Source organism: Varanus komodoensis, unplaced genomic scaffold, assembly GCF_004798865.1.
Source record: "Varanus komodoensis strain SLA01 unplaced genomic scaffold, ASM479886v1 scaffold4, whole genome shotgun sequence".
Lineage (NCBI taxonomy): Eukaryota > Metazoa > Chordata > Lepidosauria > Squamata > Varanidae > Varanus > Varanus komodoensis.
The window spans coordinates 56,726,307-56,798,395 of record NW_025335941.1 but is presented as its reverse complement, the minus strand read 5'-3'; the positions used below and the strand labels follow the sequence as shown (position 1 = coordinate 56,798,395).

The following is a 72,089-nucleotide window of genomic DNA, read 5'->3' as shown; positions in this document are numbered from 1 at the left end:
TGACCATGGTACCTTCTGGATAGGCTGCTGACCGAGTTGGGAGTGATGGTTCCACTCCTACTTGACTGGTCGATTCCAGAAGGTGGTGCTGGGGGATTGTGGCTCTGCACCTTGGCAACTCTGCCATGGAGTTCTGCAGGGTCCCATTTTATCCCCCATGCTTTTCAATATCTACATGAAACCACTGGGAGAGGTCATCCAGGAGTTTGGACTGTGGAGTCATCAGTACACTGAGGGCACCCAGCTCTACCTCACTTTTACATCTAGTCCAAATGAGGCTGCGGTTGTCCTTCACTGCTGCCTGGCTGGAGTAATGGGCTGGCTGAGCGCCAATAAATTGAGGCTTAATTCAGACAAGACAGAGGCCCTGCTGGTGGGCGGTTCAGCCTTCTGGGTAAGTGATTTTAGCCCTGTTCTGGATGGGGTTGCACTGCCCCTAAAGGACAGGGCGTGCAGTTTGGGAGTGCTCCTTGACCCAGAGCTGTCACTGGTGTCCCAGGTGGCAGCAGTGCCAAGGAGTGCTTTCCTTCAGCCTCAGCTGATTCACCAACTGTGCCCTTACCTGGATGAGGAGTGCTTAGCAACGGCGACCCATGCTCTGGTAACTTCCCGATTGGATTACTGCAACATGCTTTATGTGGGGCTGCCCTTGAAGACAGTCTGGATACTTCATTTGGTTCAGAATAGAGCTGCCAGGATGTCAACGGGGACCAAAAGGTATTAAAATATAACACCAGTCCTCTACTGCCTACAATAGCTGCCAATAAAAATCCAGCCCCAATTTAAGGTGCTGGTGATGACCTATAAAGCCCTAAACAGCTTAGGACTTGTGTATCTAAAGGAGTATCTCGTTCCATATGTGCCTGCCTGCCCCTGAAGATCAGAGGTGGAGGTCCTTCTTTGAGAGCCCTCCTTGAAGCAGACTAGGTGGGTCGTTACCCAGAGAAGAGCTTTCTCTGTGGTGGCACCCCAATGATGGAATATGCTCCCCAAAGAGGTTTGCCTGGAACCGATACGTCATTCCTTTCGGCACCAGGCTAAAACCTTTTTTATTTTCCCATTATTTTAATGTTTGATTAGGCTTTAATGTGGATTGGATTTTATTGAAACTTTTTGGATGCTGTGCTTCATTTCATGCTGTTTTTACTGTAAGACCATCCAGAGACACTAGTAGTTGGATGGTATAGAAAAGCTTTAAATCTATAAAATAAATAATAAATAAATTCCTGATTGCATATTTGATAGTTCCCCACCTACACATCCATGAGAACCGTACAAAGGAGATTTCCATTATTGCTTATGGAAGATTATCATTCTTTTTTCCTTCTGTAGATCTCATGCTCTGCCACTGAACTACGGGAAGCAGAAAGAATGAGCATTGTGAGCAGAAAAGGAAAACTACTCTGCAGCAGAAAAAGGAGAAGGAATCTCTCTTTTCCCTGCCCCTCCCAGAGAAACACTGCCAGTGTGGTTAGAGTATTGGACTGGGAATTGGGAGATCTGGTTCTAGTTCCCACTTGGCCAAAAAGCCCAAATGGAGACAGGAAGGTTTGGCTAGTCACTAACTCTCAGCCCCACGGGCCTGTTCTTAGTGGTGTGACAAACTCCCTGGGCTCCATCCTTCTTCAGTTTGTGGACTCACTCTCATGCTTGGCTCCATCTTACAAAGCAAGCTGAGCCAAGAAGTCCACAAATGCCTGTGAATGTCCAGTTGAGTAACCAGCAGCCTCCTTGGGCATCACATGCAGTGGAAACAAAGGCTGACAATAACGTGACGTGGAAGAGGGATGCTGCTTGTGCAGCAGCCACATGGGGTTTGATGTCTGGCGAGCCCCACACAAATGCAGGGCAACTCATCGGGAAGTTGGACTCCCAGCTGTGGCAAAGCTAACCAGGGTCCAGGGAGCTGAGCCCAGGAATCCAGTATATTCTCACCCCCCAAAAAACAACCATAAAAGGGAGAGGAGGAGGGTCATGCCAGCTACCTTGAGTTTCTTGCAGAAAATAAAAGGATAAGGCATAAATGTTTGTTTGTTTATACTATCTCAAGGCAGCTTACAATAAGGATATTGTAATAAGGATAAATGTTAAATAAATGCTAATAAATATTAATCTTAACTGCTTGAAATATTTTATGAGAAAAAGAATTGGGGGCAATATAATCCCAAATAGAGACCATTTAGTAAGGTTTAACCATAACCTTTAACCTTGAACTCCAAGGTGATCAAACCGGTCAGTCCTAGAGGAGATCAACCCTGACTGCTCTTTAGAAGGTCAGGTACTGAAGATGAAACTCAAATACTTTGGCCACCTAATGAGAAGGAAGGACCCTAATGCTGGGAACAATAGATGGCAAAAGAAGAAGGGGATGGCAGAGAATGAGATGGCTAAATGGATTCACTGAAACAGTTGGTGTGAGCTTAATTGGACTCTGGGGGATAGTGGAGGACAGGAAGGCCTGGAGGAATGTTGTCCATGGGGCTGCGATGGGTCGGACACGAGTTCACGACTAACAACAGCAACAACAACCATAACTAATAACATCGAATTATAGCTTTAGAGACAGTTAAGCCACAGTTCAGTGAGGTCCATCTTTCTTGCTAATCTTGTTCTTTAGATGCTCTTGGTTTTAATCCAGAAAGCCAAGAGCATCTTGGGACCACAATACCTGTTGGAGTGCCTCTCCCAACTGCAATCTACCAGGATGCAATGCTCAGCCTCTGGGGCCTTCCTCCAAGAGCCAGCTCTGAGGGAGGCTCAGAGGATGGCAACAAAGAGAAGGTCTTTCTTTATGATGGTACCCGATCTATGGAACAACCTCCCCACTGCAGACCACCTGGCATCAACACTGTCATCTTTTGGGCACAAAGTTAAGGCAGCCTTTCATGTCGAGGCCTTCAAAGCTTTACTTGACAATGCAGGGAGGTGGAGGGATTACTCATCCCAGGTGTTTCACTTTTGAAAGGATCAGTTTGCTGTATATTTTAGTTGCTTTAAACTTTTTATGCTGCTTAGATCTAATGGATTTTATTGCAATGTATTGTTTTTATTGTAAAACAACCAGATATCTTCAGCTATGCAGCAGTATAGACTTATTATTATTATTATTATTATTATTATTATTATTATTATTATTATTATTTCAATACATTTATTCACTCTTTTAAAAATTTGGATATAATCCTTCACATGTTAGAGAAAGGGAAAAATGCCTTAATTCCCAACATTCCCCAGCCAGCCATGATAGCTGTGGGACCTACTGGGTGCTATAGTGCTTTTTCTGTGTAGATACACATAGTATTCCTTCTTTAGAGAGATATGTAAAACATTTAACTATAGAACCCAATACACAGAATATAGGTCTGCCTGAGTGGCTCTGTTTGGTCCCTCTATTAAAATGGAAATGAAAGAGAGTTTAACTGCACATTGTCATCCTTCTCAAGCCCGTGCAAAATTTGCCTCTCCCTCAATTCTCATTAAGTTTGGTGCTCAGAGATTAACAAGTAAAAAAGGAAATTTCCAAGGGCAAATATAGAACTCTTAACTACTCCCTTGTGAGTTCAGGGATCATGTGTACATGTGATTCTACTCTCAGGAAGGTGGCCGGCACATTTCGTCAATTAATTAATTGTTTATTATAGCTCCAGTGATGCAAAAGGAAATGAATACATAGGCACTTGACTGTACTTCACAGACAGATTATTGATATATAAAAGGACCTTGCCTGGTTAGGTGAAAATTTAGTGCCAGATATATTTCATTCAGCATTTCCCAAGATTTGCAAATGTTTTTATAGTCAGGAAAAATGAAACTTCAGACTTTTAAAATTGAATTTGCTATTGGGAGTAATTAATCCTTCCCAATCTGCTGCATATGAGGCAGAACTCTCCCAGAACATCCAAAGCTCTCTTTTGCCCATCCCTGTAAAATCCATTCTCCACGTAGATTCTTCTGCAACCAACACAACACCATCCTTGTGCAAGGGAAAACCATCTCTCAGCAGGCTTGGGGACACCTCCATATTTGAGGAAGTATAAAAAACAGACTGAACAGAAAATTCCCATTTGGGAACCCCAAAACATCTCAGTGAGGATGGAGCATAAGAACATAAGAACAAAACCTTGATGGATCAGACTGGTGGTTCATCTGGTCTGGCATTCTCTTCATGCAGTGGGAACCATCCTCCCACAGGATCCCACAAGCAGGACACAAGGACAACAGCTCTCTTCTGTTCCCCAGTAATGGGTGCACACAGGCACACTCACTGCCTCTGTTACTAGAAGATGCATGTTGTCATCAGGGATGGTAGCCACTGCTGGCCTTCTCCTCAATGAATTTGTCCAATCCCATTTTAAAGTAGTTCATCATGGTGGCCATCGCTACATCTTGTGGAAGAGAATTCCATAATTTAATTGTCTACTCCGTGAAGTATTACTTCCTTTTGTCTGTCTTGAATCTCCCACTATTCAGCTTCATGGAATGAATCTGGGGTCTAATATAATAGGTGAGGGAGCATAATGCTTCCCTATCTATTTTCTCCATGACTGCGCACTTCTATCATCTCTCCACTTACATGGCTTTTCCTAGGCTGAGCAATCTCCACTCCTGTAAACCTTCTTTATAGGGCATTTCCTCCAATCCCTTCATCCATTTAGTTGCCCTTTTCGGCACTTTTTCCAACTCTACAATATCTTTTTTAAGTGACTGGAACTGTACACAATTTTCCCAGTGTGGGTGTACCACAGATTTGTACAAGGGGAGTATGATATTATATTACCTTAGAACACTGGGTCAGTATCTTCATTGATCTGTCCAGTCCATCCACAAGACCTTTTTCATGGTCAGGCAGAGTCAGCTCAGATTACATCTGTTTTTATGCAAGGTTGGAACTTTTTGCTTCAGCTTGCTTTTCTTTAGATTTGCTTCTATTGAACTCCACTTCTCTGCTTGGATGCCTATTCTCTCAGCTTGCAGAGATCTCTTTGGAGCTCCCATGAACCCTTTTGGTTTTAACCATCCTAACCAGTTTGGTGCCGTCAGCAATCTTGACCCCTTCACTGCTCACTCCAATTGCGAATAAGTTGACAAGTGTTTGTCTTCATACATAACAAAATAAAATTGCAAGCTTGGTAGACTGGCTACAGAACCCACCTGCCAAGTGGAGTTTAACTTGTCCTTAACAGAACCCCAGAGAGGACAAGAACAAAACCCTCAAAGGTCATTAGCTTATTTTTTGATGGCTTGGGGAAGTTGATCTTCTGCAGGAGGGACTTTCAGAGGGGAGGTGTCTGATCTGGTACAGTCCTTGTAATTAGACCTAACGGGCAACATTGCCAAAACTTACGCCAAGGGTAATTCAGGAGCTAAAGGGAATTATAGCCAGTGGGTACCCTCACTGTCCAGAAACCCTTAACTCAGGAAGCAAGGTCAAAAAGAAGCTGCCACAAAGAGAGGAGTCATGAATCAAGAAATATACATGGTGGTAACTTGAAAATCCAAATGGCTTTTCTTTCTTCATTGGACCAAGAGACAAGTATAAGGGCTGGAAAATAATGGACACCTGTACAAAGCAGATTGCAAAGGGGGGAAATACAGTGCAATGCTGTGGATATTTTGATAACAGCAGTAGAATACGGAAGTTTTCTACACTGGGCCTCCATTGAGTTGTGAGTTGGTTGGTTGGTTGGTTGATTTATTTACTGAGGTATCCAGTTTGCCTCTTTTAGATATGAATGCAATTTGCAGTTGAAAATCAGTACATTTCTGAGCTTGTAATATGCTCTGCAAAAGAGGAAAAAAATGCCTTGAATGACATGTGCATGTTTGAAAATGTGCAAAATAAAATGCATGCATTTCCAGAATAAGTACAATCATGACTTATTTAATGTGTTAAAAATGCACATGCATACAAATGCAGGCCAAATTGTATCTTTTAAAGCATACATGAATGAATACTTTCTAAAAAAATGCATATGGATTTTTAAAAGAAAGGAAAAAGTTGCAAGCTTGTGTGGAAATGGGATGGAACGATCTTATCCTCAAAAGAACCCAGCAATCTTGGCAAGACTAAGATTTACAGATCCACCCATCTCTGTTCTGCACAGGAAAACAGTTTTTTAAGAAGACTTTTTGGATCTCACCAAGAAACTATTTAGTCCAGGACTCCATCTGTGGCCATTGTGACGATCCGATTTAAAGCCCAAATTACCTCATAGCAGCCTTTGTAAACCAGGTACCTTCCAAATATTTGGGACTCCAGTTTCCCAGGATTCCCGAGCATTGACCAAAGCACCTAGGCCTGATGGGTGATGCAGTCCAAACCATCTGGAAGGCACCAGGTCGAGGAAGGCAGCCTCACGGGACTAGGTGAAGATCGAACGGAAAATCCCACGTGTTATCTGTGCTCATTAACAAATACAAAAATGTGAGCGGCGCCACCCAGTGCCAGCCAAGTTCCTTTGCCTGCCATCCCAGCTGGGATGAAGGGACTTGAAAAGATCAGAAGGAATGACGGGATTCCTCTTTGAGGTTATCCGCTTTTCCAGGCAAAGAGAGTAATGGAGAAAACTAAAAAGTCTGCCAGGGTTTGGGAGACTTGAGGGGCACTCTTGCTGTATTTATTTATTTATTTATTTATTTATTTACTAAAACATTTCTATGCCGCCGCATTCGCCGAAGCCTCGGGGCGGCTCACAACATAAATTAAAATGCAAGAGATAACAATATAAAATATTGATCCTGGGGGACATTCTGGGTTCAAGGACCAAAGTGTTTCCCTGCCACTGAGCTAAAAGGGATCAGGTGACAGCAGATGTGAAAGTTCCACTGGATCACAAGTTCATGTTAGTCAGCGTAGACAATACTCATTTATTTATTTTATTTATTTATATTGCGATTTATATCCCGCCTTATTTATATTGCGATTTATATCCTGCCTTATTTATATTGCGATTTATATCCTGTAGGCAGGATTTATATCCTGCCTACAAAGGGCTCAAGGCAGCTCACATCATTCTCCTCCTCCATCTTATCCCCACAACAACAACCCTGTGAGGTAGGTTGGGCTGAGAGTCTGTGACTGGCCCAAAGTCACCCAGTTGGCCCCATGGCTGAGTGGGGACTAGAACCCAGATCGCCTAAGTCCCAGTTCCATGCTCTTAACCGCTACACCACACTGGTTCTCACATTTGTTTAGAGGGACAAATGAATAGTCTAAAGAAGTATTAAGTGTGTCTCCTGATCTATGTTAAACAGTGATCCGTGTGTGTGTGTGTGTGTGTGTGTGTGTGTGTGTGAGAGAGAGAGAGATGGGAGGGGAGGGGAGGGGAGGGGAGGGGAGGGGAGGGGAGGAAAGCTTGAGAGAAAGAGAGCAAGAAAGAAATTTCACTTCAGATAAACTCACTTGTGAATTCCCTTTCCTATCATCCCTGGGCCAGGTATCCCTGTGGGTTATTTATTATTAGTTATAATTTACAGAAATTGTTTAGTACTCCATATCTAAGGAAATTCCAGGACAGTCAATGACAAAAAGAAAAAAAAACAATAGAATAAAATTGATGCAATCAAACCAGGGTAACGTTAAAACCATGACTGGACAGCAAGAAAGGCTTGCTAGAACAAAGAGATCTTCACAGGCACTGAGAATAACAGGGTGTTGAACATAAATTCACTCCAATTAAAGTGAATAGAAAAGCCTAATTAAATACTGGTGGTATGGAATTTTTCCACTTATTTTATTCATATGTGGATGGGCCATGATGGAATTTTCAGGAACAGATGGATGCCTTGTGCAATTGCATTGGTAACCGGTGATCAAACTGAATTTAACCTAATACGCACAGTATTAAGATATACACATATAGTTCTATAAGAATCAATGTAATTTTAATTTTGAGCCTTTTTGCTGATAGCTAGATCCTGTCAGCCTTCACATGTCATGCTTCCAGTGCTTCCTCTGTTAGAAAATGGATCTAGCAATGATGTGAAATGGCAGAGATATCTCAATTTATTGCATCAGTGCAGATAAGAGAAGGTAGAAAGAAATAGAAAATGTGTTTTGGAGGAATTGCCCTTTATTACTTGCTAAACATTGGAACAACTGAGAGAGCAGCAGGCAAGCACTCTCAGAAGATGCAGCTGGCATGCCCATTGCCAGGGAGTATGGGAGTTGTTGTCCAAAACCTTTGAAAGATGCCAAGTTCCCTACCCCATACTTTGAGGTCAAATTTTCAGAACCTTTGCACCACAAATGTTGGATATTGTTCTATATAATCATGTATTTGTACTGTGGTTAGATAAACTGATGTATTTGCTCTGGATTTATGTCCATATGTTATAAAATTAAACCAACAACAACAGCTTGCAAACATTTAATCATTCCACTGATTAAAATTTGGTAGGTTAACCAATTAGCAGGTAAAATACCTTTTGTTTGGCAGAGAATAGCGTGGAGTGTGTGTGTGTGGTGGAAGGTGGGGGGGACATATCTGCCCCAGCTGACCAGGCCTGTGCCTGTGCAATATTGCGACATGAATACATTTTTGTAGGTCTTACCATCAGCCAAAGAATAGGAACCAGAGAAAAATCAAGAATTACTTCTTCCTTTTTAAAGGACAAAACCATCCACAGGGTACAGAGACCTTCTCATCCAGCTTTGGGAGTGCCATTTTCCATCAGTAACTAAGCCAAATGTGAGTCAGAGGCGTTTATATCATCTGCAAAATACATTTCCACAAGGAAAGCATAGACGAGCTGCATTCAGCTGTAAGAGAGGGGAAGCTCAGCACTGAGAGTTGTGCCAAACAGCACAAAATAGTGATCAAGCTTTTGAGATCTTCAAAACATTTAACCAGACTGGAGATTAACAACAGCAACAAGTTAGTGAGCGTGTTTGGGAAGCTGACAAAATGATAAAGCTACGAAAGTGCAGCGTGTATCGGATTCCCAGATGGCCCTTTTTTGCCTAAACTTGCATGAGATCATGCCCAAAAGAGCTAATGGGGCTACACCGCTGGCCTAATTAAGCATTAGAAGAAGCAGGCATTGTGGATAGACTGTTATGTGCACAGGTTTCCTTGGAACCTGGAATTCTGTTTGCACATGCTTCCATTTCCCATGGAAATGTGTATGCATGGAAGTCTCTATGAGAGTTATTGGTAGAAAAGTTGTAACATTTTCCTGTTTTTGCACATGTACTTGCATGAAAAGCAGAAAGCTTTTTCCAACAATACATTCACTGGGTTTTTCAATGCAAACATCATCTTGGCTTCTCCTAGAATGAGATTTGGGCAACCATCTCTTATTCATTCCTCCAGTTTGACTGAAGAAAGTGTACCGCTTAGATTTAAACACAAAGCTGAATGTCGCCTTTCACTGTCGTCATGGCAATACCACCTACTTTTCAGTCTTGAAATGTTAATACCCATTTTTGCGCTGTCCAACTTGGTTCCTGGTTGACAGTTAACAGATTCTGGATAAGATCCCTTTTGTTCTCCTTTTCTTCTACTGAAAAACACTTGGTAAACATTTTTGTATATTAGCAACTGTTGTCCCAAGGGTAGAGTGGTGTTGCTTTGCATCTTGCACTTCCTTCATTTCTAAACCTTGACACATTTTCCCTTTTGCACCTAGCCAGGGCTGTCTGTTTTGTGGTTTCCTGAGATGGGGCAGCCAATAATGAACCCTTCCCACTCCCAAGTCAGGACAAACGGTGCCCAGAATGGTGAAGACCTTCTGGCACCCAAGGCAGAAGATCCATAGTATCTCGCAGTCCTATTTTCAGGATGAAAAGGGACAGGTTGGCAGACATATGCACAAACGCACGTGTAGCTAGCTTTAAGACATTTAAAGACTAGAAATCTAATTCAACAGATTCATCTTCCTTTTTCTCACATCTCCTATTCTATAACACCTGGAAATGCATCATTCAAGTTTATTATATTCCATGCTTTCTCTCAAATCCTGTTGGATGTTTATAAAATGGAGTCATTTAACTTTGCTCCTTCACATTTTCCTGGGGGTATAACAAAAAATATATATCTCTGTGTTCTCTCTTGTCTTTCAGTTTTCATTGGATACCAAGTGCAGTAGTTCTATATTTTAAGTCACTTGATAGTGCTATTCAGTTAAGAAAGCAACAATTATGGAGGATTCCTACCGAAGCTCAGAGCCTATGCCTTTCCCTGGAACGTCAGTCAACCCTTTTTTTTCCCAGAACAGTTTTTCATTAGTGCACCTTTGCTATGTTGTAAAATTGCATAAAATGTGACAATATGCAGAACTCTTCATGACACTCTTCGAATGACTCTTTTGTTGATGTGCTTCTTAAAAGATTGTGGTGTTCTAATCTTTGAGCAAAAAAGGTGCATGGATCACCAGAGGGTGCTGTATTTCAGACATCTTCAGTTCTTGTAAGACCCAACACAATCCACATGCTATTCCCCAGACAGAATCATGGATCCCACCTTTAATTATTTTGCAAATACAAGAGTTTCTATGGTATAGCGCTACTTTTCCCAGCCTGGTGCCTTGAGATATCATAATAAAACTAAGTCATAACAGAATAAAGTATTAAAAGTAGAAAGCATTTAAAAAACCAATCAATCAAAAATTAGCTAAACTAGCCATCCTCAACCTGACTTGTCTGGTTAGGAATGGTGGAAGCTGCATTCCAGCTCATCTGGAGGACACCAAGTTAGAGAAAGTTGGCCCAAAACAAAAGTTGCCACTTGGCAGAAAAAGGCCATAAAAGAAGGAGCAGGGAGAATCCCTTAGGGCACGGAAATTGACATCCTGGGTGCTACCAAGGAGGAGAACCTTATTTTGTTCTCATGGGTGGCTACTCAGCTCATGTTGGGACATACAGAAGCTCCTCACTAAAAGAGTGCAAGGGATGGATAGGATCCTATCAGGGAGGTGTCCTCCAGGTTTCAAGTTTTCCTGGCAATGTGCACTCTGGTAGGCACCTTCTTATGTCGGTGCTGCTCCCTTTTGGATTTACACAATGGTAGTGAATGACTTGCACCTTCCATTTTAATTTTCCACAATGCGGTGGAATGACACCACTTCACAGGCATTGTGGAAAGTTTAAGTGGTGGCTTCTTAGATGCAGGCACGTGGAGTTAAGCAGGAGTCTAGGCAGAGCGTTACCAGGCATGCTTTCTGCCACACAGTGATGCCACACAGTGATGCATGTCAGTCTCGCTGACAGGGATCCATATTGTTTCCAGAATTCCCCAAAAAGTACAAATAACTATAAAACCAGCTGAAGTCTCAGTATACATCAGAGTTAATCAACGTAGTGCCCACCAGATGCATGTGATTTCAACTCAGTCGTCAAAGGTCGGGAATGTTGGAGTCCAACATCGCTTGAGGGCACCAGTGAAGATCACCCTTGAGGTTGCTTCCAACTTCAGGACTCTGTGAGCACAACCAGTAGCAGTTACAGCTTTTTCAGGGCCCTTGGCAAGACACCCTCAATGAGTCCCTCCCTCAGTGTGTCGACCTTCCCACTTCCACTGTCACCAGTTGCTTGCACTGCTCATCTTCCTTCTCATCCTTGCAACTCCTTGCTTGCTTGCCAGGCAGAGAGCCTGTGAGTCAGTTGCGGGGCATCTGCCGGTCCTCCTACAAGCCACCACCCTTCTCTGGGGCAAAGCAAGAGGCAGGCAAACAAGCAGGGTTCCATGATGAGGAGAAACAAGTCCCAGGAGCTCTTGTCAGTGGGCCCCTACTACCTGGGCAGGTGCCCAACTAGGTCAGTGCTGAATGCCCTGATGCTGCTGGTGTCTGGACAGAAGAACCTGAATTTGGGATCTTGAAATGCTGTACCAATGCACATAGGATGTTATCCTGCTTCAGGCACCACACCACTGCATCACTGGGGCTAACTCTGACTGCCTCTGTGCCTACTTGCTCTCTGCTGCCAGCTCCACTCCAGTGCCACTTGTCTTTTCCATGCCCTTGATGAGATACCACCATGCTCCTGACCTGCTCGGCCTAATTTCCCCGGCCAGGGTTTTGCTGTTGTTGCCCATGCTTCAGGAGCTCCTGCTGACACAGCTTCCCTTCCTCTTTGGCAGAGCTTCCCCGCCTGTTCCAATCCACTCCAACCAGCAGGAAATAGTTGATTTACTCCTCACCTTGAGCATCCAATTACCCAGTTCCTTTGGAGGTGTGTCTTTACCTTGCTGAGGCTGGTTAGAAGATATTGACAAGTGCAATTCCATGCATGTGACTGGGGGAGGGGGGATAATATTGAGGACACAGCAACTCTATGCTTTGAATGACCTCCAAATGCATCCCATCTCCTTACAGGGAGTGGAGGTACTCTGTAAATAAAAGAGCTGCAGGGATCATTCTCTACCTGCATTTCCCTTGCTTACGAGTGGGAAGAATGCCCTGGACTGCGAGGCAATTTAAAGCAGCAATCCTGGAGATGCACGGCATTTCCTGAGGATTAATGGGCATATGGCCTCATCAATCCCCCAGACATCCATTAATCCCCAGGAAATATCCTGTTTGCCTCAGCCATCACAGTTGCTTGCATCAATATGCAATTGTGTCTATCTTCCTCATGCCACATCTTCATTGTTAAGTGAAAATCAGGTGCGATGGCTATTGACAAAGTATTTCCTTTGAGAAGAGTCCTAAGACAAGGATAGCTAATTTGTTCCAGCGCTATTCTATTCTTTTATAAGAATTTTGTTCTATTCTTTTTCTGGGCCCAGGGCAGATTTCTTGCTTCAGAGGAGAACCAGAGAGAAGGAGAATGGTTTCATCTTCCACGAAAAAGCAAAAGTCAGGTCTCCTAAGCAGCAACCGAAAGGTAAAAAGTCAAGAAGTGCTGCCTAGAGCACTTATGCCTTGCAAAAGAGTGAGGATGTACCACCACCCCATGAAAAAGAGGACAGATTTGCATCACATTTGCATATGCTAATATAGATAAAGGATACAAATCGAGAACTAATTATTATCATTTAAATAGAAGTGCAGTAGGTCTGGTGGACTTATGGCCAGGTGCCCTGTTGGAGTGCCTACTTGGTCTATTGCCCAGGTGCCTCTTTGGATGGACAAGGTCAACACCCCCACCCACCCTTCTTATGACTCTACCTTTAAACCGGACCAGGGCTGGAAAATCTTTCAAACAGGAGATGCCTTCAACTAAGGGTGGTCCTCTGCCAGCCTTTAAGGTAGAAGATGTCTATCTACTCTGTAAAATAGGACCAACTTTGAGCACCCAATCAAATTTCATCCAAACGCAGTGGATGATGGAGGCCAAGAGGTCAAGATCCATAAGTGGCACTGTGAGAGTGGGCGAGGAGAGAGCATTAAGCCAAGCCGAATCGGCTTGAGTTTGGGCGGTGAGTCACAGTGCATATCCAATGCTGAAGATGAAGTTCATCAGGTGTGGCAGTACCAGACGGATCCTTGGAATGAGCTGTCTGGGTGTGAAAACAACTCCTAATGCAATCGAGATAGTACTTTAGAGGAACGGATTTCAATTTGTAAAGTAGTGGCAAAATTACAGTGCTGGGAAATATAGTTTGAAATATCCACAGTCAGACAGAGGAAATTTCCTTCTCTAAGTTCAGGACGGCATTTTGCCCAGCACTCTAAACTCCCACATGGGTGTTGAGGTTTCATAATAAATGTGATGCTATCTAGATGCAAGGGATGGAGCATTTTACATGTTTTACCCAAAAATAGGATACATTCATGGAAGAGAAGGCCATCAATGGCTATCAGGCACAACAGCTGCATGCTACCCACTTACTTACATACTTACTTACTGCATTTATATACCACCCCAATAGCCCTTAGAGCTCTCTGGGTGGTTTGTTGTTGTTGTTAGTCGCAAAGTCATGTCCGACCCATCGCGACCCCATGGACAACATTCCTCCAGGTCTTCCTGTCCTCCACCATCCCCTGGAGTCCACCTAAGCGCATACCAACTGCTTCAGTGACTCCATCCAGCCACCTCATTCCCTGCTGCCCCTTCTTCTATTGCCTTCTATTATTCCCAGCATTAGGCTCTTCTCCAGGGAGTTCTTCATTCTCATTAGGTGGCCAAAGTATTTGAGTTTCATCTTCAGGATCTGGCCTTCTAAAGAGCAGTCAGGGTTGGTCTCCTCTAGGACTGACCAGTTTGATCACCTTGCAGTCCAAAGGACCCTCAGGAGTCTCCTCCAGCATCACAATTCAAAAGCCTCAATTCTTCGGTGCTCAGCCTTCCTTACGGTCCAGCTTTCACAGCCATACATTGCAACTGGGAAGACCATAGCCTTGACTATACGCACTTTTGTTGGCAGGGTGATGTCTCTGCTTTTTACTGTGCTGTCTAGATTTGCCATAGCTTTCCTCCCCAGGAGCAAGCGTCTTTTAATTTCTTGGTTGCAGTCCCCACCTGCGGTGATCTTGGAGCCCAGGAAAATGAAATCTGTCACTACCTCCATTTCTTCCCAATCTATTTACCAGGAAGTGAGAGGACCAGATGCCATGATCTTAGTTTTCTTAATGTTGAGTTACAAGCCAACTTTTGCTCTCTCCTCCTTCACCTGCATCAAGAGGCTCTTTAGTCCCTCTTCACTTTTTGCCATTAGAGTGGTATCATCTGCATATCTGAGGTTGTTGATATTTCTCCCAGCAATCTTAATTCCAACTTGTGATTCATCTAGCCTTTCTCATGATGTGCTCTGCATATAAATTAAATAGGCAGGGTGACAGTATACAATCTTGCCGAACTCCTTTCTCAATTTTGAAACAATCAGTGGTTCTGTGTCCAGTTCTCACTGTTGCTTCTTGACCCGCATATAGGTTTCTCAAGAGGCAAATCAGATGGTCTGGTACTCCCATCTCTTTAAGAACTTGCCACAATTTGTTGTGATCCACACAATCAAAGGCTTTAGCATAGTCAATGAAGCAGAAGTAGATCCAGCGTATGTTGGCAATTTGATCTCTAGTTCCTCTCCCTCTTCGAAATCCTGCCTGTACTTCTGGTATTTCTCGGTCCACATACTGCTGGAGCCTAGCTTGTAGAATTTTGAGCATAACTTTGCTAGTATGTGAAATGAGTGCAATGGTGTGGTAGTTTGAACATTCTTTGGCATTGCCCTTCTTTGGGATCAGAATGTAAACTGACCTTTTCAGATCCTGTGGCCACTGTTGAGTTTTCCAAATTTGCTGGCATATTGAGTGTAGCACTTTTACTGCATCGTCTTTTAAGATTTTGAATAGCTCAGCTGGAATACTGTCGCCCCCACTAGCTTTGTTGTTGCTCAGGCTTCCTAAGGCCCATTTGACTTCATATTCCAGGATGTCTGGCTCGAGGTCAGTGACCACCCATCATGGTTATCAGGGATGTTATGCTCTTTCTTGTATAGTTCTTCTGTGTAATTTTGCCACTTCTTCTTAAACTCTTCTGCCTCTGTTAGGTCCCTGCCATTTTGGTCCTTTATCATGCCCATCTTTGCATGAAACGTTCCCTTCACATCTCCAATTTTCTTGAAAAGATCTCTGGTCCTCCCTATTCTATTGTTTTCTTCGATTTCTTTGCACTGTTCATTTAAGAAGGCCTTCTTATCTCTTCTAGCTATTCTTTGGAATTCTGCATTCAATTGGATGTATCTTTCTTTTTCTCCTTTGCCTTTCACTTCCCTTCTTTCCTCAGCTATTTGTAAAGCTTCCTCAGACAGCCATTTTGCTTTCTTGCATTTCTTTTTCTTTGGGATGGTTTTAGTTGCTACCTCTTGTACAATGTTGCGAACCTCCATCCATAGTTCTTCAGGCACTCTGTCTATCAGATCTAATTCCTTAAATCTATTTGTCACCTCTACTGTATATTCATCAGGGATGTGATTTAGGTCATACCTGAGTGGCCTTGTGCTTTTCCCTACTTTCTTCAATTTAAGCCTAAATTTTGCAACGAGAAGCTCATGATCTGAGCCACAGTCAGCTCCTGGTCTAGTTTTTACAGACTGTATAGAGCTTCTCCATCTTTGGCTGCAGAGCACATAGTCAATCTGATTTCTGTGTTGACCGTCTGGTGATGTCCATTTGTAGAGTCGTCTCTTGGGTTGCTGGAAAAGAGTGTTTGCTATGACCATCGTATTCTCTTGACAAAATTCTACCAGCCTGTGCCCTGCTTCATTTTGTACTCCAAGACCAAACTTGCCTGTTATTCCAGTTATCTTTTGGCTTCCTACTTTAGCATTCCAATCTCCCATGATGCTAAGGACATCATTTTTTGATGCTAATTCTAGAAGGTGTTGTAGGCCTTCATAGAACTGGTCAACTTCAGCCTCTTCAGCACCAGTGGTTAGGGCATAGACTTGGACTACTGTGATGTTGAATGGTTTGCCTTGGATTCGAACTGAGATCATTCTGTCATTTTGGAGATTGTATCCCAGTACTGCTTTTCCTACTCTTTTATTGACTATGAAGGTTACTTCATTTCTTCTGAGGGATTCTTGCCTGCAGTAGTATACCTGATGGTCATCTGAATTATATTCACCCATTCCTGTCCATTTTAGTTCACTGATTCCTAAGATGTTGATGTTCAGTCTTGTCATCTCTTGTTTGACCACATCCAGCATGCCTTGATTCATGGATCTTACAAACATTAAAACCCCAAATACAGTATCCGATCCTAAACAAATAAATTGATACTTCCAGTATCAGAAGTGGTATGCCTATGTGCACCAGTTGCTGGGGAACATGGACAGTAGCATTCATACCCTATCTATGGAATGAAATGAAAAGAGTGTGTTCTCTGAAAATGTTTGCAAATTATTCATTAAAATGCTCATTTTAATGGAACAAGCAAGTCACCATTGCTCAATTTTAAAATTGTACAATTTCATACTTTAGCCTATGGGAGGAAGTTGCAATCTTAGAAATATGAAAATTTGGGCCACAATTTTTTGTTCAACTGTATTCCATTTGTGCAATTTTCCCATTTGTGTGAATCAAACAGAAGTCACTCATCAGAAAATACAGCAAGCTGAAGTTTGAGATTGGTGGGGTGGAGTAAAAATTGGCCATTCTAGTGGGATAGGATAGAAAATTTCTCCTTCCAGATGCTTATTTTGTGAAATATTCACTTTCCACCCCATTTATTTCATCCTGCTATTTGCCCTTGCTGATGCCTCTGTGGTACCATTTCTCTCCCTGTCTCCTTTTTGCTTCTCATCCGACTGATGTGTCCAATCAGATCTGGCTTCATCACCCTGGGTGAGAGCCATACAGTCACATTGCATCAACTCTGTTATCCAAACATCCAAACCCTTCCATTCACATGACAGTAAATACTAAACACTTCTTAGAATTCTGTGCATCTTCTCGAAGGATGCCCCAGAGATCAATGTAATTAAGTGAATTGGTGGGGTTTGCTTACCTTGAGTTTCTGCAAACCAAATCCCCAACCCCCGGAAGAAAAAACGCAAGAGGAAGCGCTTTCCAGCATCGTTGAAAATATGCTTGCAAAGAAGTTTCTAATGGCCTTCCTCTATGCAGAGACACATCTTAACCTAATCACTATCACTCACTCACTATGTATTCTCTCCTGCGAAATTCAACATTCACAAGATGGTACCTTGGCAGTCCTGCTTTTTTCCTGACACTCATATGAATGAAAGAGGTTGGGTCTTTGGATAACAGGGTTGAGATGAGTTACCTGGAATGTTAAAAACCAGCAATGAAATGTAGCAGTTGTATGAACATATCTCTTGGACACAGTTATGTGTCTGCAGTCAGAAGAAAAGGATGCCATCAAAGGGACAGCCTCAGGCAGAAAGAAGACTTGTGGAATGCTTGATGGCATTGAGATAGTTGTTTCGTGTGCTTTCCTGGATCTCCTATGCGAGGGTTTTGAGTGGGGTTGGGCTGGGGGGAAAGGACTGGAAAGTTAGCCTGAACTGCATCCCAAAATATAAATTTTCTTCCTTAGAAGCAGAGGGGGGAATGACTTCAGCAAGTATTCAAAAGGAAGTATTCTTTTTTTCTTCTGAGAACAAACAATGCAATGTCTTTGGAGGGCATTTTGGAACTCGGAAGCTCCTAGGTTGGAGACGGCTGTTTTGATCTATGCCACTTTCTCATGTGGCTCAGGGAGATGTCTTGCACAAGCCTGGCTCTTTCTGGCTGAGTAGGGCTGTAAGTCCCATAATTCCCAGCATGGCCATTTTCTGAACCCAAATTTGAGTTTCAGTTCCTCAAGGTGATTGGTCTGTTCAGGTGTGCATTAGCACCAGGAAACTCCCCGGATCTCCCTGAAGCTCAGTTTGATTTGCAGAGAACCATGAAAATAAACTTGATATGCAATACTCACAGGTCAGCCAATGCACCAACCACTCATGGCTCTTGTTTTTTCTGAAGCTCCAAGCTAAGAAGGCAGCGGATGCATCTGGGGGTCTGTATCTTTTGGAGGAGCTCCCGGGCCTTTCTCTAATATATGGTACTTGGCATTTGAAGTCTGCTGCCTGTAATCTGAGTACCTCTGCTCCACTGGTCCCATTGAAGCATTGCTGAGCAGTTCATCCTACAAGAGAGCACAGGATAAATGGTGCTCTCTTTCCAAGAGCACAGCGATTTCTCCATTGACTAAGCCTTCTCCTGTGACTAATCTTCCCTAACTGTTGGGAGGGGGAACAGAAGGAAAGATTAGCTGGAATCAGAGGTGCAACCAGAGATAATCAGCAGAAGAAAACAGTCCAGCTAAGGGCTCCTCTTTATCCATTAGCAGGACTTCCAAGCCCTTCGGTTTTCTCATCTGTGGAAAAGCAGAGGGAGTTCTTCAGCCATGTGAACAGCCAGAAAAGGGCTCTGTTCACACGGCATGCAAGCACAACATGGGACGTGATGACTATCTCTCTTCTCTAATGCTAGAATAACATTGCAAGGAACAGGGAATGAATGCATCACGACACACATTAATTTCAAGCATCAAATTGTTCTTCCTGAAATTGCTTCTAAGGGATAAACATTTGTGATAACTGCTTCAATTCACTGCATCTCAGTCTTGTTGTCAAAGTGAGAGAGAGTTCCAGAACCAAAATGTGATTTGTAAAGGTAGAGTTTATTGCCAGAATTCCCCAGTTTCCATCTGCCCAATCACAGAGTTGAACAGTTTGTTTGTTTGCTTATTATATTTTTATACTGCCCGATAGCCAAAAGCTTCTGGGCAGTTCCTAACAACTTAAACCAATTTGAAACTTAAAATACAGTATAAAATGTAAATAGTTAAACTGTGGCATGAAATAAAAATAAGAAACAGAGTCAGACCTAGCAGCAGTAGAAAAAAATACAATACAATGCAGGATTTAAAACAGACTGAAACTAAAATTCCTGGGATAATAAGGTCTTCACCTACTGCCAGAAAGAATACAATGAAGGAGCCAGGTAAGACTTTCTGGAAAGTTCATTTCACTTTCCTCTAGGCTACCACCTCACGCTTTTCTTGCCAATCATTACCACAGTTCATTTTTCAATTTTGATGGGAATTTGAAAGGAAATTTGTGCAAGGACATTCGCAAAACAACAACACATTCAGGCCCTGTACCAGAAAGATCCATCCTGCCTATCCAAGGGTGTGATGATGAAAGCTCTCCTAAAATAAAGTACATTTGGGGTCAGGGTGCATGGACAATTGCTTTGAGGGTTTTGGTTGTTGTTGTTTAATTAAGTTTGAGGCTCCTTTCAGGAAAGATTAAAATGCTGGAATGTAATAAAAACTAAATTAAATTAATAAATAAATAACATCATATTATTTATTTATTTATTTATTTAAACCATTTTTATGCTGCCCCATTCATGAAAAAGCTCCCTTTCTTTCAGGAGTGAGAAGTGGAAAATCAATGGCTCAAAAGAGTGAGCTGCAGTGAATCAATCAAACTGCAATAGGGAGGAAACTGGAGCCCTATAAATTGACTACACAATGGGAAGGATCAGGTAACTAACTGTGCACCAAAAAGGGCTTTATTGTGTGAAGCAAGCAGGAATGAATGCATTCATTGCTGCTGATGAAGTACTTCTCTAAGCTATATTTGCGTTGATGACGAGAATAACCTACCTAGAGGAAATTGGGAAAATACGGAGCAATTAAACTCAGAGCAAATGGCGATCAGTGGCTATTAGCCTGGCTGGCTATGGGTTGCCTCCTTCACCAGAGGCAACAGGCCTACACGCCCCAGTTGTGCAGGAGCTTGGACAGGTGGCGGTCTTGCACCCATCCTGCTGGAGGGATCCTGTGAGAAGCTGCTTTGTGACCATGTGTACAGAGTGCTGGACTAGATGGACTTGCTGGGATCCTCCAAGGCTTGCAAAGAAGTTTCTAATGCAAAGACGCATCCTGTTCTTATGTTCAAAGGATTCTCCACAGAAGGTCTTCGCTCTAAGAATCCTCTAGTCCTCCCTGGCCCTCTACCTTTCCAAGATATTCAGAATACTGTGCGATAATATGTTGTCCTACCAAATGAGGCGATGAAAACAACGTTATTCCATCAGCTGCAGGAGTACGGCCAAGTTGCCTTCAAGACTAATGCAGAAAATGGGCTGCCCAAGTGGGCCCACCATGAATCGGAGTGAGTCAGCAGCTCAGGCTGGAGGAGGAGAAGGGGGCGTGGAAGGTGTGCCATGCCACCTGTCCTAAGTTAGCCTTCTGTTCTCAGGTGCAACAGGACACTAACCTATTAGCATTCAAGTGAGGGGGATCTACTGGTCTGGCTAGCTTCTTTATTTATTTATTTATTTATTTATTTAAAACATTTCTATGCCACCCCCATCGCAACAAAGCCTCGGGGTGGCTCACAACAAAGACAAACAAAAGCATATAAAAATTATACAATAAAAATATGAAAACCGGGTGCATCTTGGCTTAATTTTTTTAAAAAAAAAACCTACATAATAAATTAACAATTAAAATAAGTTTTAAATAAAAAGGTCTTGCCTGGCACCGAAAAACAAATAACGACGGCACCAGGCGGACCTCTCTGGGGAGCGCATTCCATAGATGTGGCGTCACCGCAGAGAAAGCCCTCCTCCGGGTACTCACCCTCCTAATATCATTCACGGAGGGTTCCCAGAAAAGGGCATCTGTTGCTGATCTCAAGGGGCGGGAGGGCATATATGGACGCAAGCGTTCCTTTAGATACCCAGGGCCCAAGCCATTGAGGGCTTTATAGGTCATAACCAACACCTTGAATTGGGCCCGGACTTCAATCGGGAGCCAGTGGAGCAGAGGGAGAACTGGGGTTATATGAGAACCACGCCCAGTCCCCGTCAGCGGCCTGGCAGCTCTTTATATATCATTGAGAAGAAGATACCTTGTCCTTTGCCTCCGGTGGGAATCTTGCTCACTGCATGATGCTAATTTTACCACTTGTGCATCTCAGTTTTCTCAAAACCATCGCCTCTATATTATTGTCCCCAAGACTTCCTCCTTTCTAGTTCCTTTCCTTTGTCATTTCACTGATATTTAAGTGACCTCTAACCTGCTGATCATGTCCCAATCAGCTCACGACACACCAGTGCTAAAATCAAAGGACAATAATAAATTGTGATTTTGCCAATAAAGAAATAAGCAAGAACTTACAAAGAGTAGCACCTGGATCAAACAAAAGCCTGAGGAAATAAGGTGGCTTTCATGGGGCACCTAAATGGCAGTGGTGGGAAACCAAGGGTCCTTCTCTGAGAAGGTGCTTTGAAGCCATTTCAACACTAGCAAAAAGGTGTTGTGTTGTTGTTGTCGTTGTTGTCATCTCCTCCTCCTCTCCAATAGTACACAGCAGTCTCTTCAACTTTTCCGAAAGCTCTCAGTATTTTTACGGTAAAAACAGCTGGCAATCTCATGGGTTCAGGACATGCCATGGTAACAATGCCACCAGTGAAATGGGCTGAACAATTGGGAGATTACAGTGCTAGTATAACTCAGCGTTCTGTTTTGCTTGCGAGAGCACAGCAGCAGAGGCAATACAACCCATCTCTGGCTACCTGAGAGCTGAAGAATGCATGCATTTCCTCCTTCTCATGTTTCCCAAGGAAAAGCAGGGGGGCTTTCTTAAAGGAACCCATCCACTGAGAAATCACTCATGAAACTCCCAAGGAGAGATGCTTAGGACAGAGGCAGATTAAATGGGCTGCTTAATTGAGATATGAACTAAAAATCCGAGGCTCTGCCCTATGTGAAAAAGGATATAAAGGAGATTAGAGAGCTGTTTACTGCAGTTCATTACCTTATCTTGGTTATTCGTGCCATTCAAAGGAGGCAAACAGAATTAATGACTCAAGCGTGGCTGCTTCTTTCCTTCACCCTCTTATCCCTGCCAAGCAATCTCTTTCTGTCCCCCTCTCAAGAGATTCTCCCAGAGCTGTCACACACAGACACATCTCCACAGCCTTCCTCTCATACAAGGATCAAAATTGCCTTCTTTCATTCCCTCTTCCCAAATAAAGGAAATCACATCCTCCCTGCCCACATGATCTCCAAGCAAGAAATCAGATTGTATGGAGCACGGGTCTTATTTATGCTCCATTCTTTTAAATGGATTTTTAAAAACATACCCTTTCTTCCCATCTAAAAAGTCAAGGAATGAAACGCCTAGCCCAGCCTTCCCCAGGTGGGTTGGACTACAATGCCCATTTGTCTGGGGATAATGGGACCAGTACACCAACCCAGCTGAAGTCTGCCACTGATAAAGATGAGTGAGTATTTTCCTTTCACACACAATCATTGAGTCAGAATAAGCTGTGAAGCTACTGTGTTGAACCCCTTGCTCCCGGCAAGAATCCAGTTGAAATCCTCACTATTTCTAATAAACAGTGCTGTGTGTGCCCAGCTTTGAAATGAAAATGAGAAGCCTTCAATCCAAACTGTGCGCCAAGCTCAGCTGCATTCCAGGGCCTGTTTTATAAATGATGCATATTACGTCCGTGGGCATCAACTCCCTTCTTCTTCACAATTGATTCATCTTCTGTTAATCTGAAGGAGGAAAGGCTAGGAGCCTGCGTCTCCGGTGGCTGGAAACCACCTCTTGTAGCCCTGCTAACTTCTCATATTCCCCATGACGTAGTTCACACGCTTTCAAACAGTCATTGGCACCATAAGGGCTAGGAACATGATGCTCTTTAAAAAAGAAAAACAAAGTTGTGGGAAAGAAAGAGGCTCTGGAGTCTGATGGTCTAGAGAAGCTGAATTCTGCACCCAGTCCCACCCGCCGGCCTTTTTTTCTGGACTTCAGTAGAACCTCAACAAGGGCATGGGAATGCTGCTCTCTAGCATCTGAGCCATTCTAATGAGATGGCAGCTCCGTGGAGCAGCAGAAGAAAAACGTGGCGGCTGGCTGAGCACAGGCACAGTGGGGAGAGCAGGGGAAAGGCAGGCAGGAGCAGTGCATGCTGGGCCTGATGCTGAGTTGCAGGGGCCAATGGGATATGTGCCACCAGATGGAGGCCTCTGGAAACTATGCATGAGTAGATACTGTGTGAATGTGCCAACACAGGGCAGAAGGAGAGATGCCACACAACACTGAAACATGAGGCATTGTTCAGTGTTTGGTGTGAACAGAGCCAGTACACTTGATGCAAAGCTGAATATGCTTCCCCATCAAAGATCTCTCTGTAGTCCTAGTTGCTTCCCTGCTTTTTCCCACCCCACAGGTCCCGATAGCCATGTACAGGGCTGGTTGCGAAGGCATTTTTTCCTGAGGAGACCAGCAAAGGTTCCTCTCCCCAGACAAGGTTCACAGTCATACTCAAAACCAGCCCAGTTGTTCTAACCCTCAAGGCAGAAAATCCTGCAAGTTCCTTTCCTGTTCCTTGGCTGTGAAAATGCAATCATAATTCTTAGATTAAATAATGAACAATTTGCTGCTTTTTCATGGCATTGCAAATCAGAAGCTCCAGGCTCTAAAATGAGTGTGAGGGAGTGTGTTTAAAGACTCCACCAGTCAAAGACACCCTATTTGTAAAAACTGATGTATGGACAGGAAACAGGAAAGCACTGATTTCAGAGGTGGGGGGATCCTCCAGCGGAAAGAAAGTTCTTGTCAAAAATGGTCCCATGTATATTTTATTGCACACCATTATTGTTGTTATATGTTTTTATTATGATTTTGGTAATCTTCTGGTAGCAACTGGCTGGGTGCATCCCTGCAGAGTGAGAAGCCTTCTGAGAAAGCTGGGTATGTTAGGCAGTTTGGGATTCTGGACTTAATTAAAATAATGAGTTGAGTAGGGAAATACAGGGCAGTCTCCCCTCTAATTTAAAAGGCTGGTGCCTTCATGCCACACTCCCTAATAGTCTGCTGAAGGACTGGTTGAATCCTAAGGTCTCCTGGTTATTGTGGCTACTGAGGGAGGAAGCAGGTTAGTGTTAAGCCAGGTGATGGAGACTGGGGTGCTTCTAAAGATCCAGAGCCCATATACTTGCCGGACGTTCCTTATCCTTCCTATATAGTCTATATTTCTTTGCTCCAAATAAACTGCCATTCCATGCGTTATCATTTCCAGAACTTTCCCTGGAAACAAACTTGACAAAACTTTTATACTTTGGGCTGTTGTGAGAATGCTAGACTCACTGGAGAAGACCATCAGGTCAAAGGCAGAAGAAGACAAAGAAGACAAATATGAAGGGATTGACTGCATAGAGAAGTCCACAGCCTTGGACTTACAAGAGCTGATCTGTTAAGGTCGGGACATTCTGGAGAACCTTCATTCGCAGGGTGGCCATGAGAGATGACACAGAACAACCACCAGGGTGGTATCTATAGAAGCCACGTAGTACAAACAGAACAGCCTGCTGGGTGCAGAATCTTTTTCGCCATCAAAACATTTCGGAAAAGCTTTTGGGGGTTGCCCTCTCGTGGGCGGAGCTAAAAGCCAATGGTGTGGGTCTAAAACAGCAGAAATACCAAATAAGCATATTTTGTGCCTTAAGAGGGAGATTTTAACCTTTTAGAATGGGGAGAAATGTGGGAGGTTGCCCAATGGTGGATGATTGTGGGAAAGGGGTTCAGACAGGGCCTTTCGCAGACCCCAGAGTGGCTGATTTGAACTTGCGTTCTACAGCCCAGTGTTAGATGGACTGACTGCTACATGAAGACAGTTAATCATCTCAGGAACTGCACTGTGAGCAGTGGCTTTAAATCAACTGCACACTTGCCAAGAAAACTGAGGCATATTGCCACTAAAAACTGAATGGGTGTTCCAGATATAGCTCTAATAATTTGGCGTCCTCCACAGGGCTTCTGCTGTGGATGAGAAACAACATGTGATTACAAGGTTGGGTTGCTGCCTTTGGATTGCAGATATATGCAAATGAGAACGGATGTAGGTACCCATTCCTCGCCTTCTGTACCTGCCTGGTGATTTTGCCAATGGCCATATAGGGAGAAATCCGTACCCAAGTTGCACGAAGGGTTTCCAATATAAAGCAGCATTTCATCCAGCCCGGATGAAAATCCAGTCAAATTGTTATTGTTGCTTCTTCCAGCCCTGCATTCTTGCGCTTCATCCTTGTGCCATGCACAAAGGTGATTTGTGAGGAAGAGTGAGATATAAATATATAAAATCACATATTAATGTATTGATTAATTTAGACCCCACCCTTTTCTTCCTGCAAGAAAACCAATGCAGCTTACATGTTCTCTGTTTTATCTTCACGACAACCCTGTGAGGTAGGTTAGGCTGAGAGCTTGTGACTGGCTTCAGATCACCCAGAAATTTCCATGGCAAGGTTGGAATGAGACCCCTACTCATCTCTGGAGCCCAAGTCCAGCAGTCTAGCTGCTACGTTGCATTGGCTCCATTCATTGCTGTATGCTGCTAAATCCTAGGAGTGAGACAGCATGAAGTGGAAAACCCAAAGATTGTTTTCAGACTGTAGCACTTTAAAAAAAAAAGATCAGCTTCTGTCCTTTTTAAAATGGATGTGAGAGATGATGTGAAGGGAAAGGATCTGCCCTCTGCTCCAACATACAGATTCAAATGGGCCAAATTTGCATCTCAGGTTCTCTTGGCCATAACCAAATAGGCCAAATTTGCACTGAAAGGGTTCATCTCTCAGGTTCATGGGCCAAATCCACCCCTAGACTGGGGTTTCCTCCTCCAGGATTCCCTAGACAGCCATGCCCCTTCCCAGTGGCCCACCCCATTGATCCAACTCCCCATTGACATGTGGTTTCCCCACTTTTGCAAAAGTTTTCCCCAGTTCAAAAAGTCTCTCTTATTTATTTATTTTTCGATTTATATCCTGCCTTTTTCCTACAAAGGGCTCAAGGCAGCTTACATTATTCTCCTCCTCCATCTTATCTGCACAATAACAACCCTGTGGGGTAGGTTGGGCTGAGTGTCTGTGACTGGCCCAAAGCCACCCAGTTGGCTCCATGGCTGAGCGGGGACTAGAACCCGGATCGCCTGAGTCCCAGTCCCATGCTCTTAACCACTACACCACCCTGGCTCTCTTATGGCTTAGTTATTTGCAGTGAGAGCTTCAACCAAAAAGGTGCTGGTAGTTTGGCCCTACCCCTTTCACCTTTGGCTCCACCCCTTTAGCCTGCAGCCCTCTTACAACTGCACTCCAGCCCCCAAGAGCTCCTCTGAAGCAAGTTACTTGGGAAGCAAGAACGAAAGGGACACAGAAAGTCGCTTGTTCCAGCAGGAAGGCATGCCTGTGGGAGAGTGAGACAACAGGAAGGAAAACGGAAATAGCAGTACAAGTTCTTTCTGCCCTTTGTGGTTCGGGCCAGAGAGCTTGTCACCCGACCGCACCAGAGCCTATGGATTTTTCACCTCTGGCTTCCTTCCCTTCTCTGCCAACCTCACTAACGTGGCAGTGGCAGGACACCCAGTGACAGTGGATGGTTGTTTTGGGTCAGAGGGAGTGACAGAGAATGACTCACTGGGGCTGGAGCCACAGGCCGTCCATCTGGATCCCCAAAACTCTGGGAGCCCCCGTTTTCCAGGTTCTGAGGATCTCTGTTGCACCTGATCCCCTTGGATCAGCAGGCATTTTGCCCAGATGTGCTGCACCTGCTTGCTGCCTTGTTCTTTCTGTCTGAGATACTTTCCCCTAAATCAGATGCCTTCCCCATCCCTGTCCATACATTCCTTTTTACACATAGGGGTCTCCTTAGGAGACAGGGTCCTTTAATATGATCTGTGTGCACGAGTTTGGTCCTGTGGGCTTGAACCTCTGGCTCTATTTGGTCCCTAGTGCCACCCGCACTTAGGTTCTGTTCAGTTCATGCCTGAGCACATGGTTCTCCCACATGGGAGTTCCATGGATTATGCATGTGTGGTAGCATCTGTGTTTCCCTTGGTCAGGAAAACAGATGCACTAAACTCACGGGGATGCCTCACCCCTCATGCCACTGATCAGGAATGCAACTGAAAGGACGGTTGCATCCAGGTAGATATTTATGAGAAGACCCATCATTACTGCAAAGGTTTGCTTAGAGGCCGCACTCTCAGAGCAAGCAATGGGCAAACGGCAGTTTTATAGTACAATGGCCCTTACGAGTTCAGTGGGACTTACTGAAGAATAAGGGAGAAGAGGGACTGCAGCCTCGGAATTGCTAAGATCATGGACTGGACTGGACCCTCTGTGGCTTAGACGTGACCAGACAAAGCAGCAGAGGATGCGTCTGCACCTCCGCATTAGCCAGAAGAGCTGCATCCCAGTGTTCAGGGCCACTGCTCCAACCTGGTGCTCCCAGATGGGCTGGATCACATCTCCATCTCCCCAGTATACTCAGCTAGCAGCCCATCCAGGATTGCAGAAGGCCACAGGTGCCCGCCAGGTGCAAGGGACAGAGGCCTGCAGGTGCGTCCTGTCTTAATGCCTAACCTGAGGGCTGTTAGAGCCAAATGCACCTTTATTCTGATCCAGCCCACAAGCTCTTCTTCTGGAGATGAATTTCTGTTTGAGGATATTCTTCCCCTTAACTTTTGCTTGCAACATTTCTGTTCTGCCTTGTTATGAGTTTTTTTCCTGCTTCCTCTGAGACAGGAAAAAAGAACCATAGAAGAACAGCATTTGAGGTCCATGAAAGTCTTGACAGCAGTGGCGAAGGAAAAGCCAAGCATGTGCTGTTCCCCTCCCCTTCATACTATCTTCACAACAACCCTGGGAGGTAGCTTTTCAAGTGTCACTGAAAAGCTCTAAGTCACCCAGTGAATTTCACGGCAGAGGAAAACTCACGTCTTCCTAGCCCAGTGCTTGATCCGCTATACTATGCAGGTTTCTTCCTTCTTTTCATCTTTCTTTGTTCACTTATCCCCCTCCCCCGCCACACACACACTCCTTTAATTGATTAGTATTGATTGGACTAACTGAACTATTTCTGAGTCAGTTCTGGGCAATGGTTGAACATCTGAAAGCGCATAAATAGCGCCAAGAACCAACATCCCCTGCTGGCTGGTGGGCGCTCCCAGCCCGCCGCCCCTCTCCGCCGCCCCCTCCCGCAGCACATGCGGCCTCTTTTCCTCTTCGCGGCGCTCCGCACAGCTGAGAATCCGATGAGTAATCGGCACGCCGCTGTGGGCACGAAAGCGGATACCTTCCCACATGCTCGCTCGCCCTCCTCTCCTTTCGCAGGCTGCCGGCGAGAGGGACGCACTACCAGCAAAGTTGCTTTGGACCCGCCTCGCCGCGAGGAGGAGGAAGAGGAGGAGGGGCGGGCCTGCGACTCCAGTGGGTGGGGCCTCGCTCCTGGCCCCTCCTCCTTGCTGTCTCCGTTCCCAGGCGGGTGATTCTTCGGCAGGCTCTTCACCCATCGCGGCTTTTCTTTTGCGCTCTGTCGGGAGCTCTCCGTGGTGGAGAACCCGCCCTGGGGATGGAAGGCGCAGAAAGCTCCACCGAAAAGCTGCAGTGGATGAGGAGCCCCAAGCACAGAGGCGTCTCCCAGCGCCCCCTTGCTATGCCGGGGTCGCGGTTCCCCCACCCACCCCGGGACTGCCGCCCCGCCTCCTTTCCTTCTTTGGGAGCGCGGGGAGGAGCCGCGGGTGGGCAGCGAGCGCGGGCAGCCGCGCTTTAAAAAGCCGGGCGGGCGGCGGGAGCCGGCTAGTCGCGGCTGCGGCGGCGCTGCTGCTGGCGGGGCGGGAGGGTGTCCCGCGCGGGCGAGGCGCAGCGACCCAGGCGCGCCGCGGGCTCTTGGGGCGCCGCTTCCGATGCTAGCCGCGGGAAGGGGCGGCGGAGGAGGGCGGCGCGGGGCAGGGGAGCCGCGCTGGGGGCGCAGGGGGGCTCCGCCATGCTGGAGAATGGCTCCTTGAGGAACTGCTGCGGGCCGGGCGGCCGAGGGGGCTTCGGCTTCTCGCAGGCGGCGGACGACGAGGACGAGGAGGCGGCGTTGGCAGCCGCGGCGGCTGGGGCCGCGGCCGCTGGCGGGGCCGGGGCCGCGGCAGACCCGCGGCCGGGCTGGGTGGTGACGACGCTGTCCAGCGTGCTGATCTTCACCACGGTGGTGGATCTCGTGGGCAACCTGCTGGTCATTGTCTCGGTGTTCAAGAACCGCAAGCTCAGGAATTCAGGTACCGCCCGGGGCGGGCGCGGGCGCGGGCGCGGGGGGTGCGGGGCGAGCGGGCGGCCGCGGCCGGCGAAGTTGCGGCGCGGGACGGAGAAGGCGGCCGGCCCAGCGGGCTCTCGCCTGGTGGACGGCGCTTGCTGGGCGCCACGGCCCCTCTCTCCTCTTGGGTGAGCGGACTTTCCAAGATCGGATCCTGTCAGTCCTAGAACTCCCAGTGAGGAATGCCGGAAGTTCTAGGACTTTTTCTCTGTCTCAGCATGGACAGAATTGCACCTTAAGAGAGGCTAGAAGAGCGCGTGGGGTCTGGAATGTGAACCGAGGGACCAGGCTGCTGGTTAGTTCTTTCCCGTTGGAGCGCCGGAAGAGGAGAGGTCTCTAAGTTTGTGAAATAGGAAGATCATGCCAGAGGGGCAAGACTCCTAGAGAAGTGCACAGGTTTGACTCTTCAGGTTGGTGTACTTGGAATATGCCCATTGGAATCAATGGGACTTTGGTGAGTCGTGACTAACTGAAGAGCCAATCCTTTGCATCCCACCCACCCCATCATTTATTTTAATGGGTCCTTAAAACCCATTGATTTCAATGGGTCTGCTCTCAGCGTGGATCCAGATTACAATAGCAACCAAGCTCATGCCCTGAATTTCCAGCTCATCTGCCAGCTTTTTGAGAATGCCCATGAATGCTAGGCCCCCTAGCACCAGAGTACATCCGACTTCCCAAAGATGCACCATATTTTAGTCCAGGTCCCAAATTGCCACCCCACTTACAAAACAAATGCACCCTTTCCCAAAGCCCTTTTCCTCTTTCACAGCTTGCAAACTTTCTAACCACTTCCGTCCTACATCTATTATGTGGCAGGGTTTCTACAGGTTTCATTGGACCCTAAGTCCCAAACCGGCTGGCTTGGATCTAGATATCAAATTGCAGAATTCTACAACTTTGCACTGGTGGTCCTGTATTCTGTGCATGTGCTATCCTGTACCCAAAACTATATAAGTTTTGAATCGAATCCAGAAGGTAGCCCAACCTATCAATTGAACTTCACACCTATAATATACATTACTTTGATAGATTCCACCCCCCCCCCCCCCTGCCGTCCCTTCCTGGTTCAAATCTGTAGATAGCTAAACTGTTGGACACTCTTTTGTAAGTTCAGGGGTGAGGGGAGCAAGGGGTAGAGGAAAGAATGGCCATGTTCTAACCAGATTTCCATGAAAATTGAACTTCTATTGTCAATGGAACACCTTTTTGTTGTGTAAGGTCACCATTCCATCAGTGTTAAATAGTAGGTGTCCATTAGCCATTTACCAAGATGCAAGTTCCCCTCATTTTATTCACTCTTAGCACTACCAAAGTTTCTCTCTCTCTCTCTCTTATAATCTTTCCACATTTATCACTACTGAATAACAACCGAGAGCAAGGAAGAAGCATAATCCATCTGAAGCTAAGTCATTTTGAACTCTTGTTAGCTCAAGGGATCGTAAGATCACTTCGTTTTAAAAACGGTTAAGTTCGGCTGGAACATGCCCAGTGCGGGTTCTGCAGCATAACGAAGCTTCCTTGCTGAATCGGATGAGATGTCTCAATGCAGTTCAAAGTTTTCACTTCGTTGGGACTGGGTTAACAGGTTGGGGGGTTGTCAGGTTTATCTTAGTAATAAGAAAGCTGCCACGCAAGTAAAAGCTGACCTTGTGGTGGTTGGCTTTCATTTCTCAAAAACGCTGGTTATTTTATGAATGGTGGGAGTAAGTGAATGAGTTCTCTGCAGCAACACACTTGAATCCCAGCTGAAATGCAGTGAGTGCTTGCAAAACTCTCTGTAGAGAAAGCTTCTTAACTGAAGGGTACAGGAATAAAGGGGTTTTCAGCACCTAGAAGATAAACAGCTCTGGTAAGTGGCTCTTTTTTCCTGGCCAGGAAGGCGCTAAACTAAAATAGGGATTCCCCACTTTTTGAGAACTTTGCAACATGGATTAGATAGAGGATTGTGCCTACATGCCTGTGTATATGTAGGTTGGTGGGGTGTCTGTTCTCAGGTTTGCTTCCAGGTAGTGAGAACAGGATTGCTCGTATTTCTTACCTGGGAATAAGTCCCATTGAACTCTGTTAGGTCTACTGTTGAGTAGACACTGATAGACTTGCATTGTAATTGTGGAAGGTGTGCCAGTCATCCAACAACCACTTAATCAGCTGTAAGAAGTATCATCTCTCATGTGTCTGATGAAGTGGCCTACAGTTCACCCAGGCTTTGCTCCAATAACCCCACTGGTTTTTAGGGTGCCGAACGATGTGCATGTGTGAATCTGCTCTTGATAGCTCTTTTCATTTCATACCAGTTGTGCTAAGAGTTCCTGGGTCCAAGACTATATTCCACCCAAAGTTGGTGACCATCTCTCAGCCTATCTCATAGGCAAGGCTGGAAAACTGGTGGTCTTCCAGATGTCTGTAGGCTTCCCTTCCTATCTTTTCAGAACAGCATGACCAGTAGTCAGAGGTGGTAGAATTGATAGTCCAATAACATTTGGAGCAGGAGGTGTCCTATCTCTGCCCAGAGAGTCATGTGAGCAAGTGGTTGGACTTGATGGCTTATCAAGTCCAATGAATGGTGAAGTGCTTCCTGACAGTCAGGACCCCGAGGGTGTGGAATGGGCTTCCACAGGAGGTCGTTGAGGCCCCATCAGTGAGGATGTTCAAAGATAGGCTGGACAGCACATGGCGGGCAAGTTGTGAGTGGAGCCGGCTGGAGCCGGGAGGCAGATTGATTGCCCAGGAGGCCCCTTCTGACTCACTCTGTTTCATGTTTCTATACATCCCCTTCCAAATCTATGGTTCTGTGAGACAGAATACATATGTAATTGTGTCTACTAAGCTTCCCCAGTCTAATGCCCTCAAGATGTTTGGGACATCCGCTCTCAGAACACCATGGTGGGGAAGATTGAACAAATAGGAGAACCAATGTGATGTCATGGTTAAAGTTTACAGTTAGGACTGGGGAGATCCAGGTCCCCTCCCAGCTGTGAAGATCGCTGGGTGAAAGTCTGGTCAACCCCAGAGGATTTTTGATAAGGTAAAATGGAAAACACTGTTTGCTGCCTTGATTTCCTTAGAGGGAAGCTGTGATGCATGTAATAAAGAAATGCTATAAAGGATAGAGAACAAACAGTAATAATAAATGGTGATTTGGTGTCTTGATTTAACTCAGCCTGTGCCAGTACCTGGATGTTCCCAGATCAAGCACCCAAATACACAAAGAAAAATTGTATGTGGTTGCCCTGCAGCAGGTACATGGTACATGTCTCTCATCACTTAATAGACACTGTGAGTCCCTGCTCACCTGGGAGGTCTCTCACATCAGGGGATGGTTTTAGGGAGTAGACTTTAGCACCAAATCTCTTTCTTCAGAAAGTAAGCACTGAATATACTCTCTTAACCCCTGCCCTTAAAGTGAGGGAGGGGGGGAGAAGACTTGAAGAAAACTGTACCTGGGTTAGGACTGCAGGTCGAGTTCCATTCCTATCCATGAAATGAAACAAGTTTGGGAAAGATTAAAGGATGTGAAAAGCTCAAAAAGAAGTGTTAGGAAGGTAGGACACGCTCCAATGGAGCGAAACTCAGGGAGTGAAGGTTCCATTTGGATGCTAGGAAGCACTTCCTGACAGTTAGGACCCCAAGGGTGTGGAATGGGCTTCCCCGGGAGGTCGTTGAGGCCCCGTCGGTGCGGGTGTTTGAAGATAGGCTGAACATGCACATAGTGGGCATGTTGTGAGCAGAGCCGGCTGAAGCCAGAGGTCAGACTAGAAGGCCCGGGAGGCCCCTTCTGACTCGCTCTGTTTCTATGTTAGTTGGTTGGGTGTGCAACAATCTTTTTGCAATTTTATATTTGGATTAAGTGGATCTAATGTGACATATGAAATGACACATTCCAACAGTACCAGCTTACCTTACTGGACAGCTACTCCTCTCAAAGCTGGATGAGTCCTAACTTTGTCTGGCACCCAGCATGTCCTTGGGGTCCTGTCAGCATCCAGGGCATGGGCAGCTGACTAACAGGCAGGTACACTGGAACCAGGCAACCAGGATAGGGCTCGAGGTTCAGTCCAAATCATAATAATGCAGTCTGAGATCAGTGCCAGGAGAGCAAGGTAGAGTTAGTCCAAGAAGCAAGTGTGGTCGAACAAGCCAGGAGTCAGAAAACCAAGAAGACAATGCCAAGGGGAGCAGATACATGAGGACTGGAGCAGGAGAAGGAGCAAGCAAGGACCAGGACACCGGACAGGGTCCAGGAACAGAGTCCAAGAGTCCAACAAACAAGAAGCACTCCTGCAAGTCAGAAGACCTTTATTGCCAAGGCAGCTTCTGGTGGGAAAAGCCAGTTCTTCCACAGCTCTTCCCCCAGGGCTCTCAGGTAGTGCTCATGAGAAGCTGTCTTGAGTCTTGACAGGTCCCGACCTACCCTGTGATGCAGCTTACCTGGCACTGGCCAAGTCTTTGCTTCTCTGGTCACCTTACCTGGAAAAGGGCATTACCGCGTTGGAGAAAGTGCAAAGAAAGGCAATGAAAATGATGAACAGGTTGAAGCAACTCCCCAAGAAGGTCTAAAGAAATGAGTGGAGAAATATTTGCATCGACTTGGGGAAACCTGATGATCTGTACTCCCATTTAAGATCTTTTGACATATTAAGGACCAGAATAGACATCCCTGTTCCATGCTTGAGAACTCCAACTTCAAATGTCATCTCGACTGTGTCCATCAAAGATGAATCAACATGGATAGAAATTCCCCCCCTTTTCAGGTAGTACCCTAATAGACATTGGTGCATGGGGGTGATGTCTCCAACAATCAAGATAGGCTTGGGATGAAACTCTGTGGAATCCATCCTTCTAGCATTCTCAGGCTTCTTCTTACGTTCATCCTGGTCTTAGAAAGAGAGCCTAGCAGAGAGGAAGCCTGTGAATTCTCATGGAAGAAGGTTGCTCAACCAACAGCCAATACAGCTACACATGTTGCAGAAGAGGAGCGTTACAGCTCAATAGCTGGCGAGTTCTGCGTGAATGCTGGGCATGCTCACCAGGAGCTCAGACTCATGGCAGCAACAAAGTGGACCTGAGTCTGGGGCGCTGGGCCCAGGAATCCAGCACGTTTCCACCCCTGAAACATATTCCTCACATGTCCTTCCTCACAGATTCTTTGAAACATGAAGAAAGAACAATTCTGAGCATGTCCTCATCCCCAGCCTCTTCTACCTATGCACATGACTGCAGAGGAGGTTTCCTGGTTTCTTAAACCAGTTTCCTTTGGGAAAATGGGGTTTTAGAGCTCCTTACCTACCAAGAATTCCGGACCATGATTTGATCCTGGCTTGTAGGCAGTAGTTAAATCAAAGACCCTGGTTCAAGCAATATGGGAAACTGCCTTCTAAGAAACCAGGGATTCTCCACGGCAGTTGAATATGTGATAGGAGAGTCCATTCATGCACCAACAAACTGTAGTTTGTCAGGGGAACCCGGTGCAGCTTAACCAGGTCAATAGCTGATGCCTTCAGGCCATTTACATATGAAGCAACATGAGCTGTAGGGACCTTGAGTTGATGGTGGACTACACCACTTCATCAGGCTTAGAACCCATCGTCAAGGTACTTAGGGGTACAACGAGCTATGAAAACAGGAATGCAAATGATCACATCTCTTTATAGTTTATTGTATCCATTCTTAGTGTGCAATTGAGTAGAATAGTCTATGCATTCTTACTTCTATGTCTTCTGAAATAAAGGATATCTAGCTATTTAGAGCCAGTGTGGTGTAGTGGTTAAGAGCATGGGACTGGGACTCAGGCGATCTGGGTTCGAGTCCCCGCTCGGCCATGGAGCCCACTGGGTGACTTTGGGCCAGTCACAGACTCTCAGCCCAACCTACCTCAGAGGGCTGCTGTTGTGGGGATAAGATGGAGGAGGAGAATGATGTAAGCTGCCTTGAGCCCTTTGTAGGAAAAAGGCAGGATATAAATCGAAAAATAAATAAATAAATAAATAAATTTTGGTTGTAGGGGAGCAGCTGAAAACTGAAAAAAGGAAGAATAAACATATGGTTGTTCCATTTAAAATATTTCTCCATGTAAATGAATGAACCTCTGAAGAAGATGGCTAGCACAAGATGGATAATGCTTCTAGTCCATCTTTCTCCCAGATGTGCTAACTTTCTATTTTCATGGAGTTCCCTTTTCACAAAGCAACTTTAAAAAAAAAAAGTGAGCCCTCCATACACAAACATGCCACGGACACAGAAATGGGTAGAAATCCTGTACGATTTTATTCCTCCAGTGTCAACTCTCATTCTCATAGCTCCAGCCTCTTCTGTCAGTCATTAAGTACTGAGTCATCAAGTGCATGTGTGAATCAGCCTCAAGGTTAATAGCTCAGCCATGCACTTACATCCCTTTGAATTGTGTGCCAGGTGAGTTCAGCCATTTTGAAAATAGTAGGACGAGAAGAGGTGTGTGGAGGGGGAAAGGTAGGAGGTTCTCAAGGGAAGGCTTTTTTTCCTTTCTTTTTGAAGAGCAAGATTGGAGCCTGTTTGTATTGTGGAAAGAATGAGTCACAGGAGAATGACAATTTTGAAAACAGCAAAAAGGAGAGAGAATTGGAGGATAAATAGCCCTGGAAAGTTAAAACAAAAGATGCAAATTCTGTAAGAGCTAAGAGCGAGGAGTTAAAAGAATGCAAAAGCATTTGACTTGATGGGAAGCAAGAGGGTGATACTCTGACAAACTGAATAACTTCTTAGCATTGAAACTTGGGCAATTCTTGGCTCGAAAGTGTGGTTGGGAATTAAGTCCATACTACAGGGAATTTCCCTTTAAGAAGCATATAATAGGAACATAGAAACATAGCAAGTCAGAAGGGAGTTCCTGGGCCATATAGTCAGGCCAGCTCCAGCCACCTCCACTCAGGCATTACCCTAAGCTTCTTCATACTTACCTCGTTTGCTGAGTCCTGATGACTAGTGCAACATATGGAATATTAACCTAGGACCCAAAACTCTTAGAATTGTACAATAAACTATTGCTGCACCCAGAGGTGGACAACCTGCAACCCTTAGTCTAAATCAGGGGAGAGAACTACATGGGCTCAATGAGGCGCCATCTTCTTCCAAGCCCTCCGCCCACATCCCTAAAATTTCTCCCAGTGGGTGACAGGAATTCCAATTGAGGAATTTCAGTCCACCACTGGTATGCAGCCCCCAACAGATTACACCTACAGTAAATAAATAACATCAATAAAATAAACTGTGCAATAGCTGAAGCTGCTGCAATATTATTACTATTATTATTATTATTATTATTATTATTATTATTATTATTATTAGAATATTTCTATGCCGCCCCTTGCCGAAGCCTCGGGGCGGCTTACAACACAATAAAATACAATAAAATACAAAAATAACAATAAAAAATTAAAATTAACAATATAAAATAAATAAAAAATATAAAAGATTTATTACTATTACTACTACTATATTATTATTATTATTATTATTATTATTATTATTATTATTATTATTGCATTGCATTGATATCCTACCCTTTTGTCCTCCAAGGCAGTTCACATAGCTACATTTTACCCTCACAGCAACAACAACCCTGTGAGGCAGGTTAGACTGAGAGGGAGCGTCTGGCCCAAAGTTATCCAGTGAGCATGGTCAAGTGAGACTAGAACCCATATCTCCCAGGCCGCCAGTCCAACATGCTCACCCCCACACTACACAACATTGTCTCCATACAAAACCGAAATAAAACATAGGAAGTTGTTCCATAATGAGCAAGACCACTATTCCATCTGGTCCAGTACTGTTAATGCTGATGGGCTGGGGTGCTCCAGCCCTTCCTCGAGATGCCGGGGAATTACCCTGAAAACCCCTGCGTGCAAAGCAGGTGTTCTGCCAAGGATTCCATCGTCCCTTCCAATAGGAGAGGATGGAGCTTTGCTTCTTGACATGGTTTGGATCACTAGGAGAGCTGTGTGGTGAAGTGGTTAAGTGGTTAAGAGCCTGGGACTGGGACTCAGGCGATCCGGGTTCTAGTCCCCGCTCAGCCATGGAGCCAACTGGGTGACTTTGGGCCAGTCACAGACACTCAGCCCAACCTACCTCACAGGGTTGTTGTTGTGGGGATAAGATGGAGGAGGAGGAGATGCAAGCTGTCTTGAGCCCTTTGTAGGAAAAAAGGCAGGATATAAATCGATAAATAAATAAATAAATAAATAAATGTTAGAAGGTCCGACTAGGACTCAGGAGACCTTTGCTCAAGGCCCCACTTGGCCACGAAACACACTTGGTAGCTTTGGGCCAGTAATGGACTCTCCTTACCTACCTCACAGGGCTGTTATGAGGATAAAATGGAGAGGGTAGGCTTATTTAACCCACCCTGGGTTTCCTGTTAGAAAAAAGTGGGATATAAATATAAAAAATAAATACAGATATGATTCCTGAGAGGAGTAATGGCAGCTTGCAATGCAGGTTCTGATCCCCAAAGCCATTTCATTAGGCCCTTGAATCCTCTCTCTTCTTTTTCCAGTTAACATTGTTAATCCAGTTGTTATTGTTAATTTCCAGTTAATATTGTTAAATCAGGAAAAATATTAATTTTTCCAGTTATATTGTCAATTTTATTATTTTTTCTTTAAAATAATACTACCCAAGTACATGGTATTTGGCAGAGTAATTTGAATTCCCATACCTCATATATGCTCTACATGGGGCTGCCCTTGAAAACAGTCCGGATACTGCAACTGGAGCAGAATAGAGCTGTCAGGCTGCTGACAGGGACCAGTCATTATTTTCACAATGCCGGTCCTCTATCAGCTCCACTGGCTTCCAGCTGAAGTCCGGGCCCAATTCAAGGTGCTGGTTTTGACCTATAAAGCCCTAAACAGCTTGGGACCAGGATAGCTGAAGAAATGTCTCCTTCCTTATATGCCCTCACGCCCCTTAAGATCTATGGGAAAAGCCCTGCTCTGGGAACCATCTCTAAGAGAGGTAAAAAGGTCATCAACCTGGAGTAGGGCCTTCTCTGCTGTGGCGCCCAGATTCTGGAATGTACTCCCGAGAGAGGTATGTTGGCGCCAAGTTTATACTCTTTTTGGCACCAGGCCAAAACCTTTTTATTTAAACAGTATTTTAAACTCTAATAGTTTTCTTAGTTTAGTCGCTCTGTTTGGTTTATTGTTTTGTTCTGTTTTATTAATGAAATTGTTGTTTTAAATATCCTTTTAAAAATTGTAAGCCGTCCTGGGATCTTGTATAATAGGACGGCATACAAAAGCTTTTAATAAATTAATAAATAATAACTATGTCCTTGGAATTTCATAATTTACATTTAGAAATGTGTTTGTTTAAACAAAAAGTGTGATGCATAGTTACACAGAGCAGCTTCTTCCCAATGTTGGCACCAAACGCTAATTGTGGAACTGTCCATTCATACCACTTTATTGGGCGACTGAATATCAAGCAGAGTCTCTCCCAGAAAACATAGGGGGTTAATATGCTGGCTCTGGTAAGGAAGCACAACTGGGAGAGGTGGCTGGATCATGCCTGGATTGCGAATTAATTTCAGCACCACGGACAGCAGTTCTGGAGCTCGAATTAAGCTCCTTATATGAGACTTATAATGTGTGCTTGAGATTCCTCATTTTCAATTTACAAGATGCTGTCATTCCCCAGGGTTTCTCCCATTCTTCATAACCATTTCTGCGGTTTTTTTTAATACATCAAGGAAAGTGTGCTAATGTTTGTGAACGGTGGGATGAAACCCTCATGCATTTCCGCAGTTCCACTGTCCTACACTGCCACCTAGAGTTGGTGCAATGAATGTACAGAAATACAGAGAAAGAAAAGCTACAGCAGGAAAAGCATGTATGAAGGGATTGGTCTCAATCCTGCATGGAATCTGCATTGATAAAATAGCTGGTTAAAAACTTTATTTAGCAAAGCCTCAAGAGTACTACCAACAAATTAGTTATGTCAGTTTCATTTAATACGTTGTCTTACTCAATTTTATTCCTGTTGGGTTTTTTTTCTTTGTAAGCCAACAACAGCCCAAGGGAAAGTGGCAGTATATAAACGTTAAGATAAATAAATTATCCCAACTTACATGGTATCTAGCAATTAAAGGCCAGCATCATTTCACTGTAAGTTTTGGAGTGAAGGTTGGAAGGATGCCCATCTAATTTGGGACTGTTCCCCAGGAGCTCACTGCTCACTTCAGTATTGCAAAGTCTAGTTTTCAGTTAGGGGACACTGACACCTCCTGGGTGGGTTATGATGTAGATAGCATATGAGACCCAAGTCAGCAAACCCCAGTTGAGAAGTTCAGACAGGTTCTGGATCTCCCTTGGAGTCACTGTCCAGCCTGAGAGGACTCCAGCTTCTAGACCATGAATACTGCCATTACAAAACCCCTGGTATAATGCAAAATGTAACCGAGATAATGCTGAAGCAGAATTAGAATTAGACTACTAAATGTGTCTATCAATGGCTATCCTCTGTGGTAAGTAAATTGTTGTGGTTATGGGCTGTTGAGTCATTTCTGACTGATGGCAACCCTGTGAATGAAAGCCTTCCATAATGTCCTGCCCATGACAGCCCTGCTTAGCTCTTCTAAATTCAAGGCTGTGGCTTTCTTGATGGAATCAAATCGTCCCATATTCGGTCTTCTTTTTCTTCTTCTGCATTCAACTTTGCCTAGCATGACTGTCATCTCCAGGGCCTTCTCATGATGTGCCAAAAGCACGGCAGCCTGTCCTGTCATTGTAGCTTCCAGCAAGAGTTCTGTCTTGATTTGATATAGGACCTGCTTGGTTTTCTTCCTGTCAGTCCAGAGTCTTCACAAAGCTTTCCTCTAACATCGTGATTCAGACACATCCATTTTCTTCCTTCACAAAAGTGCTGCCATATTTAAAGTCATGGAATGCTAACTGCTGGGAGGGGAGCTTGTTGATTTCTTAACCTGCACAGGGGCTATCCAGAAGCACACCGCTGTCCACTGTTGGAAACAGGATGCTGGGCTACGGGGATGGGAGATCTTCTAGCAGGGCTGTTCTTATGTTTTGGTGTTTAACTTGCATTAGGATTATAAACCTGCATGTGGGATAGAGTTAAGGAGTGAAGTGTTTACTGGATGTGGGGAGGAAGAAGACAAATTAAATTTCTGAAAGCTTTTCCCACCATTGCATTCAATAATTGGTATGAATCAGCGGCACTTTGCTGGTTACATAAATGTATCTAACCTTTTTTGTAAAATGTGGAGTAATATCTGATCTTTTCAAAGAGTAAGTCTTGGGGACAAATTGGTGCTTGCATTTTGTCTAAGTTTGAAGAAATAATTCTGCCCAGGATAGAGCTAAATTAAAACTTCAGTTAAGAGCACCCAGAGAACAAGTGAGCTTGTGCAATCTCCCTCTTTCTGAGATGGGAATGTCATGCTGATAATTTTTTTAAAAATACTCTCCAAGGTAGTTTTGGAGTAGTGATTATGGCTTGGATGAACAATTCATAACTTCCTGCAATTCTCTGTCTCTCTCTCTCTCCACGCACACATGCACGTGTGCACACACACACAAACACACATACTGTACATATATAGCCTCCCTGAAAGCACTTGATCTGAATTCTCAGGCTGACAGATTGTGGTGGGGGGCTTTGATTCAGCTTGGGTCAGTGATGCCTGATGTATTTTCCAAGCATTGTTTCCATTTGAGAGATAGTGCAGCTCTGAAAACATAGGAAGGGTTAGGGAAGTGACTATAATTCAGTGCAGACCTGCTTGTGCCTCCTTTCCCTGCTCCAATTATCTGGTAGTTTCCCAACTTTTAAGAAGTATTTTTCCTCACATTCTGAAAGAGTTGCCATGCTCCCCCAGAAGCAAGTCCCTGGCAGTAAGAACCCTCAATCAAACTATACTCAAACGAGGTTGGTGTTTTTGTTCCAGCCCATTGGACTTTTCTCCCCACCCTTCACTGGAATGAAGCTCCCAGATCTTCCCCAACAGGGAATTCAGCCCTCGGGCTGAAAATATTCTGTGTTCCTGCACTATGGGATGGCCACATCAAAGCAGCTGTTGGCTAGATCGCTCGTCATGTGTTGTAGAGCCGGATCAGCTTCCCGGTTCTCTCAGAAGCTACAGACTACAAAAGAGGTGGGAGGCCAGCTGGAACAGAGCAATTCTCAGAATGAGTGTGATGGAACGGAAGTAAGATCCTATCATGTCTGGCACTTGGTGCTGATGGCAAGGACTCCCATGGTCGTGTCCCTCTGGAGCCGACAGCTACACAGTGAGGGTGAAGTAGAAGTGCTTCTGGAGAGGAGAGTGTTGTAAAAAGTGGACCCAGTGGGAAAGTTTATGGGCCCTTGGAAGCCTGCTGGAAGAGTTTTGAAAGGCTCTTTGAAAGGGGTCCTTTCTTGTGTCCCATTTTGATGGGAAAATGCATTTACCCAAGATAACGCTAAATTAAAACTCCAGCCCAGGGCACACAGAGGAACAAGTGAGCTTGTCCAATCATCCTCTTTTGGAGATGGGGTGTAAAAATGCTCCTTCGAAGTTTTTAATAGTGGTAAAGATGATGGTTTAGGGGGAGTGGTTCATAAAATGCTGCAACAAGAGAAATTTTTCTGATTTTTTTCTCTTAAAGTCAGTCATATTTGGCTGACAGGGGTTTTCAAATACTCTTGGGAAAAATAAACCATGTTCAAGCCATGTTTGATATTCAGTGTTTGCCACCTCCATTCTCATATTTTCCCCAAATATCGATGTCTTTTTTCCAAACCACAAACAGGAGAAGTGTGCATGCTTTTCCTAGGATACAGTCTAAAAGTCCATTTTTTTCCATAGACTAAAGGAAGAAATTTGTCATTTTGGCCAGGAAATGTGTTTTTGATGAAGGACACTTGTGCAATTGCACACTTTTGCATATGAACACAAGCTTGGGAAATTGTGACCCTTTTATAAGTATCGTGTTCTTGCTCAAATTGTTGTAAGCAGAAACAAAATTTACATCTATCCTTAGCTACAGCCCAGTTTGATTTTACCAAAGCAATCTCAGTTGTTGAGGCCTAAGAATCAGTACACAATGCTTGGAAGTATTCAGCTATTTATTAATTTATTATTTATTTATTGCAAATATTTGTGTCCGTTCCTTTCGTACATGTGCTCAGGATGGCTTACATAGTATAAAATTAAAATAATACAATAATAAAACCATAATGATTAAGAACATATAAAACTGAACATTATAAACTAAAAAGAAAAAGAAGGAAACAATAGAAAATAAAGCTACATAAAGACCTTTGTGCAGGATTCTTTCCCATCTCAGCTAGTAATAGTAAGCCAGAGGGGACTGATAAAATGTGTCCCATAAAAGCTTTTTTGGGGAACAATAGAGAGCTGGAATAAAGAATGTAGCTTGGCATACTTAAGGTCTTTCAATCTGAAGGCCAAATTCCTTCTCAATATTCTAGCACTGTCTTTTTATGGCCTATTATTGTTATTAATATCCTACCTACTTTCCTTTCAAGCAACTCAGTGCAGCTAACAACATTCTTGTCCTCACAACAAAACCCTGTGAGGTAGGTTGGACTGAAAGTCTGTGACTGGTCCAAAGTCACCTTTTAATAATAAATATTACTGGTAAGGTCAAAGGTTAAAAAGTGGGGTCAGAAATACCGTCAATGCCAGCATAGTTTAGCTTAACATTCTTAATGCCCATAACAAACCCTTACAAGTGAATTTTCCATCTTTTGGAATGAAAAAGCTGCGCTGTTTCCCATGTTGCATGTACTTCAGCCATATTCCCAAGTTGTTGTTTGAAGTTTTAAGACACAGATAGATGTTTTACACATAACTCTTGAAAGCAACCAAAGTGAATAAATGAAATTCCACTGGCAAACCTGCAGCCTGATTTCACCCAATGCAAATGACATCCTGGATCCAAGACTTGGAAGGGCACCTGCAGGCCATCTTGTCCATCTTCTTCCTCAGTGTAGGATGGGTGTTCAACCCCGCCTGACAGCCTCCAGTGAGGGACAGCCAACCAGCCCACCAAGTCAACAGTAAGCCACACCTGGCACATGGGCCAGGTGTAGCCACTGCCCTTTTCTGCAGTCTTTCTCCAATCACCCCACCTTTCAATTGTTACTGTATTTCTTGCAATGGCAGCAAAGAACGTGCATTTTCCCTTTGAAACAAAGTTCACCACTCATTTTGATTCACACTCCCCTGATGCTTCTAGGCATGTGGTTATGCATTAAAATGCCTTGTTTTATACTGAAAATGCAAATCTTTCAGCTACTATGCAGCAACTGCTGCAGTGTTTCTGTGTGTATGTGTATGTGGTGTAACTTCTGGGGGTGAAATTGGTTTTCAGATCTCTGATGTTGCCCACCCCTGCCCTAGGTAACTGGGTCATTGTCAAGTTGCTGTTACAGCCAAAAAAGCTCTAATGTTCAACCCAAATCTGCCCTCCTTGCTTTAGTCCTGCTGTTGGGAAAGAGAAAGACAGTAGTTCTTGGCACAGATTCTCAAGGCTTCCTGGCTGACCTTCAGAGAAGGAGGAGGAAGAGCAGGAGGAGCGGGAGGGGGCCTCAGAAGGTAATCCAGTCCCAGATGTTGAGAGGAGAGAAGCAGAGGTACTTATCTTAAGGCCAGGCTGCCCAGGTAGACAGGCAGCCTCTGGGAATAACCAAGACTATAGTTAGCCCGAGGTGGGTACAGACGTCAGACCATGAAGCAAAGTTGGCAGAGGAGAGCAACTCAAGAGAAGATCGATGTGCAGAGAGGAGGCACACTCATTTCCAGTAGGCCCCTCCCAAAAGGATGGAGCCCAAACATACCCATAAGGCAAGTTCCTAGAAGAAAATACTAAATTGGGTTCAACAAACTGCTCTGTGCATGCTCAGAGATTCCTTCTGGGTAGCTGTTCTTCTGGAACATGCTTTGGCCAATAAAGAAAGTTTTGCAAGAAAGATCTGTGGTTCTGAATGTGTGAAGGGAGGAGTCCCAGCTCACAATACCTGTTCTCAGGGAGCAGTTGATAGCAAATCTTTACTCTCTTCTCAGTGGACGTCCTCCAGGTATTTGACGAGTGCTCTCCTGTCTCCTCTTCTCTCTTCTCCTCCAGACAAAAACATACTCAAGCCGGCGCCATTCCTTCTCACTGTCATTTGTCATGTCATGAGTGCTCTTCTCTGAGGCAATGCTTTCTTGAATGACGACGATGCTGTTTTGTGGGAGTAGCAAGAGAAACATATGCAAAGGTGCTACCTGTATTCTCTCGACAAATCACTTTCAGACAAGCTTAAGGATGTCTTGTGAGAGTGATATTTCTTGCCCTCCTTTCCGTCAAGTTATTGAACTAGCAGCTGTTATAAAGCTTAATCAGGTTTTCAAGTAATTAATCAGCAATTAATCAGCCCTAGAAATTGCAGCTTATGGGCTTTGATTTGACAAAGTTTAAAAGTTAGATAAGGATTGATGTGCCTGCTCTGCCTAATTTTATTTAAATGCAGCAACCTTATCCTTATGTTTCAAAGAACCATTTTATGATGGTTCTTTGAAACATAAGGTAGATTTCAGCTGACTGTGGCCAGCCCTGTGGTAGAACATTTGGGACTGGGTTTCAAATCCCCACTTAGCTAGCAGTGGGAATCTTGGGATAGTAGAGTTGTAACAGGCCAAGAGGGACATCAGGCAAACCCCCTGCTCAGTGCATGCGTGTCTTCTTCCGTACAAGTCACACCATCCCTATCAGATGACTGCCTGCTGCATCTTGAATGCCTCCAGTGTGGGAGAACTTTCAACCTCCCCTGGCCACTCATTCCATTGCCGTAATGCTCTAACAGTCAGGAAGTTCTTCAGTGTCGATGGGATGGTATATCCATTCTGGATTTCAGTTTGAAAGGAGATACCCATGGTGCTGAACCTATTTTGCCGTATGGAGGATGGTTCAGCTCCTTCAAAGGTCAGATGAAGACATGGACGGGAGACGCCACCACAGTGTCCTTGGAGCTATCGGCTTCCTCTGCTAGCTACAAAACTCACTGGGTGACCTTGGGCCAGACACTGCATGCTGTGGTCCTCAGGATAAAATGTTTCTGTATGCCTAGAGAAAGGAAGAACCATGTATTACATAAGCGGACAGTAGAACTCCAGAAGTTTGGGACTCCAGCTCTGTGAAGTCTCATCCAGCATGGCCAATGCTCAGGAATGTGGGAGATGTCCAGAACATGTGGAATTCTTCTTTTTGCCCCTTCTTATCCTCTTCCACCTGGTTGTCAGGCTGTGGCTGGGCTGTACTCCTTCAAAAACAAGGTGGAGACAGCCATGACAGAAGGCTCTTGCAAGCAACCCATTCTTTGCAGGCAGAAAACTAGCATGGTAGGAGATGTGCCCTAGAGAACGTAAGAGACACAGAGTCTGCCTTGTCAATGCATATTGGTCCACCTAGCATAGCTTTGCTGAATCTTCTAGTTCGAAAAGGACAGAAAAAGAAAAGTATTATTATTAATACACTGGATTTATATCCCACCTGTTTTCCTCTGGTGAGGAACCCAAGTCAGCTTACAAAGCTCCACTTGAGCTTCACAACAGTCACTCTGTAAGGTAGACTAAGAGCAACCAGGTGGCCCAAAGACCCTCAGTGAGCTTCATGGCCAGCTGGGGACTAGAACCTGGATCTCCCCTGTCCCCAGTCCAGCATTCTCACCCCCGCACTACACTGGATCCTCCAATGACCAAAGAACAGTATGAAGACAACTGTGGCATGTTGCAATCCTAAACACAAGCCCAGGGCAATGTTGGCCAGTTTTGGGCAGGGAAATATGGGGCTAAGCAACCTTTTGTAACACCATTCAGAATATGCCAGAGGCCACTCAATCCGTAGGCTAGTGAATTAACTCAGATCAATAAACATCACCAATGTGCTGTTTTCAGCTCTTTGTACAAACCTACATGAAAAACAAAAATGAAACAACCAAAAACTCAAATATCACCTCAGATGCAGTGATAGCCATCTACTTGGATTGCTTTGGAAATTCAACTTCAAGACAAACTTGTCAATAACCACTGGCTGTGATGGGTATTTATTGTTTCTGGAATCAAAAGCAACATGCCTCTTCATAGTAGTCACAGGAGAACATGAGTGGAAGATGCCATTGGACTCATGCCCTGTGTGTGGGTTTTCGATGGACATTTGATTGTATGAACATGTCCCGGGCTGGGCCAAGCACAGCTGTTCTTATGGTCATGCCCTGCCTAAAATATGAACTCTCTCATCACAATGTATTCCGCATTAATCAAAAATTCATGCTCGGATCACCCAAAGCAGATCTACAGTTGCCAGAAATCCATCAAGAGCACTCAGGAGAAAGGAAGGTAGGTCAGTGGTAGTGCCCATGCTTTGGATCTCTAACATCTCCAGGTAAGACAGGAAATTCTTGCCTGCAACTCTGGAGAGCTGAGTACAAGCAGTCAACATCACTGGTACAAGCAGTCAACATCACTGCGTTAGATGGATCTCTGATCTGATGCAATATAAGGTAGCTTTCTACATTCCTTTGTTAGATGACTTGACTCTGATCAGAAACACCTCCATGAAGCAGCGTTGATTGAAATTAATACATCCATTCATTCATTCAGAGCTTGAGATGTATGCACTGCAAGAGATGGCATGAAGGTTCTTATTGGGAAGGGGAAATTTCTCAAAGATGGATCAACATCAAATCCCAGCTGGGTTCCATAACTTGTGGTCCAGCAAACTGAGCACAGCCTGCTCAAGAATCAGCAAATTCCTACATGTGCATTTTTAGAATGTCAACCCAGTCAATTGAGCCCCTAATGGGACATTCACTGTACATCTGGCGATGATCTGTGTTTCACTTGGTTCATTTCCAACAGAAGTGTCCAGAGACATCACAGAGGACCTACACAATTATATTTTCATCCTTCTGGTTTTTGCAACCATAACTGGTAATCCTGCAATTCCCTTTACAGCAAAGTGGACAGCTCTGGGAAGTTCAGGGGACATTTCACCCTCCCCCAGATTCCCCTGCAGACTGGAAACCTGACACCACCATCCCAGGGAATTTTGCAGGTTGGCAGCAGCAAAAATCAGCTTTTTTGGCTCCTTTGTGAATTTTGGTTGAGAAGCAGAGATAGTGGCAAGAGACTGGGGGGGGGGGGAAATGGGAGGGCACACCTACCCTGCAGGCCATGTGTAGTTCACCTCTGCCCTACACAAAGTGTGATCTTACTAGCACCTTGCACACACACATTGATCTGTTTCCATAGACGGGATGCATTTAAGTCAGTCCTCTGTGAATGACCAAGCATGCAATTAGCAATTGCCTGAATGGCTTTTAAGGATATGTAAGTGGGGGATGGCCCTTGAAGGGGTATAGGGGCTGCAGTCCAGACCCATATTGGGGGTTGTGTGCCTTCTGTTTGCACTGGGAAGAAAGCTCCTATTAGCAACAGAGTGCGGTAGCTGCTCCTCCAACTGGTCTTTGTCCTGTCTTGCCAGAAACGGATCTTTCTTGCCAGGGTTTTCAATATGCACTGATTACTCTCTAGCTTACTCTCTAGCTCTGCTGAACTTATTGCCGGATAGTTTTGCTCTGTGACACAGCAAAAGGGGGCAAAGAATAAGAAAGAACAGCACAAATGTTATTCACTTCATTTCCAACAGAGAGATTGCAAGAACCGGTCAAGATGGCTGTACTGAGCAGGAGGTCCAATGGCAAGAACAGAGTGTACAGAAGAGCGGTCCACAACCCTAAAGTGCACCAGTCAGGGAACATCCGATTGTAGTTCATGCCTCCAGAACTAATAGACTTCACAGCTATTATTTGCAGCAGAAGTTTTTGTACTCTCTGATAGGTTCTGATTTTATTAAGAGCTGAGTGGAGAATGCTTGTGGGAGGACTACCTCTTTTTGTCAGGAAATCTGCACTCTCGAGGATCTCTCCCTCCTAGTCTCAATTATTCATTTATGCAGAGCCACAAATTGCTTTACTATATGCTAAAATGCTTGATACCAGGATGTCAGATGACTCTGCCAGAATATAACAAACAGCACATTTGGAGGGAATCCAGATATATTTCATTCCATGTTCTCGTAGCCAATGAAAACATCCTTTTGATTGAGTTGTATATTGACTTTGTTATTATGTTGCTGGTGAAAGATGCACTTAGCTAATGAAATGCTGCCGATTCCATGAGTTCCATGAAGCTTTCTAGATGATGGTGACCCAGAGCGATTCATTTTCCCATGCCAGCTGATGACTAAGACTCAACCTCATCCTAACCAAGAGGGAAGACATAGTGGACAACATAACAGCTATGGGAACTCTGGGGGCAGTGGCCATGCCTTACTTGAATTCTCAATAGTAAAGGAAGCTAAACTAAATCTGGCCAAACATGTACCTTGGATTTCAAAAAAAGTCAACTTTAAAAAGTTTGGGGTGACGGTAAGCAAAGTTCCATGGCAAACCAGTCTAAAGGGAAAAGAAATCCAAGAAGGGTGGGATATCGTAAAAGTAGATATGCTTAAGGCACAACTACAAACAATTCCCACAAGGAAAAGAGTAGGAGACAACAGAAGAAGCCCATGTGGCTTCACAAAAAGTTAAGAGATAATCTGAAAAAAGGGGCATGCATAAGAGGTAGGGGGAAGCCCAGGCTACAAAGGAAAGATATAAGCAAGTAGCAAGGAACTGCAGAGATGACATCAGGAAGGCTAAAGCAATGAATGAACTGAGGCTAGCAAGGGGACCTAAAACAACAAAAAGCCTTCTTCAAATTCATCCAAAGCAAAAGACAGATAAAAGGAGAAGGGAGTTTAACTACTCACCATGGATGGAACAATGATAACCAATGACAAAGAAAAGGCAGAAATGCTCAGCTCCTAATCTGGCTCAGTCTTCTTCCAAAAGAACTACAGCCTCCCTGATGAAGGAGTAGTGCAAGCTGAAGGGGGAGGATGGCAGCCCGAGATTGACAGGCAAATGGTCAAGAATTTTCTAACCCAACTTCATTCCAGAGTCATAAAAGAACAAGCAGAAGAACGCTCAGAAGCACTATCTATCATCTCTGAGAATTCATGGAAGACAGAAGTGCCAGATGACTGGACTAATTTCCCTATGTACAAAAAAGGAAAAAAGATGAACCTGGGAACTATAGACCAGTTAGTCTAACATCAATCCCTGGAAAAATTCTAGCACAAAATATAAAACAGTCTGCCAACACCTTGAAGACAATGCAGTAATTATTAGAAGCCAACATGGATTTCTCTAGATCAAATCCTGCCAGACTGATCTAAGTTCATTTTTTGACTGGGTAACCTTCCAAATGGACTATGAGAATGCTGTGGACATAATCTACCTTTACTTTAGCAAAGCTTTTGACAAAGTGCCCCATGACATCCTGAATACCAAACTAGCAAAAAGCTGGCTGGATAGTGTAACCATTGGCGGGGGGGGGGGGGGCGTCCACACTTGGCTACAAAACTGGACTCAAAGAGTGCTCATCAATGGCATATTCTCAAACTGGAGAGAGGTGACAAGCGGGGTGCTGCAAGGTTCTGTCCTGGGACCAGTATGATTTTGGGGAGGGAGTACAAGGAAAATAATTAATTGTGCAGATGACATGATGCTGGGTGGAATAGCAAATACCCTGGAAGGCAGAAATAAGATACAGAGAGGTTAGAATGCTCAGCAGAGAACAACAGAGTGAAAATCAATAGGGACAAATGCCATTAGGTTGGAGCTGATGGCCTTTTGGCCCCTTCCAATAGTGATATGGTAGCCTTGGCTGCCTTGCTAATAGTGCGATTCCACACAGACACATTCTGTCTTTGAATATGCATAGGGCTGATCTCATGGACCTCACAGCCATAAAGGTGGAATCCCCCCATGGTCATCCTTACAGCACTAATGCTGCAGAAACAGAAAACAAGCAAAAGTCCAAAATAATGAGTCTTAGAATGGGGTTGGCAAAGGATCTCTTATTTATTTATGTCTCTTTTCTCTTCTGCTTCCCACCCCCATGAACCTAGGACTGCATTATACTGTCAGAAGGAAACTGGGTCAAAGCCTTCTCCATTGTGCACATCTTTGTGGACTTGAGTCCCTGACCCCAAATACTGAGCCTCTAGTTGATGATGTTGAAGCAGTCTACACAGGGCAGCAATAGCAACTGGTTGTGCCAGTTCTTCAGGAGACTGAACATATTATTGGATGGATGGAACTCAAATATCCATGTCCTTTCATGCAAAGAAAGGGGAAGGAGTACGGGAAAGAGGGTGGGGTCAACTAGAACAAATTTGGGGCCCCGACTTTAGGTTCTGTACTACTGATGTGCAGCATCCTGAAATTCTTGGGGAAAGGATGTTATAAAGACATAAAGAAGACAAAGCAAGATTCCCTGGAGAAGACAATCATGCTGGGAAAATTGAAGGCAGAAGAAGAAAAGGAAGGCCAAGTAAGAGATGGATTGACTACAGTCTGGACTTTAGAACAGTTAAGCAGGGATGTGGTGGAGAGGACATTTTGAAGGGCTTTCATTCCTAGGGTCACTGTAAGCCTGACATAATACTTTTTAAAGAATTCACATTTCGACCGCACACAAAATAGCTTTTAGTATGGATGCTGTTATAAGGCATTTCCATAGAATAGTCCATGATGACGAGAACTGATGGTCACTCCACTCCATGCCCCTCAATTCCATACTCCCCTGGGCTTGGGTTCATGCCATGGGTTAATCTTGTTAAGGATGACTTAGCCATGGTGATTTGCTACTGGGGTAATGAAATGTCTCCTCCACCACTACTGTTGCGATAGCTAGTATTCCAAAAGGGGAGAAGAAGCTCTCCCTTAGCAATCGGCTCTTTAACTTCAGCCACTTGAGTGTCTTTCTAGCATCACACAGTCAGGAAAAAAAAATGAAACTAATTTCAAATCCAGTAATTACGTCTTGAGCTAGCTAATCTGGAGTCTTAATCCTCTTTTATAGCTCTTATGCAACACCCATTAGAAAGGGAATAGAAGGGTTCTAAAGTATATTGCTCTCCTTCTGTAATTAAAGTTAGCCACACTTTTCTGTGAAGAACCACATGTCCTGATGCAGGGGAGGGGTGTTGTACTTTATTTATTTATTAAGCACCTATTATTTTTACCTCTGAATTGGTAGATACTTTTGCCTTGTTCACTATTCCTACAGTGGAAGTAGTGAGAAGAATTATCTGAAGAGTTTTTAAAGCCCCTTTTTTAAAAAAGGCAGCCTTATGTTTCAGCACCTCTCTGCAAACTGATGTGAGTACTGATGTATAAGTATATAGAGATGTGAAAACCTAGGAGAACAGAAAAAAAGGAGGAGTTAAACTCACTTTTCTCAGAGACTTTTTTCTCTCCCCACTGTATGCCTAGTACTTTCATTGTACTTGAGGAAAAAAGAGTGTTAAATTATGTTTCTGTTCCCCTGCTCCCAATCTTGTTTCTGTTGTCATTGTTTCTTTTCTGTAGAAATAATTCTACAAGCATCTGCTTTCACACAAAGTGGTGGTGTATGTAGTGGTGTTGGTTGTTACTGGAGCTTCCACATAGCCTAAAGTGTCTAATCCTGCCTAACTTTGGAAGCTAAGCAGGGTTGGGCCAGGTTGAAACCTGGATCGGTGACTTGAGTCCTGCATTGAGCAGAGAGTTGGACCTGATGGACCCTTCCAGCTATAGGATTTTATGATTCTATGTGTTGTCAAGTCGTTTCTGACTTATGGCAATCCTATGAATGAAAGGCCCCCAGAATGACCTACTCATGACAGTCCTGCTCAGCTCTTGTAAATTCAAGACAGTGGCTTCCTTTATTTATGGATTCAATCCATCTCCTATTTAGTCTTCCTTTTCTTCTGTCTTTGACTTTCCCCAGCATTATTGTCTTCCCCAAGAAGTTTTGCATTCTTGCAATGTGTCCAAAGTATGACGGTCCTAGTTCTGTCGTTTTTGCTTTTAGGGCAAGTTCTGGTTTGATTTAACCTAGAACCTGCTTGATTGCCTTTCTGTCAATTCAGGGCATTTGCCCTTATGTGGTAACTATCTTAAGGGAGGTGTTGGGGAAGCTGCTGGGAAAGATCATATTTCCACCAACATTAGAGATATTGGTGAACTGCTTGCAGTTCAAAAAAAAATTTGCAAAATTCCCCTCCGAAAGTGAAGGGAACTTGAAAAATCTATGCTCCCAAAACATTTGGTGGTTGAGGCCTCATTGGTGAGGGTGTTCAAGGATAGGCTAGACATGCCCATGGTGGGCATGTCATGAGTGGAGCTGGCTGGAGATGGGGGTCAGACTAGATGGCCCAGGAGACCCCTTCTGACTTGCACTGTTTCTGTATTTCTATTTCGTCTTCTCTTAAATAAGCAATGGTTTGGACACCAAGGGCAGAGGAATGTGGGTGAGAGGGAGGATAGGAGGGCTAACTTGATTTCCAGAGCTCTCACCTACCTGGGCCAGGATGCCCATGGGAGATGTTATACAGTTTGTCTCCTTTTTCCAGTTAGTTTTCTTACATTCTTGGACCATATTCTCATGAACTGCATGCATGGAGGATTGTTCACACCTGGATTGCTTTTCCTCTAGATCTGTTGGACTACAATTCCCAATATCTCCAGCCAATGCTAGGAGTTGTAGTTTAGCATATCTGGTGGCAAATTAGGGAAGTCCAGCATTGACTCGTGAGTGTATTATCCCACTAATTTGCTAGATTTTTGCAAGGCAAAAAGGACCATAGCAGCTTTAGAAGGGAACCAGTCTGATTCATTCATCACCCCAACCCATTAGCTCATCTCTTCCCCTGCTATTTACAAGCCTACCATGCATTCTTATAATGATGAGGCAGGCAGTCCTCTTTCCAAGAGGAGCAGATGGTACAGGCTGGCAATGGCTTGCAAAGACACTTGACTTCTCCAGTACATGCTGGGTGAAACATATGCCACCTGTATGTATTAGGAAGGGAGAGGATTATGAATTCCAAGGATGGGTTCCTTTGCCAATTCCAGCTTCGTTGTCCAACAAGTCAGAAAGCAGCTCTGAAGGGGAGATAGCATAGCCAGTCTGCCCAGCAGGACCAAGCAACATGAGGCAGCAGCCATGCTCCTCCGAGGAACCACCCCACCTTGTGGACTCATTCTGCTGTCCCTGCACCACGCACCATCTGCCCCAGATCTGGAGGGAAGGGCGCCTTGAGCAAGATGCCCTGAATGCAGCGGGTCCCTCCCCTGCCACTGTCTCCTTGCGTGCTGCCTCTCTAGACCCTCCCAAGAAGAGGGCCAAGCACGTGGGGTCCACCGATGCTGTCCCACCTTGCTCTTGCCGTTGCTTGCATACTTGGAAGGAGAGGTGAGTGGAGAGGAAGCAGGACTGCAGGGCTCTGGCATTCTCCCACGGGCCCATCTCCTGGGCTGAGGGCTGTGGCAGGCACCTCACAGATCCGATCCCTGGTGCCACCCCAGGAAGCAGAAGACCCACCGGAATTCCAGGGGGATGCACGACCCCCTCGGAGAATCCGTGCCTCCGCAGGGGAGCAAGACTTGGATCAAGCGTCAGCTTCAGGAGAGACGACCTCCGTTGGACTGGCAGCTGTGGGAACAAGGGCTTTGGAGCTGTCCGTGGTCCTGCAGACCACGTCAAGCTGATTCTTCTTGCTGCCTCGGAGCTGCATGTTAAACAAGAAATGGACAGCCCACCTGAGGCCACGCTGAAGGAGCAAGGCCGTCTGACCCAGCACACACTCTGGTGGCCAGTGGGCCTGTCAAATCTATCGCTAAGGCAGTGGGAAGTCAGTGTTGCTCTTTCGGGGGTAAGCGAGGGAAATGCACTGCAGGGCCTCTTTGTGCGTACCTCTGTATGCAGCATCAAATGGAAAAATCTATACCCAATGAGAGAGAGATGATGGCATTTGGAAGGCCACTGGGGAGGCTGGTGACGCCTATGTCAGTGGGGCTCCCTATCCACTGCAGCTTTTATTTTGAGCCTTTCGATCTGTGGAGCTGCACTCCTGTACCAAAGTGGGTTCAGCACCATGGAGAACCCCTATAAACCTCAAAATGGAGCCACACTAACATAGGTCTCAGTAGCCTCCGCTAGGAGGAATCGTTTATTTTAAGTTAGTTTGTATGCATCCAAAGATTTGAGTTCAGTAGCAAAGCATATGTCTTGAATGCCATCCTTCCAGGTTCAATCCCTGTTATCACCAGTTGAAAGGTTTGGATGTCAGGTGATGAGAAAAGACCTGTCCAAGACCTTCCATAGCTAGTGCCCCTCAGACAACACTGGGCTAGATTGACTGACCTGGTGTACAGGCTGAAAGAGGCTAATCCAAAACTCCATGACCCTTTGATCCTTAGAGGGGCTTGGATCCACCAATGCTCCTCCAAGGCAAAACCTGCATTATTTCTTTGTGGATGTTCTGCTAATCTTGGTCTCACCAAGAGTGTTTATTTTGATGGGTCTAGCCCATTCTGTCCCATTGGCACATGAGTTTGCATCTCCTTCTTACTATACAGTCATTTCTATATATTTTCCATAAGGTAGACATTGGTGTGCATGTATTGTGCACATAAACATATACATTTTTGGACTCATACACCCAGTGACTAATACGTGTTTGTGTATATCTGTTTTACATTTTCTGTGTTAAACATACTATACTCTCATTGTAGTGTTGTATCTGTGGTTTGTCATTTTTGTGAACTGTTGCAAACCACCCAAAGAACTTCAGTTACTGGTGGTATAGAAACTACAAGAATAATAAGACTTCTTATTGTTGTTGTTTGGAAATGTACCCTTTTTACTTTGCACATTGTTCAAAGGTGTGCATATTGCCAAGAACATTTTGTTTGTTCTGCAAAATGTATTTTATGCATCCAAATATATACATTTCTGACTGCACCTTGCCTTCAGAGCTGCATTTGGATCTGGGAAAATCCACTAAACTGGGATGCAAACTGGGAAAATCCACTAAAACAAAAGAAAAGCTTTTTCAGTAAAGCAAATTATTTGCACATCGCTAACAGAAACAAGGGGAAACCAGTGAGTTCCCCACAGAGCAATGAATTATCTCAGTATGTTTTGACTTTAAATACTACTGCTATAAAAACCCTGTGCTGTGGATCCACTGGGAGGATGTTAACAGAGGATTTCATAGCCTGTGATCTATTTTATAGCTTACCTGCCGTGCCATGATTTAGTAGCCATTTACGAGGTGGTGATGAAACATTTTTCCTTGGCAGGCCTGCTGGCATGTTTGCTCTTTAGCACCTGCCTCTTATTATGTTGCTGCTCTATCCAGATCCAAGCGTGTGAAGAAGTCAAAAGGGGGATACAGCCGTTGTTCAATCACCTCTGATGGATATTGGTGCCATGTGCTCTGGGTCATGCCGCAGATCATAGTGGAATTCAATACGGACCTGTCATTACAAATCATGGGCATTTCTCAATTAGCTCCAGCTGGGTGAATTCTAGTAACACAACATATGACTGTCTAATGCTTAGACATCTGGGATTGGAAAGCTTGGAATCTTAAGTGTATGCAACGCAGCAATTAATACTGCCTATTTATTTATTTATTTATTTAGGAGACTTCTATGCCGCCCCATTCGCCGAAGCCTCGGGGCGGCTCACAACCATAAATAAACTTCAAAATAGAATAATATAGATTAACAATATAAATGCTATGTCTAGCATTCATATAATACTTCCGGAGTAATCAAAGTGCTTCTACTGCATCTCAGCAACCCTCAAAAGACTGTTAAAATTACTGCTATCCTTATGTGAAAGATGGATTCTGGTATCTCAGTGACTTTCCCAGCATGCTACCTTACAGTTCACAGATGGGGGGAAAAGCAACACTTACACACTTACAACAATCATGCATGGGCCGTCATACAATTAGACAGAGGCTGTGTTTGCACAACACAACAAACAGCTCTGAATGGTTACCATAGTTTGCACAATACACACACACACACATATATATACACCATAATTTACCTGACAAACTATCCAGTCGTTTCTACCTTGTCATGGTTTCCATTCTGTCTGTACTGTCCCCCTGATGTTGGCATATATCCCAGCAGCCACTGCCTGAAATTCAATCCCAAGGTGCATTGCTTCCTCCCTGTGTCACTTACCTCTTCCCCATCAGTCCATCCATAGAGGCTGGATGGCTGGAGTGGCTCCTGTAGTCGCTGCTCTTGCTGGGTGACTCTATGGTATTTGCATACCAGAACCATGGAAATCACCCACTGCAACAAACCGTGACTGTACAGAGAAACCATAGAACAAACCAGTGTCTCTTATTGTGTTTTCTAAAGACCAAATTTACCGTGGTGGAAAAGCACTACTGGGTTCAGTGCAAGCACAAGATACCAACAATGGTAAAAAGCCACCACGGCTTGTTGTGCTGTCTGAACCCAACCAAGAAGAGGGAGTTGCCCCAGGCTGGGAGGTGGCACCAAGCTGTTGAAAAAGAGAGCTATGCACCAGGCAAGCAGCCCTGCAGCACAAGCTAATTTCCTGGAGTGTGCTAGAAAATGCCGCCACACTAGCAGTGTTGATTTGATGACCAAAGTGACTTGCGTATGCTGAATGGATGGAGGCATTTTGCATTTCACCTGAGGCAGCAGCCTCTGCACTGAGGGCCGTCAGAGAAATCCACCACAGGTCCAAATGAGTTCAGATGTCTAAGAAGCCATCCTATAGATTTCACAGCAGACCAGCTTTTTTGCTTCCTTATGGGGAAGGATTTCTGCTAATCCACATTAGCAGTATACATTAACAAAATACAAACTAGGGTAACTACACTCTTGTCCAAGTGTACAAATGCACACTAATATGCGTGCATGGTAATCTGCATTACCTAAAATGGTTGAGTACACCTGTGTAAGGGCATACTAGCACTAAGGCGTTTTCTTGTTCTTGTTGTTGTTTTACTACATTTATATCCCATTTATATGTTGCAAGGAATTCAAGGTCATCTCCTATCCATTCTGTCTTCACAACAACCCTGTGAGGTAGGTTAGGCTGAGAGTCTGAGACTCGTCCAAAGTCACATATTTTAACTGAGTTCCATGGTAGAGTGGGGACTAGAACCCCAATCTCCTGAGTCCCAGTCCACTCTTGACCTCACTGAAATAGAAGTGGAAGAACTAAATGCTGGAAAGGAACATCTGATTTCATGAATGAATACAAAGCAGAACAAAAAATGCCCGATAATCCACAAAACAGAGATCGAAAATCTTGGACATCTACCTACATTCTTGCTCTCCATCCCAGGATCACCACCTCGACAGGGTCCCTGGAATACCCCGGGGGCTGAGTCCTGCTTTGAACATCGGAAAGAGCACTGTTGTGGTCAAGGCGAATGGACGCAGGAGAGGTGCGGACCCCTTTTGAGGATACAGCCCTGATGCCTCCTCTCCTCCTAGATGCACTTTAAAAGCAGAGCTTTGCTATGCGGGAAGGAGTCTGGAAGTAAAGAAGCTCAACCCTGAACGGGAGCATCTAGTTTTCCCACCATTCTCTAATAAACATGAACTGTGCTTTGCAGTGGGACCCCCTTTTGAATTTATTTCTTAATTTAATCTTGGTCCACCCTGAGTCTACTCACCACCTTAGGAACATTTCTGGGCCTTATGATGGAGGTCTTCACCACTGCAATTATACACAGCAGAAGGCTTTGTTCTGTAACACCAGGTGATGGGTTGAACTTGGGCTGTCCTTTCTAATCCCTTTGGATCTCCAGGAAATGCAGGTGCCAGTGAGAGCCTTTCCTTTTAATACAAGGGTGTTGAGTCTGAGTCTGTCCCAACTGAGTCACCTCCCCCTGGTTCCACTTCTCCTGGCCTCAAGTCTTTCCCCTGCACCATCCCTGGCTTAGGGCCTGGTTACCTGAAGGAGTGTCTCCTTCCATATGTGCCTGCCTGGCCCTTAAGATCTGGGGCAGAGGCCTTTCTCCAGGTGCCCTCCCTGAAGGAGATTAGGAGGGTGACTACTCAGAGAAGGGACTTTTCTGTGCTGGCGCCCCAATTGTGGAATTCACTCCCCAGAGAGGTTCACCTGGCGCTGTCACTTTATTCTTTTCGGTGCCGAGCTAAAACCCTTTTATTTTCCCAATGTTTTAAGACTTGATTGTTTTAATAGGAGGTTTTATTGTCGATTGGAAAAATTTTATTAGGATGTCATGTTTAATTCTATTTTGTCTTATTGTCAAACCATCCCAATACTATGGTAAGGGACAGTCTAAAAAATTTTAAATAACTAAATAAATAAGTCTATCATTTAATGTTTTGCTGGCTTTTTAGGTTAATCTGCTTTTCAGGTTAATATGCCTCATGTAAGACTCAATTATTGACAATAGAAGCTTGCAACTATAATGTACTCATATTTTTGCCCTGTCTCTTTGTATCTGGCTAAAGCCCTTTCACTTCCCACCACTGAAATATTGCCTAAGAGCTTCTCTGAAATTAAATCTAGTCCTTGGACTGAAAGAGGCTTGACACCCCTGTTTGAAAGCTTCTTTGGCATCACCTCTCCAGAAGTAGCAAACACTGTATGCTCACATTCAGATGACCACAATGGGCAGGGGTGGCCTTCCTGGATATGCGCTCAAGCCTTCTGGGGAGAGGAACAGCTCTCAAGGTTATAACTGTTTTTCCGTCTAAACCAAATCCGTCTAATCATCATTATCACTCTGTTTTGGATTCAGTGAAATAATGTATTTTGTTCATTTTCATTGCAACACAAGGTGGCAACAGAGAGTTATTAAATCACCTTTTTTCATGCTGAAACAGATCATCTTGAGAGATCAGGACAGAGAATTTGTTTCAGTGCATGTGACCCTTAAACAAGCAACCAGAGAGAGGAATGAGGTTTATTTCCACATCTCGGACAGAGCTGGAGAATTTGCAAATGTGATAACTGTTATGGGAGTAATCATTTAATCTGTAAACCTGTTGCTTGCTGATCAGGAAGTAAAATGTATGGACCGGGCAAGGGTTTCGTTTGTAGCCAATGCTGATGTAGTTTTGTACCATCCAAAAAACCCCATATTATTTGGGTAGATTGAGCATGTTTTAGAGAGCCTTGTAAGTGAAAGCTCTCTAAAATCAAACCAACCAGCTGGCCATTTTCATGTGGAAGAGAAGAAGGCTACTACATTCATGCCACATTTGTGGTCTTCCCAAAGATGCCAGGTTGGCCACTGGGGGGACAGAATGAGGGACCAGATAGCCTGGCATGACATGGCTGCTCTGTTCTTGCATTCATAGAACCATAGAATAGTAGAGTTGGAAGGGGCCATGAAGGCCATCAGGTCCATCCCCCTGCTGTTGCAGGACACCACGTTGCACCATCCCACTCAGATGGCTGTCCAGTTTCACCCTGAATGTCTCCAGTGTGGGAGAGCCCACCACCTCTCTAGGCAGCTGGTTCCACTGTCGTATTGCTCTGACAGTGAGGAAGCTTCTCCTGATGTCCAGCCTGAATCTGGGTTGTCGCAAGTTGACTTGATTGTTCCGTGTCCTACACTCTGGCATCAGCAAGGAGAGATCTTGACCTTCCTCTTTGTGACAGCCTTGGAGGTACTTCTAGAGGGATAACATGACCCCCTCCCCCAGTCTTCTCTTCTCAAGGCTGAACCTGCCTAGTTCTCTACATACACACACAAGCCAGAAACAGTGTCAGAGGGTGTATGCCACTTAGCACCTGTGGGGCTTTTACCCTACCCAAGGGTCCATCGATGGTCCTTTGAGCCACCTGGCCTTGTTCCACCCACAATTTCTTTATGTGGCTTCCTGCTCAGCTGCCTCCCCAAGAGATCATGGAGGGAAAGCCATGGCATGTAGTTTGCCCTAATCAGTTGTTTGATCAGCAGGAAGAGAAGCAAGGCAGAGGGGAGAGAAAAGGCGAGGCTGGAGACAAGGAGTGGTGGAAAGAGACAGAGAGCAAAGGGGAAAGCTTTGAGCAGCTGGAAGAAGACTGGCTTGGTCAAGAAGCAACATTTTCCTTTTCTCATCCCCTCCAGACTCAAGCCCCACTTCTTGACCAGTCAGGTCTCCATGGGAGCCATTTTGTGCTCACAGCAGCTTCTGATATTTCTACATAGGTCCATTGGTTCACAAGGTCTGGAAACACCCAACTACTTTCCCACTTGCTTTCCCATGTTAAGCATTGATAGCAATGATAAGAAATTGGTGCCAAGGATGAGAAGAAGGATGAGGAGCAAGAGCAGATGGAGAGAATGGCAGGGAGGGCTTGACTCACTGAGAAAGGTGACCCATGGAGTCTGCCTTGTCCAAGAGCTCTCCAAAACCTGGATTCCACACTTTCTTTTGAATCTGTGTTGCTCCCACGAGAGACGTTCCCCAAAGTTTGGTATTCATTGTTGCCGGTAAACTTTAATTGCAACCATTGCCGTGGAGCTGATCCCCAAGATGGCAGCCACTAACAGGTCAGCCTTCTCCACTTAGCTCCACCCCATCACCAGCATAATCTCCTCCTAGTTCTTGGTCCTGCTACCACGTGATGTGACATTGCAAAGACTTTGGGTTTTGTTCTGTTTTTAGTGCTTCCCCAAAGTCAGAAAGCTAACCTTAGGAGTGGTCCTATCTATAAATAGTTTGGAAAATTTGCTACAGATTTTATTTGGTATTCATATCAGGAAAAAGTCAGAAGAAGAACTGCTTCTGCAAGAAATAAGCTCCTATTTCAGGTATCAATTTTAATATCTTTTTTTCAAGACCTGCTTTATGCAAACAAAGCAAAATGATGAAAAGAACCTAATTTAAAGATAGACAAAAATGCTTGATTGCTTTGCCAGAAAAACAGGAAGAAGCAAGGCAAGGAACGAAGCATTTCGAGGAATCAGGACACTTCTAAGTATTTAAAGCATTGGTTACTTTCCACTGTATTCTCATAGCTTTGGGGTTTGCTTGGGGTTGGGATTTAGGTAGGAGATGGTGAGTGTTGCTACAGAGGAAGAGCAGCAGTGGTTGAAACCAAACAGCTCATTTTTCAAAGAAAACACATTCCTATCAGCCAGGTCTTTCTAAACCTTTTTGAACAGATGAATTATACATACTTCAATCCCATTATGACCCCTCACTGCTCTTTTAATTTGCAGAATGGCAACTTATTCCCTCTTCCCTCAGAGCAGATAATTTGTGTGTGTGTGTGTTTGGTGTTTGTATACAGGCCTGGAGTGAGGTGGGCACAGTGGCACCGTGTGTGTGGGCACATCTTGCATGATAACCACACCAGTGTTGGGACAGGGCCTCGTCATTCCCCTGTAGTACTTCCAGCTCTGGCACCCCGTTTCTCGAGGTTGCACTGCATTTGCTGGTTGCAGCTGGGCCCACACAGGGACTTTTTGCTAAATTCCCAGATTGGATGGAGCAATTATTTTTTTCACCTGCCCTATCCTGAATCATCGATGATGATTCACTTTCTGTTGGTGGTGATGCTGTTAAAAAGATGGAACAATGTAGGCTGGGCAACAGGCATGGTTGTTTGGTGACTCCCCACAAATATGGAGAAGGCAGGAGGAGATCCTTTTGATCTGGCAGCCCAGGTCTTGGGTCTGAGGGCAGAAAGAGCAAGTCCTTGAGTCTCACACCAAATCCCCTAAAGTCACGGGGCTGCATCTCAGCAGCAAAATCCTCAGCACCCCAAGGAATGGCCAGACAACTGAAACAACCATTATGAGTGATGGGTAAACTTAAGCCAACCAAAATCATGATTCACTTTCCAGAATTCCTCTTCTGAATTCTTCATGCAGATGAAAGTCTCTATTTAGGGAGTTCTTGTGTTGTATAAAAGAACTACAGTAAATACAGAGATTCCTTCCTTGCTCACCAATCAGCTGCCCCAGTTTGCATCATTCCCCTCCTGACCTCATCTTCCCCAGCATGCCATGGGTAAGCACTCCTGGCAAGCAACATGGGCCTCACAGGTGGTGTTCCAGAGGGCAGGCACTTCCTGGGATTCCCATATGACTGTTGCTAGGATGCATTCTTGAATGGTCACCTTAGCATTCCAGGAAGACGGCTGCCAGTACTGCGAGTGTAGCACTCACAGGTTCTATGGAGATATTTGTTTACTTAGAGGTCTATGATAAATACATATGTTTGTATGTTGCAAACAATGTCAGAAAATAAATTCATTCTTATTCATAAAACAAACAACATGAGCAGTCATAACAACAACAAAATGCTACAACTTGTGCACCCAAATCCTCAGCGACAGCACTCATGCAGAAGTTGCTTTTAGAATTGCAAAGTACAAGTGTCCTTTTGAAATCAAATTCAAGCACATCTTCTGTTTGGTATCCTGGGGAGACGCACAAGGCAGCCATCCATCAGCACCTGGAACAGCTAGAAGTCTGTGGACTGACTATCCTCATTTGAGTAATAATTTTGCCATTATTCAAAGTCCAAAGATGAGACCACCCTTGGAATGTTTGGCACATTTTGGGTTGTTCCACCACAGAAAGGATATAACGGAGCTAGATGCACTGCAGAAAAGGTCAACTAAAATGGCTAAGGGGTTGGAACACTTCCATTACCAAGGGAAAACCACTTTTTTGGACAGTTTCAGTTTAGGGATGAGGAAAAGATAATCCAACCTTTAAAATGTTGCATGGTGAGGATAAATTGGACAAAGAAAGGTCTTTTCTCCTGGAGCCGGCTGGAGCCAGGGTCAGACTAGATGGCCCGGGAGACCCCTTCTGACTCGCTCTGTTTCTATGTCTCTTGCACCGCACCACAGCCTGAGCTTTTGCAATGAAATGGGCAGGGAGCTGAGGACAGATGAAAGGAAGTGGATCTTGTTGTAGCACGTAGTCTGTGGAATTAGCTCCTGCAGAGTTTTAGCGAAGTTCCAGTTTGTTGAGGGTGGGCGGGTGGCTTTTTCCCCCACCTGCTTGCATGTTTCTTTTACTTTTTGGGTCATAGTATGCCTGCAGTTCTGGTATTGCGTTGCTCCATATAAAAAGCACTGTGAAAGCATTGGTTCCTTTTAGATGCTCACTAAATAATTGCGTGCTCTCCCTCTCTCCTTCTCCCATCCCATCCCATCCCATTCCTTCCCTTCCCTTCCCTTTCTTCCGCAGGTAATGCATTTGTGGTGAGCCTGGCACTGGCAGACTTAGTGGTGGCCTTGTACCCTTATCCCTTAGTGCTCATTGCCATTTTCCAGAATGGCTGGTCCTTGGGGGACACGCACTGCAAAGTCAGTGGCTTCGTGATGGGACTGAGTGTCATCGGCTCCATCTTCAACATCACCGCCATTGCGATCAACCGATACTGCTACATCTGCCACAGCTTCACCTACGACAAGGTGTACAGCTGGTGGAACACCTTGCTGTACGTCTGCCTGGTCTGGGTACTCACCGTCATTGCCACCGTGCCCAATTTTTTCTTGGGCTCTCTCAAGTATGACCAGCGTATTTATTCGTGCACCTTCACCCAGACGACAAGCTCCTACTATACCATAGCTGTGGTCGTCGTCCATTTCATCGTGCCGATCACCATCGTGAGCTTCTGTTACCTGCGGATCTGGATCCTGGTGATCCAAGTGAGGAAGAGAGTCAAATCAGAAGTCAAGCAGAGGCTGAAGCCCAGTGACTTCAGGAACTTTATCACCATGTTTGTCGTCTTTGTGATCTTTGCCTTTTGCTGGGCACCACTGAACTTCATTGGACTGGCAGTCGCCATCAACCCTCTGGAAATTGCCCCCAAAGTTCCTGAGTGGCTGTTTGTGATGAGCTACTTCATGGCCTATTTCAACAGTTGCCTTAACGCAATAATATATGGACTTCTGAACCAAAACTTCCGAAAGGAATATAAACGAATCCTCATGTCCCTATGGATGCCGAGGCTGTTTTTTCAGGACACTTCCAAAGGGGGGACTGAAGCTCAGAAGAGCCGGCCCTCTCCTGCTTTAAATAATAATGACCAAATTTAGACCAATACCCTGTAAATATACGAAAGCTGATGCGGGAGGGTGCCATTGGGTGAACTCAAAAGTCATGGAGAAGAAGGCCATTGTGGCTTCCAGTGTTGGTGGCTGTGTGTTTTCTCCAGTATCAAGAGCAGTAAGAGTAGAGGGTGCAATCACATTCATGACCTGTTTTGTGACCTTCCAGGAAGGAATCTGGTTGGCCATTGTAGGAACAAAACACTGGACTAGATCAGCCTTTGGTCTGATCCAGGATGGCTCTTCTCGTGCTCCTGAGTTAATGTTGTTAAGGTTGTACATCTCATCCTTGCTTATCCTGTTCTGCACTTTCCATTTGAATGACATGCCGAGAGAACTGGAATCCTTTGTTCTTGACAAAGCTCATTCTGTTTGAACAGTTATCATTTAACAACTAGGCATGGATCAGAAATAAGTTTCAGAACTTAGGAGGAGGAGACAAATAAACTAATATCTTAGACTTCAGTGTCTGTCAAAGACCAACCAGTGTGTCTCTCATGTTCGTTCAAAATGTGGCTCTCAGGAAGTGAAAGACATGCACTGTCTTCTGAAGAACTGGGGTGCATGATGCATCAACATGTGTTTCTCCCTCTTCCATTTGTGTATGGAGAGTAATAAAAAATGCCTTCAGCTGATTGCTGGTCCTGTCTTACACAACCTGCAGGGTGCTAAAGGATAGATCTCTCTCCCCCTCCTCCCGCCCCTCATGCTAGACACACCTGATCTCACCTGGGCCAACATCCAGTCTTTGAACAATGTTTCCAACATTGGCATTACAGATTGCTCCCTGATCCTGCAAGGATGCCACAGCAGATCCATTGGGAAGCGACATTCTCATTCCCTATTATGCGCCCATAAATCTGTGCATACTATTACCAGATTAATCTATCATAGAATCACAGAATAGTAGAGTTGGAAGGGGCCATGAAGGCCATCGAGACCAACCCCCTGCTGTGCAGGACACCACGTTGCACCATCCCAGTCCGGCTGTCCAGTTTCTTTTTGAATGTCCCTAGTGTGGGAGAGCCCACCACCTCTCTATGATTGTTTTTAAAATCCAGAGGAAAATCAGTATTTAAACAGTGATTTAAATACATGTTCTTGAATGCATTTTCTCCCAAAATACACATTTATAACATATTTTACCTCAGAGTATGCTTTCCAAACTATTTTATTCACCACTGTGTAAATGAAGTGCATCTGGAGATGATGATGATGATGATGATGATGATGATGATGATATTATTAGTCTAGAGCTACCTTGCAATTCCCAATACAGCCAAGGAAAATAAATGCTATTTTAGTTATATTTACATGCCACCTTTTTTTCCTTTCAAAGAACTCAAGGCAGCTTACATAATTCTCCTCCTCATCTCATCTTATCCTCAAAACAACAACCCTGTGGGGTAGGTTGTGTTGAGAGTCTGTAAGAGTCTGTCGACATGCACATGGTGGGCATGACATGCTCATGGTGGGCATGTCGCGAGCAGAGCCGGTTGGAGCAGGGGGTCAGACTAGATGGCCCGGGAGATCCCTTCTGACTCGCTCTGTTTCTATGTTTCTAAGTGGCCCAAAGTCACCCAGTGGGCTCCATGACTGAGTGGGGACTAGAACCCAGATTGTCTGAGTCCCAGTCCCACATTCTTAACCACTGCACGACACTAGCTCTCAAATAATGCTAGACTTTGACCAAGGTTTTAAGCTTGCTTGGATCCAAAACTCAGGAAGGTTTGTGTTGAAGTTTGTGCCAAAATGGTGTGCAAAGACTTTCAAACATCTTTAAGGAAACTGGCATGTCAGTTTCAAAGATCTTATACCAACATTTAAAATATTGATGTTTTAAGAGGAAAGCAAAGTGTAATATTTGTCTATAAAATGTTTGGGAGAAAATGGCATTTCAGGAACAAAAAACTTCTCCTTTTGTGAGGAAAAGATTGTGCTTTTTAAAATATTTTTTCCCTCTTTAATACTGTGTGTTTGCAAAGTGGCTATGCTTATTTCCCATTTATGACATGCAGCTGTCATTCAGTTCTTCAGTCCATGCAGCTTTGCATGGGCGTCAATCACATCAATGACGTTAAAAGCTGCCAAAGGCACAATGCAAGGAGGCTGCCTAAAATGCTCCGAACTCAGAGGGTCCTGGGCCTCCTACACAGTGCAGGAGGAGGGCAAGGGTGAGGCTCGTCCTGAGTTCCTCCCACCATGCAAAGCACCTAGAGGGTCAGTTTCAGTTCAGTGGGTGGGAAGGAGTGCACGTTGCCTCCAGGATACTGGTGGGGCTTGTCTTCTTCTCTCCTCGCCCCTGGAAGCCCATCTCCGAGGTCAGTCCTGCGACCTCGGAGCTGCGGTCAGTGTGGTTCTTTCTGTGCCGGCTGCAAGGGCAGGTGGAGGACACTTCAAGTTTGGAGCCCCATCTCGGACCTCAGAGCAAGTTTCCAAGGTTGGACTGGGACCCTGTCTCCATGGCCATAGGACCATGCTGCCATTTCCTTTGGTGCTGAAAGTCACCATCATTTGCTTGCATCTAGTGTGATTCAGTAGACGGGGTCCCTAATCTTGCCCCAAAGCAGAATCTTTGGATGTGCGTTGGTGAACTCTCTCTACCAGGGTTGTTGTGTGTCACATCTGTGAGCCAAATCCAGCTTGCTTGGGGTTCCAATTCAGTCTATGGAGCTCCCAACTGGCCACTTCCCCTTCCATTGGTCCCACCTCCTTTCCTCCTGCTCCAAATCATTTGCTTGTTTGCCAAGTTTTGCATTCTCCCAAGCCTACAATTCTGAAAGTTTAGAAGTTAGACTCTCTTGAGGATTAATTGATGCTCTTTACAAGAGCATTAAGCTACACTATGATGCTATGGTTTAGTATTTTAGATCCTCTACCACTGGGATGCAGCCCCAAGACTTTCTCCAAATGGAATACAGCCCTTGGACTGAACAAGGTTTGATACCACTGGAAAGATTCAACACATCTGGTCTCTATAAAAAGCCCATTATTAGGTCCTGGTGTAGATCAGGCCTTCCCTCAAGACGTCTTGCTTCCAGAAGTAAGGAAAAAGATAGCACAACTCCCATTCAACACACCTGAGAGGAGCAGAGTACACACTACCCTGCACTCCAATGCTTTGTTGCCACCCAGCTTCTGGTCCTCAGGTAGTTGTCTCACTCTGCCTAATGATAGGGATGGTCCTGAGTCCACAGGACAGAATCCAAGGTAGCTGTGTGGAAATGAAAGGTAGGAGAGATTCTCCATGGATAAGTGTAAGAAAAGCATCACCAATGTCTCACAAAGCAGGTGTAAGCACCTCGCCGAGCAAGACATTAGAGTCCGCTTATGACCCACACCTGTCCTATTGACAGAAAGCTCACTACCAACCCTAATGACCAAGATATAGTGCTGAAAATGGTCAAAAGCCAACTATCTCTCCCACTGTACCCCAATATGTCCTATTATTTAAGGATAGGTGTCCTTTCCTATTCTTTAAGGACAGATTATTCTTCCCCCTCCCCCATCTGCTTCTATTTTTTCAACAGCTGTGAAAAGCAATGAGTTTGAAAGAGACATTGCCCGATATAGAAATAACAGAGTGCTCTCTCTCGCTCTCTTGCGCACACACACACACACACACAAATATTATGAATCTATTGCACTGTTTAAAAAGAAATACAAAATTCATTTCTGCAGAACTCATTTGTGCCACAAACTTGGGGAGGGGAAAAGCATTCTGTTTCCTATTTCACCACCTGAGACGCACTCTTATACATTTGCATCATGGCAAATAGAGAGGTCTCCTCAAGCTTTGCCAAGCAAGTGCAAAGGCATGAGATAGAACAGATCTTCTTGGATATTGCTTGGCTCCCTTTTGTTATAGCTGCTTGTCAGTGGACTCTGGATGGTCACCTATCAGGGAGAGTGCAGCAACATGTTTACTGGGCTGGACTAGATGACTTTTGAGATGCCCTCCAATTCTATGCTTCTGCCCACTATATTTGTAATGGGAGAACCTCAGCAGTACCTAGAAGCTCTCCTAAGGTCTCACCCGTGTCTTTTACAAATCACTTACCAGATATTACTAACATATGATTGGAAAATTAATCTTGCATTAATCTTCCAATAAAGTAAAGTAATGAAGTTGGAAAAGGTTAAGGTTAATCCTAATAACTTGAAACTTAATAACTTGAAACTCAAGTCAATAACCTGAAAATTTATTCCATGCCAGTGTAGACTATACCAAATTAGAAAAGAAGCACACTCTGCTTGTTTGTATGTCTATATCAGTGTCTTTCCTCCTCCTCCCCCTCCTCCTCCTCCTCCTCCTCCTCCTCCTCCTCCTCCACTGCTGCCCCTGCTCCTTCTCCTTTTCCATCTAGAAAATGCATTGCCCAATTGGTTCTAATTTTATCTTCATAATAATCCTAAAAGATAGGTCATTATTTCCCCACTTTATTTCTTTAACTGCTGTCTGGGACTCTGATTATGATAGACTATGATCAAGTGGGTAGAACTGAAAAATGAAGGTCCAATTTACTGCTCAGCGCTGATGAAGAATAGTGTGTTTACTTCCTAAAATATGTACCCAGCACATAATCAGCATACTCTCTTGGCAGCTAACAATCAATTACACAGTACGGCAAAAGAGCAAGACAAACATATTAAAACAAAAGAGGCAATAAAAGTACCACACAATAGCAAATTAAAACCAGATTCAGCAGACATTTTCGGAAGGCCTAGAGGGGGAAAAAAACCTTTTTTGCCTACTGCTGAAAAGGTCTGGGGATGTGTGCTAGGCAAGCCTCTTTGGGCTGAGAAAATCGAGCCCCTTGAAATTCTCCATCAAATTGGGCAGCAAAATTGAGGTACCATTTTGCCACCCATTATCCAGAGGATGAAGAAATTCTCAAGAAGTTTTTAGGGGCAAGCTGGATTGCCCATCGGCTGCTGCAGCAACACCACTTCCTTTTCCCTAAGATTCTGTCCCTGCCCTTTGCTTGGACGATTGTACTGGTTTGTACTGACAGCCTGATTGCCATTTTGTATCTCCCACAGTTCTCCAGTCATGGCATCATTTCAGGGTATTGTGAGGGGTGGACTCTTGGACATTATCCAAAAACTGGCAGGAAATATTCTGCAAAATGGCCTTTTTCAGAAAAGATGGACAAATCCCCAGGCTTTTCTCAGGAAATGTCCTTCTGAGAGATTTGGTGAGTGCCTGAAAAATAGGACAAAACATCTGGGGAAAAAAACCTTTCTCTCCAGCTACCAAAAGCCCAAATTCAGAATGCTGAGGCACATGGCGAAAGTTCTCCAATGATTATGTCAAGTCACAGGAGAATTTAATTTGTTGGGTACCTTCGGAAAGGTGCTTTTTCTCAATCGGTCCTACCAACACAGACTTCTTATGAGAATACACCAAAGGGAAACTCCATGAATGCCATCTCAGTGTACTTGGGATACAAAAGTCAGACATACATGAGATGAATTGGCAGTGGGTAAATAAACACAATCTGTAGCTGAATGGTAACTCTGATAAGAATTTCTAGGTGGTTGGTCTAATAATGAAAAGTACCAACCTTCTTGTGATGGTCAATAATGTAGACCTTAGATTTGATTTGATCCGTACCCCTACCTTTCTGCCAACCAGTCCAATGGCAATCAAAATGACTTACAATCCCAGATAGATAGAAACTGATTAACATAACAAAATGAATACATTGACCCAAAATTTAAAGAACACAACAGAAATAGAATAAAGGCCATATCCCACCTATCAAGTGATGTCATTCTTGACTATTAGCCATGCTGGTAGGGGATTCTGGGAACTGAAGTTGAAAACTTCCAGAAAACTACCCAGCCTGGCCCAACCTAGAAAAGTGTTTATTTTAAAGAAAATTAAATAAGTCTGTCCAAGACTATGAGTTATGACAGCTGAGGAGAGAATGTTTGTGAGACCCGCCTAGTTCGCTGGAGTTTCACATACGCACAGTCTTCCCTTTGCGTCATGAAGCACATAATGAGACCACTTCAGAAGGAGAATGAGTCAGATAACGACCAACTACTTCAGTTTTCAGAGGGCAACTGCTTCATGCTCTTCTTCTTCTTGGAGAGGAGTTGTTGTTCAGTGGTAGAAGACATGCTTTGAATGTGGAAGGTCTCAGGTTCAGGTCCTCTCATCTCAAAAAAAGGGAGAGAGACTGGAAGAGGGAAGAGGGAAAGTATCAGGTATTAGATATCAGAAAGATCCAGGGAAGGCTGGTAACTGAGGTTCCCCATCCAATGCAACTTTTATTTTGAACCTTTTGGGAGTTCTCCATGATACTGAACTCAGGCTCCAAAATAGGTTTACCACCATGGAACATCATGGACAGGTAAAATAAAACAAGAACTGAAACAAGAGAGTAAAGTAAAACCAGAAAGTTATCTCAAAATGAAACAAACAAAACCTGATCTCTTATCAGCACTAAATTCTGAAAAGAAACTCTTCTTTCCTTCACAAGATGGCTTCTATAAAACTCAGTAAAAGGCTTTTTAATGGAAGTATGTTGAATTTGCCCAGGGACTCTGTATCCTACAGGTGACCCTGTCCCAGTGAACCTCCACTGATGGAAGGGTCTTTGATGGAAGGGTCCTGTGGATGCTTGTGACAGAAGACAGGTGAAGCCTTTTTTTTTGGTTCCCTCTCCCCATTGCATCCCCCCACATGTTCTGATGAACCCCTCAACTTTCTGAAGCAAATTAGGGGAGGAAAGGACTTTAAAAAGAGGGGAAACCCACTTCTTCTCTCCTGTTCCACAAACAAAGTCTCTGCAAGATTAAACCCTGTCCTATCAGCAGGGATCACCATCAGATAGAACCCAAAGAGGACCTGACCATGGGGCATGTCCACCATGAATCTCAACAGTAGCAGAATGATTCTAAATGGTCTGCCTTCAAAAAGCCCTCACTACACCATGTTTTCTATTGAGGACCACTTAGAAGACTGTATTGCATAGCCTTCTAGAACATGTCCTAGCATGCCATCTACAAGGGATGAAACATAGAAACAGAGTGAGTCAGGAGGGGCCTCCCAAACCATCTAGTCTGAATTATGCCTACTGGACCTCATTCATTGCTCATTATTGCAAGTGAATCCTGGAACATATCACAAAGTCTTCCACAACTGCATCTACTGGAGAAATGAATACTGAGTGGGCAAGCTGTCATTCAGTAAAGGTTGTCCTCCAGTACTCATCATCTCATTGAAGAATTCCTCTGATCGTCCTCTGATTCCATTTGTGTATGGACAGCAATAAAAATGCCTTCAGCTGAATGCTGGTCCTGTATTACACAACCTACAAGGTGCTAAAGGGTAGATCTCTCTCTCTCGCTCGCTCGCTCGCTCACTCTCGCTCTCTCTGCAAAATTTTGGTATCCTGATTGTGGAACCCCTGACAAGGTTTCTAAGGGAGCCCAAGGTCCCCAGAATAGGTTTGAAATAGACCACTTCAAGAGAGGCACTGCATAATCCTATTTCACAC

General features: G+C 44.6%; 1 protein-coding gene across 1 annotated transcript; it reads left to right on the top strand.

Moving 5' to 3' along the window:
• The first annotated feature begins 29,240 nt into the window (after nt 1-29,240).
• MTNR1B (melatonin receptor 1B) lies at nt 29,241-64,566 on the top strand. Its single transcript, XM_044442277.1, has 2 exons — nt 29,241-29,520; nt 63,713-64,566. Exons 1-2 carry the CDS (start codon nt 29,241-29,243, stop codon nt 64,564-64,566), a joined length of 1,134 nt encoding a protein of 377 aa, XP_044298212.1.
• The last annotated feature ends 7,523 nt before the right edge of the window (nt 64,567-72,089 follow it).

Coding starts and splice junctions, on each gene's coding strand:
- MTNR1B (XM_044442277.1), top strand. CDS start 29,241: ATGCTGGAGAATGGCTCCTTGAGGAACTGCTGCGGGCCGGGCGGCCGA. Junction 29,521..63,712: donor CCGCAAGCTCAGGAATTCAG/GTACCGCCCGGG, acceptor TTTCTTCCGCAG/GTAATGCATTTGTGGTGAGC.